The sequence below is a fragment of the Coregonus lavaretus genome, assembly GCF_964263955.1.
Source record: "Coregonus lavaretus genome assembly, contig: HAP1_SCAFFOLD_274, whole genome shotgun sequence".
Lineage (NCBI taxonomy): Eukaryota > Metazoa > Chordata > Actinopteri > Salmoniformes > Salmonidae > Coregonus > Coregonus lavaretus.
The window spans coordinates 297956-370044 of NW_028167064.1; the positions used below are offsets into that span (position 1 = coordinate 297956).

Below are 72089 nucleotides of genomic sequence, written 5' to 3' on the forward strand. Positions count from 1 at the left end.
GACCGTGAACTGTCACGTTATCGGTTTGTTTATTTTGTATATCTATCGCCTAATAAAGAGTATGTTTGCCTGCAACGCTGCGCCTTGGTCCTCATCTCTAACCCACGATCGTGACACTCCCTTGCCCTCCATTTGGCAAATCTGACCATAATTATATCCTCCTGATTCCTGCTTATAAGCAAAAACTAAAGCAGGAAGCACCAGTGACTCGGTCAATAAAAAAAGTGGTCAGATGATGCAGATGCTAAGCTACAGGACTGTTTTGCTAGCACAGACTGGAATGTGTTCCGGGATTCTTCCGATGGCATTGAGGAGTACACCACATCAGTCACTGGCTTCATCAATAAGTGCATTGATGACGTCATCCCCACAGTGACCGTACGTACATACCCCAACCAGAAGCCATGGATTACAGGAAACATCCGCACTGAGCTAAAGGGTAGAGCTGCCACTTTCAAAGAGCGGGACTCTAACCCGGACGCTTATAAGAAATCCCGCTATGCCCTCCGACAAACCATCAAACAGGCAAAGAGTCAATACAGGACTAAGATTGAATCCTACTACATCGGCTCTGACGCTCGTCGGATGTGGCAGGGCTTGAAAACTATTACAGACTACAAAGGGAAGCACAGCCGCGAGCTGCCCAGTGACACAAGACTTCCAGACGAGCTAAACCACTTCTATGCTCGCTTCGAGGCAAGCAACACTGAAGCATGCATGAGAGCACCAGCTGTTCCGGATGACTATGTGATCACGCTCTCCGTAGCTGATGTGAGTAAGACTTTTAAGCAGGTCAACATTCACAAGGCCGCAGGGCCAGACGGATTACCAGGACGTGTACTCCGAGCATGTGCTGACCAACTGGCAAGTGTCTTCACTGACATTTTCAACATGTCCCTGACTGAGTCTGTAATACCAACATGTTTCAAGCAGACCACCATAGTCCCCGTGCCCAAGGACACTAAGATAACCTGCCTAAATGACTACCGACCCGTAGCACTGACGTCTGTAGCCATGAAGTGCTTTGAAAGGCTGGTCATGGCTCACATCAACACCATTATCTCAGAAACCCTAGACCCACTCCAATTTGCATACCGCCCCAACAGATCCACAGATGACGCAGTATCTATTGCACTCCACACTGCCCTTTCCCACCTGGACAAGAGGAACACCTACGTGAGAATGCTATTCATTGACTCCAGCTCAGCGTTCAACACCATAGTGCCCTCAAAGCTCATCACTAAGCCAAGGATCCTGGGACTAAACAACTCCCTCTGCAACTGGATCCTGGACTTCCTGACGGGCCGCCCCCAGGTGGTAAGGGTAGGTAACAACACATCTGTCACGCTGATCCTCAACATGGGGGCCCCTCAGGGGTGCGTGCTCAGTCCCCTCCTGTACTCCCTGTTCACCCATGATTGCATGGCCAGGCACGACTCCAACACCATCATTAAGTTTGCCGACAACACAACAGTGGTAGGCCTGATCACCGACAACGATGAGACAGCCTATAGCGAGGAGGTCAGAGACCTGGCCGTGTGGTCCCAGGATAACAACCTCTCCCTCAACGTGACCAAGACAAAGGAGATGATTGTGGACTACAGGAAAAAAAGAGGACTGAGCACGCCCCCATTCTCATGGACGGGGCTAGAGTGGAACAGGTTGAGAGCTTCAAGTTCCTTGGTGTCCACATCACCAACAAACTATCATGGTCCAAACACACCAAGACAGTCGTGAAGAGGACACGACAAAGCCTTTTCCCCCTCAGGAGACTGAAAAGATTTGTCATGGATCCTCAGATCCTCAAAAAGTTCTACAGCTGCACCATCGAGAGCATCCTGACTGGTTGCATCACCGCCTGGTATGGCAAATGCTCGGCCTCCGAGGGTAGTGCATACGGCCCAGTACATCAATGGGCCAAGCTTCCTGCCATCCAGGACCTCTATACCAGGTGGTGTCAGAGGACGGCCCTCAAAATTGTCAAAGACTCCAGCCACCCTAGTCATAGACTGTTCTCTCTGCTACCGCACTGCAAGCGGTACCGGAGCACCAAGTCTAGGTCCAAAAGGCTTCTCAACAGCTTCTACCCCCAAGCCATAAGACTCCTGAACAGCTAATCATGGCTCGGCATCTTGCCCATTCATTGTACTGTGGAAAATGTGTTAGTGATAGGATAAAGGCAGGAAATTGGGCCTTCTGGAAGAGGAGTGCTAACTACACGCGGGAGCGGTACAGTCTTTTGATCATACACACAAACCATATTATGTACATTTCAAGGAATCTATGCTTTACATTTGTTTAGGGGGTAGATCAGCTTTAATATTGCAGATAGATTGTGGCTTCCATCAATGTAATTGTCTGCATCATTTCCAATCCCCCATATATATTTTTTGTAAATATACAGTATATAAAATATGTATATATTTTTTTATATATTTCCTTTATTATTTTCCCCTAACCCTACCAACCCTCCCCTAATTGGAGTAAACTAATGGACAACAACAGACTATATATTTTACATTAGTTCTCTTTTGTTTGTTTTTAGTCCCATCCTTCAGCTCCACTCAACCCCTCCCATCTATCTCTGAACACCATCCAGTTTTGATTTCTATTTGCCATATATTTTTCAACTGTGCTGTGATGTTTCACAAAAGTTCTGAACCTTTCTATTCTCATTGTTTCTACAGAATGTCAATTAAAGATAAACATTTTTGCTAAGAGTATTATTATATTATTGATCGACTGACTATTACTTTTTAAATCACCCAGCGGTGCTATTTGCAGAGTTAGCTCCAGGTAAATGTTGCAATTCTACAGCCATTCCTGAACCTGTGACCTGAACGATGATTTAAATGATAAAACTCTAAGTTTTGAATCCTGAACCTGTGACCAAAAACAAGCTACATACCGTATGGACAGTACCAAAACAAATGATCTAATAATTGTCTCTTCGCAGCAAAATCTGCAGAGCTAGGATGGTTGTATCCCCCCATATATATAACATTCTATTAGTTGCAAGAATTTTGTATAATGATTTAAATGATAAAACTCTAAGTTTTGAATCAGGCGTCGTATTGTATATCAGTTCATGAACCATGTGCCGTGGAATCGGTACATCGAAAATCTCTTCACAACTATTTTACAATCTATATGGCAAAGCTGCCCATTTTTTGGTCCTTAAATGAAACATATACTTTTTTTTTAACACAATTGTCTTTAGCCAATTTTGGTCTTTGATGCAGGGCCGACAGACAAGTTCCTTACTTTCTCCCCCTTCCACTTGCCTCTTCTATTTGCTGTGTGACATAACTCAACCAGTTCATTTACAAAGATTATACCCTTTTTGTAATGAATACTCGGACAGAGTGGTAAGATCCAATCGCAGAATTGCGATGCTTTATTAGAGTACAGACAAGGGAATAGCTTAATCGTGGTCGTGCGAGCTGTGGTCAAAACCGGGCCAGGCAGACACAGGCAGAGGTACCAAGGGAGCGGGCGTAGTCGTAGTCGAGGGCACAGGCACAGGATCAGAGGACGGTAATCACTGACGTAGACAAGCAGAGGATAAAGCAATACGGGGAGTCAAGCAACAAGGCACAGGTCGGATACACGGGTAATCAAAAACAACAAACTCTCTCTCTCTCTCTCTCTCTCTCTGAACAAAACGCTTAGCAAGTCACAATGGAACAATACCTCGCACCGACTGAGCTTCTGAGCACACCTTAAATCCTACACTAATTACAGACAGGTGTGCTCAGAACTCAGGTGAACCAGATCGAGTCTGATGACTCCCCCTCTCTGTAGATCGGGTAAGTGTCAGACTCTGTCTAGACCCAGCCAACCCCCGATCCCTTACAGTATCCCCCTCCCCAGGGCCGGCCAATCCCCGATCCCTTACAGTATCCCCCTCCCCAGGGCCGGCCAATCCCCGATCCCTTACAGTATCCCCCTCCCCAGGGCCGGCCAATCCCCGATCCCTTACAGTATCCCCCTCCCTAGACCCAGCCAATCCCGATCCCTTACAGTATCCCCGCCCCTAGACCCAGCCAATCCCCGATCCCTTACAGTATCCCCCTCCCTAGGGCCGGCCAATCCCCGATCCCTTACAGTATCCCCCCCCTAGACCCAGCCAATCCCCGATCCCTTACAGTATCCCCCTCCCCAGGGCCGGCCAATCCCCGATCCCTTACAGTATCCCCCCCCCTAGACCCAGCCAATCCCCGATCCCTTACAGTATCCCCCCCCCCTAGACCCAGCCAATCCCCGATCCCTTACAGTATCCCCCTCCCCAGGGCCGGCCAATCCCCGATCCCTTACAGTATCCCCCTCCCTAGGGCCGGCCAATCCCCGATCCCTTACAGTATCCCCCCCCCCTAGACCCAGCCAATCCCCGATCCCTTACAGTATCCCCCCCCCTAGACCCAGCCAATCCCCGATCCCTTACAGTATCCCCCCCCCTAGGGCCGGCCAATCCCCGATCCCTTACACTTTTCTTATTTTTTTCTCAAAAATATAGTTTTTAAAAAATCTATTAGTATATTGGAGTTTAAACATAATTTGTTGTAATATATGTTCTGTCTTTTGCTTTAAGTTGATTGGAGAATACTTTTTGTTAGATATAATTAAAAAAAAGATTTTTTTGTTGCACCATATCCCTGGATCTCCCTGAATGTTTTTTGTCGTTTGGCTTTTGGGAACTTTGAATGTGGATTGTATGCGTTCGGAAAAAAAACACTTCAGGCTTGGACAGTGGCTATGTTCAAATAGTAAGGAAGTCACTACGGTATGGCTTGTTATATTGTTTTGTTAAAGACCTGACTGGACCCAGCACCCCACGGTATGGCTTGTTGTATTGTTATCAAAGACCTGACTGGACCCAGCACCCCACGGTATGGCTTGTTATATTGTTGTGTTAAAGACCTGACTGGACCCAGCACCCCACGGTATGGCTTGTTGTATTGTTATCAAAGACCTGACTGGACCCAGCACCCCACGGTATGGCTTGTTATATTGTTGTGTTAAAGACCTGACTGGACCCAGCACCCCACGGTATGGCTTGTTATATTGTTGTGTTAAAGACCTGACTGGACCCAGCACCCCACGGTATGGCTTGTTGTATTGTTGTGTTAAAGACCTGACTGGACCCAGCACCCCACGGTATGGCTTGTTGTATTGTTATCAAAGACCTGACTGGACCCAGCACCCCACGGTATGGCTTGTTATATTGTTGTGTTAAAGACCTGACTGGACCCAGCACCCCACGGTATGGCTTGTTGTATTGTTGTGTTAAAGACCTGACTGGACCCAGCACCCCACGGTATGGCTTGTTGTATTGTTATCAAAGACCTGACTGGACCCAGCACCCCACGGTATGGCTTGTTATATTGTTGTGTTAAAGACCTGACTGGACCCAGCACCCCACGGTATGGCTTGTTGTATTGTTATCAAAGACCTGAATGGACCCAGCACCCCACGGTATGGCTTGTTATATTGTTGTGTTAAAGACCTGACTGGACCCAGCACCCCACGGTATGGCTGGTTATATTGTTGTGTTAAAGACCTGACTGGACCCAGCACCCCACGGTATGGCTGGTTATATTGTTGTGTTAAAGACCTGACTGGACCCAGCACCCCACGGTATGGCTTGTTATATTGTTGTGTTAAAGACCTGACTGGACCCAGCACCCCACGGTATGGCTTGTTATATTGTTGTGTTAAAGACCTGACTGGACCCAGCACCCCACGGTATGGCTGGTTATATTGTTGTGTTAAAGACCTGACTGGACCCAGTACCCCACGGTATGGCTTGTTATATTGTTGTGTTAAAGACCTGACTGGACCCAGCACCCCACGGTATGGCTTGTTATATTGCTGTGTGTTTGTTTGTGTTCTGAGGAACATGTAACATGGTTCTAGAAGAAAGCCACTTTCAGTGTTCTTATGTTGAGGGGTTCAATAAAGTAAGTGTTTCTGCTGCATCACAACATGTCTCCCTTTAAAAATAAAATGTATTTAATATTCAGCATAGTGGGTTATGTCACATTTGACATTGGTGATTGTCACACATTTGTGACATACGGTTATAGATGCTTTGTAACACATTTATGTAGTGCTTATGAAGGCATTATGAAAGCTTTATGAAGCCTTTATTAGCTGAACGTCATTTAAAGAGGGACAGTTCATTCAGTCATTCACTCTGTCCCTCTGTCCACCATTTTCTCCCTCTCTCCCTCTCTCCATCCCTCCCTTGCTTCTTCATTCCCTCTGTCTGTCTCACACACTCACCTCCCTCCTCCACACACTTAAGGACCCCCCCCCCCGCACAAAAAAATGCAACCCTCTATACAAATACCGACACAGACACTCATGGACCATCCGCTTCTGCACACACACCCTCACCCGCCCGCCCGCCCCTCTCTCTATTCACCACCCCCACGCCTCCCCGTACCTAATCCTCATCACAGAACCTCCGTCAGCAATGTTTATCTCGCTTCACCAAATCTGCCATGATTTGATGTTCCTCTTATTTGTCATTTACTACCCCCCCCTTACCCTCCTTCCCTCCCTCTGCACCCCCCCCCCCCCCCCAGCCACACACACTCATCCCCCCCACCTCCATCCCATACACATACACACACATTCATTCACATCCTTGTACACACACACGCCCAGTGGTGGCAGCGGCGGCCATTGTGCTGGCGATGTTTGAGTCGTTGTAAAGAGTCTCTTTACTGGCAACCTAGAGAATGCTGGGACTTACTGCACCGTGACGTCACGACGGGCGCCAGCGTGTGCTTGTGTGTGTGGCGTGATGCATCACTCAACCAGTAAATTGATGCAGAGTGGGCGCTACATGTTACCCCCCTCCATCACGCTCTCCTCCTCTCTCCTCCCCTCCATCACGCTCTCCTCCTCTCTCCCCCCCTCCATCACGCTCTCCTCCTCTCTCCCCCCCTCCATCACACTCTCCTCCTCTCTCCTCCACTCCATCAAGCTCTCCTCCTCTCTCCTCTCTCCATCACATTCTCCTCCTCTCTCCATCACATTCTCCTCCTCTCTCCTCCCCTCCATCACGTTCTCCTCCCCTCCATCACGCTCTCCTCCTCTCTCCTCCCCTCCATCACGCTCTCCTCCTCTCTCCTCCCCTCCATCACGCTCTCCTCCTCTCTCCATCACGTTCTCCTCCTCTCTCCATCACGTTCTCCTCCTCTCTCATCACGCTCTCCTCCTCTCTCCTCCCCTCCATCACACTCTCCTCCTCTCTCCATCACGCTCTCCTCCTCTCTCCTCTCTCCATCACGTTCTCCTCCTCTCTCCTCCTCTCTCCATCACGTTCTCCTCCTCTCTCCTCCCCTCCATCACGCTCTCCTCCCCTCCATCACGCTCTCCTCCTCTCTCCTCCCCTCCATCAAGCTCTCCTCCTCTCTCCTCCCCTCCATCACGCTCTCCTCCTCTCTCCTCCTCTCTCCATCACGTTCTCCTCCTCTCTCCTCCTCTCTCCATCACGTTCTCCTCCTCTCTCCTCCCCTCCATCACGCTCTCCTCCTCTCTCCTCCCCTCCATCACACTCTCCTCCTCTCTCCTCTCCTCCATCACGCTCTCCTCCTCTCTCCTCCCCTCCATCACGCTCTCCTCCTCTCTCCATCACGCTCTCCTCCTCTCTCCATCACGCTCTCCTCCTCTCTTCTCTCTCCATCACGTTCTCCTCCTCTCTCCATCACGTTCTCCTCCTCTCTCCTCCCCTCCATCACGCTCTCCTCCTCTCTCCTCCCCTCCATCACGCTCTCCTCCTCTCTCCTCCTCTCTCCATCACGTTCTCCTCCTCTCTCCATCACGTTCTCCTCCTCTCCTCCATCATGTTCTCCTCCTCTCTCCTCCCCTCCATCACGCTCTCCTCCTCTCTCCTCCCCTCCATCACGCTCTCCTCCTCTCTCCATCACGCTCTCCTCCTCTCTCCTCTCTCCATCACGTTCTCCTCCTCTCTCCATCACGTTCTCCTCCTCTCTCCTCCACTCCATCACGTTCTCCTCCCCTCCATCACGCTCTCCTCCTCTCTCCATCACGTTCTCCTCCTCTCTCCTCCCCTCCATCACATTCTCCTCCCCTCCATCACATTCTCCTCCTCTCTCCTCCCCTCCATCACGCTCTCCTCCTCTCTCCTCCCCTCCATCACACTCTCCTCCTCTCTCCATCACGCTCTCCTCCTCTCTCCTCCTCTCTCCATCACGCTCTTCTCCTCTCTCCATCACGTTCTCCTCCTCTCCATCACGTTCTCCTCCTCTCTCCTCCCCTCCATCACGCTCTCCTCCTCTCTCCTCCCCTCCATCACGCTCTCCTCCTCTCTCCTCCTCTCTCCATCACGTTCTCCTCCTCTCTCCATCACGTTCTCCTCCTCTCTCCTCCCCTCCATCATGTTCTCCTCCCCTCCATCACACTCTCCTCCTCTCTCCATCACGTTCTCCTCCTCTCTCCTCCCCTCCACCACGTTCTCCTCCCCTCCATCACGTTCTCCTCCTCTCTCCTCCCCTCCATCACCCTCTTTTCCTCTCTACTCCTCTCTTCTTCTCTGTCCTCCTTCTCTGCTCTCTCTTTTTATCTTATGTACTTTCCTCTTCTTTCCTCAAAATAACATTAAAACACTAATATTAATCTCAGCTTCAATTGTCAAAACTAAAATCATGAAGTAGACTGTTTAAATCATCTGTATTAACACGCTGTTTGGTGATCTAACTAACATGATGCTGGGAGCACAGTAACTCTGTTTCAAAACTGCTGTCATCACCTAACTAGGAGCACAGTAACTCTGTTTCAAGTATTTGTATTCTTTATTTTTATTTATTTTTAATTGTAATTGTTTGCAGTTTACACACAACGCACTGTATACATGGTATAGTGTCTAGTGTGTAGCGTGTAGCGTGTAGTGTGTAGTGTATAGTGTATAGTGTATAGTGTGTAGTGTGTAGTGTATAGTGTATAGTGTGTAGTGTGTATAGTGTCTAGTGTCTAGTGTCTAGTGTCTAGTGTGTAGTGTGTAGCGTATAGCGTGTAGTGTAGTGTTTAGTGTTTAGTGTGTAGTGTGTAGTGTGTAGTGTATAGTGTATAGTGTATAGTGTATAGTGTGTAGTGTCTAGTGTATAGTGTATAGAGTGTAGAGTGTAGTGTGTAGCGTATAGCGTTTAGCGTTTAGCGTTTAGCGTATAGCGTATAGCGTATAGTGTCTAGTGTCTAGTGTATAGAGTGTAGCGTGTAGTGTGTAGCGTGTAGTGTGTAGCGTGTAGTGTGTAGTGTGTAGTGTGTAGCGTGTAGCGTGTAGCGTAGTGTTTAGTGTATAGTGTATAGTGTGTAGTGTGTAGCGTGTAGCGTGTAGCTTGTAGTGTAGTGTTTAGTGTCTAGTGTGTAGCGTGTAGTGTAGTGTGTAGTGTGTAGTGTGTAGCTTGTAGGGTGTAGTGTGTAGTGTATAGTGTATAGTGTGTAGCGTGTAGCGTATAGTGTAGTGTAGTTTATAGTGTAGTGTATCGTGTAGTGTAGTGTAGTGTATCGTGTAGTGTAGTGTAGTGTATCGTGTAGTGTAGTGTAGTTTATAGTGTAGTGTATAGTGTATTGTGTTTAGTGTATTTTGTGTAGTGTATAGCGTGTAGCTTGTAGCGTGTAGTGTGTAGTGTGTAGTGTGTAGCATATAGTGTGTAGCATCTAGTGTATAGTGTGTAGTGTGTAGCGTGTAGTGTACACTCAACAGACAATACCACAGCATAGGATCTCCCCTGGCCAGAATAAAGCAGCCGGAAGGCAGCAGAACTAACAACAGAAATCAGGAGATTCCACGTCACACACACACATCCTCTCATCCTCTCATCCTCTCATCCTCTCATCCTATTGTCCTCTCATCCTCTCATCCTATTGTCCTCTCCTTAAGCCCTCTCTCTCACCCTTTCCCTCTCTCTCACCCTTTCCCTCTCTCTCACCCTTTCCCTCTCTCTCACCCTTTCCCTCTCTTTTACATTCCTTATCTCCTCCTCTCTCCATCCCTCTCCTCCTCCTCCTCTTCCTCCTCCTCCTCCTCCTCTCTCATCACTCTCCTCCTCCTCCCCCTCTATTCTCCTCCTCCTCCTCCTCTCTCCATCACTCTCCTCCTCCTCCTCCTCCTCCTCCTCCTCCTCCTCCTCCTCTCTCATCCTCCTCCTCCATCACTCTCTTCCTCCTCCTCCTCCTCCTCCTTCCCCCCTCCTCCTCCTCCTCCTCCTCCTCTCTCCATCACTCTCCTCCTCCTCTCTCCATCCCCCTCCTCCTCCTCCTCTCTCCATCACTCTCCTCCTCCTCCTCCTCCTCCTCCTCCTCCTCCTCCTCTCTCCAGTCCCCTCCTCCTCCTCCTCTCTCCATCACTCTCCTCCTCCTCTCTCCATCCCCCTCCTCCTCCTCCTCCTCTCTCCTCCTCCTCTCTCCATCCTCCTCCTCCTCCTCCTCCTCCACACACACAGAGAAATGCTTGTGTACCAGCAAAGTAAAAGAATGGAAGAAATATTTAAATATTAGGACGAACAGTGTCCGGAGTCTGTATGTACAGTACCAGTCAAAAGTCTGGACACACCTACTCATTCAAGGGTTTTTCTTTATTTTTACTATTTTCTACATTGTAGAATAATAGTGAAGACATCAAAACTATGAAATAACACATATGGAATCATGTAGTAACCAAAAAAGTGTTAAACAAATCAAAATATATTTTATATTTGAGATTCTTCAAATAGCCACCCTTTGCCTTGATGACAGCTTTGCACACTCTTTGTTAGATGGGATGTATAGATGTATAGATGTTGTGTATTGTTAGATGGGATGTATAGATGTATAGATGTTGTGTATTTGTTAGATGGGATGTATAGATGTATAGATGTTGTGTATTGTTAGATGGGATGTATAGATGTTGTGTATTGTTAGATGGGATGTATAGATGTTGTGTATTTGTTAGATGGGATGTATAGATGTTGCGTATTTGTTAGATGGGATGTATAGATGTTGTGTGTGTGATGGGGTGTGTAGATGTTATGGACAGTAAATAGATAGAAAATATATAGTATATCTGAAAAATAGGTTGATAGAATAGTATATATTCAGCCATAGTTGAATAGGATGGACTAGACTAAAATACAGTATATACTGTGGAGGACCGAGGACAAGCCACCAGGGGGAGACTCGTCGAGGCCGGGTGACAGACGGGGTCTACATCACGCGGCGGTGGCTCCCTCTGCTGGACCTGCCAGGTCAAGACAGGTCTTCCGGCCAGGACTAATTGGGGCTGATTGAGGCTGGTGAGTAATCAAGGAGCTGATTACTCTGCCAGGAGGCCAGCACAGGGGAGAGGTTGGAGGTAGTTAGAGGTTGCTACCGGATATACTCACGGTCTGCTAGAACCGAGGGGCTCGATGTTCTACCTGAGAGGAGACAGCGTTCCCCCGGAGCCCAGAAGGCGGTAACCAGGAAGACGGTAACCAGGAAGACGGTAACCAGGAAGAGGTCTCCTGGAGGAGACATGTTTCTTTTATTTTTCTTTGTTGTTGTAAACTGAGGTATCACACTTGTGTCTGATCTGTGCAAACGTCTTGATCAAACCCCCTGGTCTGCCACATTCCATATGAAATGAGTAAAACAGTATGTAAAAAATGTTTTAACTGACCAGTGTTTCATGCCTATGTACATAGGGCAGCAGACTCTAAGGTGCAGGGTTGAGTAACCAGGTTGTAGCCGGCTGGTGACAGTGACTAAGGTTCAGGGCAGGGTACTGGGCGGAGGCCGGCTAGTGATGGCTATTTAACAGTCTGATGGCCTTGAGATAGAAGCTGTTTTTCAGTCTCTCGGTCCCAGCTTTGATGCACCTGTACTGACCTCGCTTTCTGTGACGAGGTGTGAAGGGAGGAGTCAGGCCCAGGAGGAAAAATACAGAAGTCCAGAGTTTATTCCGTTTGCATAAATCAAACGCCCCAAACGTCAAACTAAACTATACAAGGGAAAACATCCACCTTGGCAATAACACAGTGAAATGTAGGTCAACCGAGCTACACGCTCTCACAACAAACAATCACTCACAAAGACAAGGGGAACAGAGGGAACACTTATACACATACTAATTAGGGGAATGAGCACCAGGTGTGTGTGATTGACAAGACATGACAAGTGGAGTGATGAGAATGGGATCGGCAGTAGCTAGTACTCCGGTGACGACGAACGCCGAAGCCTGCCGAACCAGGAGGGGGGGGCAGCCTCGGCGGAAGTCGTGACACTTTCTGGATGATAGCAGGGTGAACAGGCCGTGGCTCGCTTTTTGGCCTTCCTGTGACACCGGGTGCTGTAGGTGTCCTGAAGGGCGGGTAGGTTGCCCCCGGTGATGCGTTCGGCAGACCACACCACCCTCTGGAGAGCCCTGCGGTTGCGGACGGTGCAGTTGCCGTACCAGGCGGTGATACAGCAAGACGGTGAACAGAATGCTCTCGACGGTGAACAGAATGCTCTCAATGGTGCATCTGTAGAAGTTTGTGATGGTCACATAGAACATAGTACCAATATATACAACATATAGAACAAATCAAATCAAATCAAATTGTATTTGTCACATACACATTTTTAGCAGATGTTATTGCGGGTGTAGCAAAATGCTTGTGTTCCTAGCTCCAACAGTGCAGTAGTATCTAACAATTCACAACAACACACACAAATCTAAAAGTAAAATAATGGAATTAAGAAATATATAAATATTAGGATGCACAATGTCTGAGTGACAATGATTAAAATACAGTAGAATAGATTACAGTATATACATATGAAATGAGTAAAACAGTATGTAAACATTATAAAGTGACTAGTGTTCCATTTAAAGTGGCCAGTGATTCCATGTCTATGTATATAGGGCAGTAGTCTCTAAAGTGCAGGGTTGAGTAACCGGGTGGTAGCCGGTTAGTGATGGCTATATAAAAGTCTGATGGCCTTCTGGATGATAGCGGGGTGAACAGGCCGTGGCTTGGGTGGTTGATGTCCTTGATGATCTTTTTGGCCTTCCTGTGACATCTGTAGGTGTCCTGGAGGGCAGGCAGTGTGCCCCCGGTGATGCGTTCGGCAGACCTCACCACCCTCTGGAGAGCCCTGCGGTTGCAGGCGGTATAGTTGCCATACCAGGCGGTGATACAGCCCGACAGGATGCTCTCAATTGTACATCTGTAAAGGTTTGTGAGGGTCTTAGGGGCCAAGACGAATTTCTTCAGCCTCCTGAGGTTGAAGAGGTGCTGTTGCGCCTTCTTCACCACACTGTCTGTGTGGGTGGACCATTTCAGTTTGTCGGTGATGTGTACGCTGAGGAACTTGAAGCTTTCCACCTTCTCCACTGCGGTCCCATCGATGTGGATAGGGGCGTGCACCCTCTGCTGTTTCCTGAAGTCCACGATCATCTCCTTCGTTTTGTTGACGTTGAGGGAGAGGTTATTTTCCTGGCCCTCACCTCCTCCCTGTAGGCTGTGGTATGCAAATTGAAGTGGGTCTCGGGTGACAGGTAAGGTAGAGGTGATATGATCCTTGACTAGTCTCTCAAAGCACTTCATGATGACAGAAGTGAGTGCTTCGGGGCGATATTCATTTAGTTCAGTTACCTTTGCTTTCTTGGGTACAGGGACAATGGTGGCCATCTTGAAGCATGTGGGGACAGCAGACTGGGATAGGGAGAGATTGAATATGTCTGTAAACACTCCAGCCAGCTGGTCTGCGCATGCTCTGAGGACGCGGCTAGGGATGCCATCTCGGCCAGAAGCCTTGCGAGGATTACCACCCTTAAATGCCTTAAATGTCTTATTCACGTCGGCCACGGAGAACGAGAGTCCTTGGGAGCGGGCCGCGTCGGTGGAACTGTGTTATCCTCAAAGCGGGCGAAGAAGGCGTTTAGCTTGTCCGGGAGCAAGACGTCGGTGTCCACGACGTGGCTTGTTATCCCTTTGTAATCCGTGATTGTATTCAGACCCCTTCCCTTTTTCCACATTTTGTCACGTTACAGCCTCATTCTAAAATTGATTAAATAAATAAAAATCCTCATCAATCTACAGACAATACCCCATAATGACAAACCGAAAACAGTTTCTTCGATTTTTTTACTCATTTATAAAAAATAGACAACTGAAATTTACATAAGTATTCAGACCCTTTGCTATGAGACACGGAATTGAGCTCAGGCGCATCCTGTTTCCATTGATCATCCTTGAGATGTTTCTACAACTTGATTGGAGTCCACCTGTGGTAAATTCAATTGATTGGACATGATTTGGAAATACACACACCTGTCTATATAAGATCCCACAGTTGAGAGTGCATGTCAGAGCAAAAACCAAGCCATGAGGTCGAAGGAATTGTCCATAGAGCTTCAATACAGGATTGGGTCGAGGCACAGATCTGGAGAAGGGTACCAAAATATTTCTGCAGCATTGAAGGTCCCCAAGAACAGAGTGGCCTCCATCATTCTTAAATGGAAGAAGTTTGGAACCACCAAGATTCTTCCTAGAGCTGGCCACCCGGCCAAACTGAGCAATCGGGGGAGAAGGGCCTTGGTCAGGGAGGTGACCAAGAACTCGATGGTCACTCTGACAGAGCTCCAGAGTTCCTCTATGGAGATGGGAGAACCTTCCAGAAGGACAACCATCTCTGCAGCACTCCACCAATCAGGCCTTTCTGGTAGTGTGGCCAGACGGAAGCCACTCCTCAGTAAAACGCACATGACAGCTCGCTTGAAGTTTGCCAAAAGGCACCAAATCAACTCTCAGACCATGAGTAACAAGATTCTCTGATCTGATGAAACCAAGATTGAACTCTTTGGCCTGAATGCCAAGCGTCACGTCTGTAGGAAACCTGGCACCGTCCCTATGGTGAAGCATGGTGGTGGCAGCATCATACTGTGAGAATGTTTTTCAGCGCCAGGGACTGGGAGACTGGTCAGTATCAAGGGAAAGATGAACGGAGCAAAGTACAGAGCGATCCCTTATGAAAACCTGCTCCAGAGCGCTCAGGACCTCAGACTGGGGCGAAGGTTCACCTTCCAACAGGACAACGACCCTAAGCACACAGCCACGACAACGCAGGAGTGGCTTTGGGACAGGTCTCTGAATGTCCTTGAGTGGCCCAGCCAGAGCCTGGACTTGAACCCGATCAAACATCTCTGGAGACCTGACAATAGCTGTGCATCCAACCTGACAGAGAGGATCTGCAGAGAAGAATGGGAGAAACTCCCCAAATACAGGTGTGCCAAGCTTGTAGCGTCATACCCAAGAAGACTTGAGGCTGTAATCGCTGCCAAAGGTGCTTCAACAAAGTACTGAGTAAAGGGTCTGAATACTTATGTAAATGTAATATTTCCGTTTAAGAAAAAAAGTAAAATTGCTAACATTTCTAAAAACCTGTTTTTGCTTTGTCATTATGGGGTATTGTGTGTAGATTGATGAGGGGAAAAAAACAATTTAATCAATTCTACAATAAAGCTGTAACGTAACAAAATGTGAAAAAGTCAAGGTGTCTGAATACTTTCCAAATGCACTGTACGTCTCGTGTCTGAGCCGTTGATTTGCGACTCCACTTTGTCTCTGTACTGACGTTTTGCCTGTTTGATTGCCTTACGGAGGGAATAACTACACTGTTTGTATTCTGCCATATTCCCAGTCACCTTGCCGTGGTTAAATGCGGTGGTTTGCGCTTTCAGTTTTGTGCGAATGCTGCCGTCTATCCACGGTTTTTGGTTTGTGTAGGTTTTAATAGTCACAGCGGGAACAACATCCACTATACACTTCCTGACTAGATCTTCTGTCCCCAACCAAGGAGGGCCTGCAGCAGCACCTAGATCTTCTGCACAGATTCTGTCAGTCCTGGGCCCTGTGTCCCTCATCCTACAGTAACTAACTAACTACACAGGCTGTGTCTGCTTGAAGGTCTCAGTTTCCAGTGGTGGAAAAAGTACCCAATTGTCATACTTGAGTAAAAGTAAATATACCTTAATAGAAAATGACTCAAGAAAAAGTGAAAGTAACCCAGTAAAATACTACTTGAGTAAAAGTATAAAAGTTTTTGGTTTTAAATATACTTAAGTATCAAAAGTAAAAGTATAAATCATTTCAAATTCCTTATATTAAGCAAACCAGACGGCACAGTATATATATATTTTTTATTTTTGATAGGCAGGGGCACAATCCAACACTCAGACATAATTTACAAACAAAGCATTTGTGTTTAGTGAGTCCAGATCAGAGGCAGTAAGGATGACCAGGGATGTTCTCTTGATAAGTGTGTGAATAAGACAATTTTCCTATCCTGCTAAGCATTAAAAATGTAATGAGTACTTTTGGGTGTCAGGGAAAATGTATGGAGTAAAAAGTACATAATTTTCATTAGGAACGTAGTGAAGTAAAAGTTGTCAAAAATATAAAAAGTAAACTAAGTACAGATACCCAAAAAAAACTACTTAAGTAGGTAGGGTCGGTCGCTCAGTAGGTAGGGTCGGTAGCTCAGTAGGTAGGGTCGGTAGCTCAGTAGGTAGGGTCGGTAGCTCAGTAGGTAGGGTCTGTAGCTCAGTAGGTAGGGTCGGTCGCTCAGTAGGTAGGGTCGGTAGCTCAGTAGGTAGGGTCGGTCGCTCAGTAGGTAGGGTCGGTAGCTCAGTAGGTAGGGTCGGTAGCTCAGTAGGTAGGGTCGGTAGCTCAGTAGGTAGGGTCGGTAGCTCAGTAGGTAGGGTCGGTAGCTCAGTAGGTAGGGTCTGTAGCTCAGTAGGTAGGGTCGGTCGCTCAGTAGGTAGGGTCGGTAGCTCAGTAGGTAGGGTCGGTCGCTCAGTAGGTAGGGTCGGTAGCTCAGTAGGTAGGGTCGGTAGCTCAGTAGGTAGGGTCGGTCGCTCAGTAGGTAGGGTCGGTAGCTCAGTAGGTAGGGTCGGTAGCTCAGTAGGTAGGGTCGGTAGCTCAGTAGGTAGGGTCGGTAGCTCAGTAGGTAGGGTCGGTAGCTCAGTAGGTAGGGTCTGTAGCTCAGTAGGTAGGGTCGGTCGCTCAGTAGGTAGGGTCGGTAGCTCAGTAGGTAGGGTCGGTCGCTCAGTAGGTAGGGTCGGTAGCTCAGTAGGTAGGGTCGGTAGCTCAGTAGGTAGGGTCGGTAGCTCAGTAGGTAGGGTCGGTCGCTCAGTAGGTAGGGTCGGTCGCTCAGTAGGTAGGGTCGGTAGCTCAGTAGGTAGGGTCGGTAGCTCAGTAGGTAGGGTCGGTCGCTCAGTAGGTAGGGTCGGTAGCTCAGTAGGTAGGGTCGGTAGCTCAGTAGGTAGGGTCGGTCGCTCAGTAGGTAGGGTCGGTAGCTCAGTAGGTAGGGTCGGTAGCTCAGTAGGTAGGGTCGGTAGCTCAGTAGGTAGGGTCGGTCGCTCAGTAGGTAGGGTCGGTAGCTCAGTAGGTAGGGTCGGTAGCTCAGTAGGTAGGGTCGGTAGCTCAGTAGGTAGGGTCAGCGATTTAGGCACAGACACTGGCATAGGCACAAGACTGAATCCTGGCTATGCCTGTGACCACACTATCTTCCCATTGTTGTTCAAATAACTCGTTTTATTTAGAGTAGCCTATGACAATATTTTGTCTTCAGCATAATAATACCTGGAGGCAAAAAGGGTAAGGAGGGTTTACCAGACCACATGTCCACTGGGAAAACAGTCTGTATAAACCAGACCACACATGTCCACTGGGAAAACAGTCTGTATAAACCAGACCACACATGTCCACTGGGAAAACAGTCTGTATAAACCAGACCACATGTCCACTGGGAAAACAGTCTGTATAAACGCCAAACCACATGTCCACTGGGAAAACAGTCTGTATAAACCAGACCACATGTCCACTGGGAAAACAGTCTGTATAAACCAAACCACATGTCCACTGGGAAAACAGTCTGTATAAACGCCAAACATGCTAATATTTATCCCTGACCAGCAGATGTCCCGAATGTGCCCTGTGTTAAAACGGTTGGTTAAAAGAGAACTGTTTTTCAGAACAATTTGGTGAAAGCCAAAGGGTTCAGAAAGCCTTGATTTCCCAACACTAGTGTTATTGTTATTCCTGGTAAGACAGCCCGGCGCATCTGCTCTTTTCTATATGTAACAGGGTTGAAATAGACATCCTTGGTTATATGTGTTTTGACATAATTAAGCAGCCAGGTGAGGTATATGTCTGTATAGTTGTGGAGCCACCTGCTGTATTATTTGTGCAACTGCATCTCTGTGCATCTCTGTGCGCATGATCACGCAGGATCCAGCCAAAGAGTTGTTCAACTTTGGAGGTATGTATCGTGATCCATGCTGCACCCAGTGTTTTCACTTTTAAAATGATATCTAACGTATGTTAGGCTGAAAACGATATTGTTTCATAATCACTATCGATGTTGACATGTTATGTGATAGTGTTACAGAGTTGTGTCCCGTATTTACAATTTTATGGACATTTACAAAGTTAGCACGTTGCTGTACGCTAAAGGCTGGCTAGCATCCGTCCTGTACTTTCCTTGCTAATGAGGTTAGTCACCTCTTGAAGTGTAAATGTATTTTTATTTCATGTCACTCAGATTTCATGACGGATTTGCAGTTGCTTTGAAGTTTACACATTGTGTTGTGTGTGTCTGCAGAATAAACCGTGAAAGAGAACAGCACTGTGTCCTTTGTCAGTTAGAGTTACATATGGGGTAAACAAAACATAAAGTCAAAAATACAACAGAAAATATACAGTGTGTGCAAATGTAGCAAGTTATGGAGGTAAGGCAATAAATAGGCCATAGTGCAAAATAATTACAATTTAGTATTAACACTGGAATGATAGATGTGCAAGAGATGATGTGCAAATAGAGATACTGGGGTGCAAATAAGGAAAATAATTAACAATATGGGGATGAGGTAGTTGGGTGGGCTAATTTCAGATGGGCTGTGTACAGGTGCAGTGATTGGTAAGATGCTCTGACAACTGATGCTTAAAGTTAATGAGGGAGATAAGAGTCTCCAGCTTCAGAGATTTTTGCAGTTCGTTCCAGTCATTGGCAGCAGAGAACTGGAAGGAATGGCGGCCAAAGGAGGTGTTGGCTTTGGGGATGACCAGTGAGATATACCTGCTGGAGCGCATACTACGGGTGGGTGTTGTATGGTGACCAATGAACTAAGATAAGGCGGGGATTTGCCTAGCAGTGATTTATAGATGGCCTGGAGCCAGTGGGTTTGGCGACGAATATGTAGTGAGGGCCAGCCAACAAGAGCGTACAGGTCACAGTGGCTGGTAGTATATGGGGCTTTGGTGACAAAACGGATGGCACTGTGATAGACTACATCCAATTTGCTGAGTAGAGTGTTGGAGGCTATTTTGTAAATGACATCGCCGAAGTCAAGGATCGGTAGGATAGTCAGTTTTACGAGGGCATGTTTGGCAGCATGAGTGAAGGAGGCTTTGTTGCGAAATAGGAAGCCGATTCTAGATTTAACTTTGGATTGGAGATGCTTAATGTGAGTCTGGAAGGATAGTTTACAGTCTAACCAGACACCTACAGTGAGGGAAAAAAGTATTTCATCCCCTGCTGATTTTGTACGTTTGCCCACTGACAAAGAAATGATCAGTCTATAATTTTAATGGTAGGTTTATTTGAACAGTGAGAGACAGAATAACAACAAAAAAATCCAGAAAAAAGCATGTCAAAAATGTTATAAATTGATTTGCATTTTAATGAGGGAAATAAGTATTTGACCCCATCTCAATCAGAAAGATTTCTGGCTCCCAGGTGTCTTTTATACAGGTAACGAGCTGAGATTAGGAGCACACTCTTAAAGGGAGTGCTCCTAATCTCAACTTGTTACCTGTATAAAAGACACCTGTCCACAGAAGCAATCAATCAATCAGATTCCAAACTCTCCACCATGGCCAAGACCAAAGAGCTCTCCAAGGATGTCAGGGACAAGATTGTAGACCTACACAAGGCTGGAATGGGCTACAAGACCATCGCCAAGCAGCTTGGTGAGAAGGTGACAACAGTTGGTGCAATTATTCGCCCAATGGAAGAAACACAAAATAACTGTCAATCTCCCTCGGCCTGGGGCTCCATGCAAGATCTCACCTCGTGGAGTTGCAATGATCATGAGAACGGTGAGGAATCAGCCCAGAACTACACGGGAGGATCTTGTCAATGATCTCAAGGCAGCTGGGACCATAGTCACCAAGAAAACAATTGGTAACACACTACACCGTGAAGGACTGAAATCCTGCAGCACCCGCAAGGTCCCCCTGCTCAAGAAAGCACATATACAGGGCCGTCTGAAGTTTGCCAATGAACATCTGAATGATTCAGAGGAGAACTGGGTGAAAGTGTTGTGGTCAGATGAGACCAAAATGGAGCTCTTTGGCATGATTCTAGTCGGGTGGGCGGGTGCCAGCAGCGTTCGATTGAAGAGCATGCATTTAGTTTTACTAGTGTTTAAGAGCAGTTGGAGGCTACGGAAGGAGTGTTGTATGGCATTGAAGCTCGTTTTGAGGTTTGTTAACACAGTGTCCAATGAAGGGCCAGATGTATACAAAATGGTGTCGTCTGCGTAGAGGTGGATCTGAGAGTCACCAGCAGCAAGAGCGACATCATTCATATACACAGAGAAAAGAGAGACTGCTGTCACAGTCACTAGCCCATTTAAGCTTAATATCCTTGTCATCTATCGCCCTCCAGGTTCCCTTGGAGAGTTCATCAATGAGCTTGACGCCTTGATAAGTTCCTTTCCTGAGGATGGCTCACCCCTCACAGTTCTGGGGGATTTCAACCTCCCTACGTCTACATTTGACTCATTTCTCTCTGCCTCCTTCTTTCCACTCCTCTCCTCTTTTGACCTCACCCTCTCACCGTCCCCCCCTACTCACAAGGCAGGCAATACGCTTGACCTCATCTTTACTAGATGCTGTTCTTCTACTAATCTCACTGCAACTCCCCTCCAAGTCTCCGACCACTACTTTGTATCATTTTCTCTCTCCCTCTCCTCCAACACTACTCACTCTGCCCCTACACAGATGGTAATGCGCCGTCGCAACCTTCGCTCTCTCTCTCCCGCTACTCTCTCCTCTTCCATCCTATCATCTCTTCCCTCTGCTCAACCCTTCTACCTCCAATCTCCTGATTCTGCCTCCTCAACCCTCCTCTCCTCCCTTTCTGCATCCTTTGACTCTCTATGTCCCCTATCCTCCCGGCCGGCTCGGTCCTCCCCTCCAGCTCCGTGGCTTGATGACTCATTGCGAGCTCACAGAACAGAGCTCCGGGCAGCTGAGCGGAAATGGAAGAAAACTAGACTCCCTGCAGACCTGGCATCTTTTCACACCCTCCTCTCTACATTTTCTTCATCTGTTTCTGCTGCTAAGGCCACTTTCTACCACTCTAAATTCCAAGCATCCGCCTCTAACCCTAGGAAGCTCTTTGCCACATTCTCCTCCCTGCTGAATCCCCCCCCCCCCCCCCCCCCCCTCCTCCTCCCTCTCTGTGGATGACTTCGTCAACCATTTTGAAAAGAAGGTTGACGACATCCGATCCTCGTTTGTTAAGTCAAATGACACTGCTGGTCCTGCTCACACTGCCCTACCCTATGCTTTGACTTCTTTCTCCCCTCTCTCTCCAGATAAAATCTTGCGACTTGTGACGGCAGGCCGCCCAACAACCTGCCCGCTTGACCCTATCCCCTCCTCTCTTCTCCAGACCATCTCCGGTGACCTTCTCCCTTACCTCACCTCGCTGATCAACTCATCCTTGACCGCTGGCTATGTCCCTTCCGTCTTCAAGAGAGCGAGAGTTGCACCCCTTCTCAAAAAACCAACACTCGATCCCTCTGATGTCAACAACTACAGACCAGTATCCCTTCTTTCTTTTCTCTCCAAAACTATTGAGCGTGCCGTCTTTAGCCAACTCTCTTGCTATCTCTCTCAGAATGACCTTCTTGATCCAAACCAGTCAGGTTTCAAGACTGGTCATTCAACTGAGACTGCTCTTCTATGTGTCACAGAGGCTCTCCGCACTGCTAAAGCTAACTCTCTCTCCTCTGCACTTGTCCTTCTAGACCTGTCTGCTGCCTTTGATACTGTGAACCATCAGATCCTCCTCTCCACCCTCTCCGAGCTGGGCATCTCCGGCGCGGCTCACTCTTGGATTGCGTCCTACCTGACCGGTCGCTCCTACCAAGTGGCGTGGCGAGAAGCTGTCTCCGCACCACGTGCTCTCACCACTGGTGTCCCCCAGGGCTCAGTTCTAGGCCCTCTCCTATTCTCGCTATCCACCAAGTCACTTGGCTCTGTCATATCCTCACATGGCCTCTCCTATCATTGCTACGCTGACGACACAGAACTAATCTTCTCCTTTCCCCCTTCTGATAACCAGGTGGCGAATCGCATCTCTGCATGTCTGGCAGACATATCAGTATGGATGACGGATCACCACCTCAAGCTGAACCTCGGCAAGACGGAGCTGCTCTTCCTCCCGGGGAAGGACTGCCCGTTCCATGATCTCGCCATCACGGTTGACAACTCCGTTGTGTCCTCCTCCCAGAGTGCGAAGAGCCTTGGCGTGAACCTGGACAACACCCTGTCGTTCTCCGCTAACATCAAGGCGGTGACCCGATCCTGTAGGTTCATGCTCTACAACATTCGGAGAGTACGGCCCTGCCTTACACAGGAAGCGGCATAGGTCCTAATCCAGGCACTTGTCATCTCCCGTCTGGATTACTGCAACTCGCTGTTGGCTGGGCTCCCTGCCTGTGCCATTAAACCCCTACAACTCATCCAGAATGCCGCAGCCCGTCTGGTGTTCAACCTTCCCAAGTTCTCTCACGTCACCCCGCTCCTCCGCACACTCCACTGGCTTCCAGTTGAAGCTCGCATCTGCTACAAGACCATGGTGCTTGCCTACGGAGCTGTGAGGGGAACGGCACCTCCGTACCTTCGGGCTCTGATCAGTCCCTACACCCAAACGAGGGCACTGCGTTCATCCACCTCTGGCCTGCTGGCTCCCCTACCTCTGCGGAAGCATAGTTCCCGCTCAGCCCAGTCAAAACTGTTCGCTGCTCTGGCACCCCAATGGTGGAACAAGCTCCCTCACGACGCCAGGACAGCGGAGTCACTCACCACCTTCCGGAGACATTTGAAACCCCACCTCTTTAAGGAACACCTGGGATAGGATAAACTAATCCTTCTACCCCCCCCCCCCCCTTTACTCCAACCCCCCCCCCCCCCCCCCCCCCCCCAAAAATAAAAAAAATAAAAACATTGTAAAGTGGTTATCCCACTGGCTATAAGGTGAATGCACCTATTTGTAAGTCGCTCTGGATAAGAGCGTCTGCTAAATGACGTAAATGTAAATGTAAATGAAAAGAGTTGGCCCGAGAATTGAACCCTGTGGCACCCCCATAGAGACTGCCAGAGGTCCACACAACAGGCCCTCCAATTTGACACATTGAACTCTATCTGAGAAGTAGTTGGTGAACCAGGCGAGGCAGTCATTTGAGAAACCAAGGCTATTTAGTCTGCCAATAAGAATGCGGTGGTTGACAGAGTCGAAAGCCTTGGCCAGGTCGATGAAGACGGCTGCACAGTACTGTCTTTTATCGATCGCGGTTATAATATCGTTTAGGACCTTGAGCGTGGCTGAGGTGCACCCATGACCGGCTCGGAAACCAGATTGCATAGCGGAGAAGGTACGGTGGGATTCGAAATGGTCGGTGATCTGTTTGTTAACTTGGCTTTCAGGGCAGGATGGATATAGGTCTATAAAGGTTTGGATCTAGAGTGTCACCACCTTTGAAGAGGGGGATGACTGTGGCAGCTTTCCAATCTCTGGGGATCTCAGACGATACGAAAAAGAGAGGTTGAACAGGCTAGTAATAGGGGTTGCGACAATTTCGACGGCTAATTTTAGAAAGAAAGGGTCCAGATTGTCTAGCCCAGCTGATGGATATAGGTCTGTAAAGGTCTGTAACAGTTTGGTAAACTGTGCCGTAATTGATTTAGGTTTGTCCAAAATTCATGATTTGGGGTATCAGGTTGATTGTGGAGGTCTGCACACTGCGTAATGTATAGTAATTTAGACATAAGAACGCATTGAGATACCAATCTGTCATTACGACAAGTGATGAGAAAAGTGAGGGTCTTGAATTAAAGTGATATAACCAACGTGAAGCACTAAGGACTGTCATACTAAATGTGGGTTGGATAATTGATCAATAGTTATAATTATGATTTGGAAAGGCGAAGTTTCTAGAGACAGAGCGATGACCCCTAAAATGTGAGGGGAGCCACTAGATTGGGCTAACCTTGCCCCAATCTCATTCTTAGTGTGAAACTGTTATAACGTGTGTTTTCTCTCTCTCTTCCCTGTGAAATGTTATTAACATACTGTAAGGCGATCTGTGCCTCTCTGGCTGATAAGATTTCAGCAGCTATCATGTTTTCTGCTCCTCCGGAGGATGGTGAAACGGATGAGCTGCCAGTTCCCCCCTGTAAATACAGACATGAGTAATGATTACATTTACAATTACATTTTAGTCATTTAGCAGACGCTCTTATCCAGAGCGACTTACAGTTAGTGAGTGCATACATTTTCATACTGGCCCCCCCGTGGGAATCGAACCCACAACCCTGGCGTTGCAAGCGCCATGCTCTACGAACTGAGCTACACGGGGCCGATTACAGGTTGTTTTCTTTTAGCAAGTTGAGGGTGAGGTCATCTAAACCCTTAATCTGTTTTCATGATGTGGAACACTGAGCTGATGAGCCACAGCACCAACCTTTTGAAGGTCTTAGCAGAATTGTTAAACAACAGGGTTTCATATTTTGACTTAAGTTGATGTCCCAGGGACAGTTAGTGAAAAACATAGGTCAATCCAACCCAATTGTGATATGGTTAACATTGAGAGATTTATTCCGCTCTGAATCCACAGGTCCCTTGTGTATGTGTGTGTGTGTTGTCGATACTCACTCCCATTAATAGAAGTATAACCTTTATTATGATTATAGTATTATTATTACTAATTGGATTCACACTAATTGGATGGTACAACCCAGAATGAGGGGTTTGAAATGATGAAGTGTCTGGTTTTTATGTGTTGATTTTGCTTACTTTAATATAAATATTTTGATAGAACCTCCTTTGAGGGAAGCTAAAATCTAAATGCTTACATTAAAATGTAATGATTATTATCACACAAGTGATAAGAAGATGGAATGTGATGGACATTTTTAATGTTGGTGTTTTCTATTCTATGCATTTCTATGTTCTATTCATGTGCTGTTCTAATACCCCATTTCTATGTTCTATTCATGTGCTGTTCTAATACCCCATTTCTATGTTCTATTCATGTGCTGTTCTAAAACCCCATTTCTATGTTCTATTCATGTGCTGTTCTAAAACCCCATTTCTATGTTCTATTCATGTGCTGTTCTAATACCCCATTTCTATGTTCTATTCATGTGCTGTTCTAATACCCCATTTCTATGTTCTATTCATGTGCTGTTCTAATACCCCATTTCTATGTTCTATTCATGTGCTGTTCTAATACCCGTGTTCATGCAAGTGACTAACTGAACATATCCTCACTATCAGTAGCTACAATTTGGCAGGACGCCCAGACCTTTGTTTTGAGATATCTCCGTTTCAAGGTCTCAGCTTAGAGAGAGAAGAAGCCTCGTGAGGTATTGGTCGGTCACATGTTATATGAACCAGTATTGGTCGGTCACATGTTATATGAACCAGTATTGGTCTGTCACATGTTATATGAACCAGTATTGGTCGGTCACATGTTATATGAACCAGTATTGGTCTGTCACATGTTATATGAACCAGTATTGGTCTGTCACATGTTATATGAACCAGTATTGGTCTGTCACATGTTATATGAACCAGTATTGGTCTGTCACATGTTATATGAACCAGTATTGGTCTGTCACATGTTATATGAACCAGTATTGGTCTGTCACATGTTATATGAACCAGTATTGGTCTGTCACATGTTATATGAACCAGTATTGGTCTGTCACATGTTATATGAACCAGTATTGGTCTGTCACATGTTATATGAACCAGTATTGGTCGGTCACATGTTATATGAACCAGTATCGGTCTGTCACATGTTATATGAACCAGTATTGGTCGGTCACATGAATGAAAACAAAACGCTAATGATGAATTAATTATGCTAAATCATGCAAATATAACTTGTCTGTGTATAGCCGTATATAAGACAACTGCTGGGACGGCCCCGGCAGAGCTTCTGACAGACGTGTACTATGGTGCATTGGGTTGGTTGGAACCTCTCCAGCATGCTGACAAATAAACTATGATTCATTTAAGATTGACTTGGAGTGTCTCTGGTGGTAATTTCCACAACGTGGTGAATTTCCACGACACTGGTCTTCAGCAGGCTTTGTAGTCACAACATGAAGTTGGCCCCCAAGAAGTTGCTTCTTCCTCAGGAAGTCTGTCAAGTTCCGTGGTCACATAATTGATGAAAATGGTGTGTCTAAAGATCCTAGCAAAGTCGGCAGCAAACGGATAAGGTCGTTCCTTGGCATAATAAACCACTAGCAACACTTTGTGCCACGTTTCTCCGCAATAGCCAGACCTCTCTTCTCGTTGTGGACTGGATCAAAGAGAAAACCCAAGGGTCGCCAGAAAGTCAAGCAGACTGGACACCCGAACATGAGCAGGCCTTCGAAAAGTTGAAGACATCTCTAGTAGACACGGTGGTCTTCGCACATCCTGACTTCACCCGTCCGTTCATGTTGTCGACAGGTGCGTCCCTGGATGGCATTGGTGCTGTCCTGTCACAGTTGGAAGACGGAGAAACCTGTGCATTCAACTCAGAGCATCAGCAACCATATTCTGAGGACCCGGCACATACAGTGGGGAAAAATTGGCCCATTGCATTTGCCAACAAGTCCTTGTCTCAGTCTCAGAAGAAGTACCCAGCTCATCGGTTAGAGTCCTGGCAATGAAGTGGTCAATATGCCACAAGTTCAGTTACTGGTTGAAAGGCCATGTCATTACTGTTTGGACTGACAACAATCCACTTCATGACCAAGCCAATGCTGGACTGTTGCGAGCAGCACTGGGTGGCCAAGTTAGCCAGTTACGATTTTGACATCAAGTATGTGCCAGGTCCTCAGAATATGGTTGCTGATGCTCTGAGTTGAATGCCGTTTGTCAAAGGTGTTGGCCACAGACTACTTCGTGAGCCCTACGAAAACCTCCTTAGCGACGTTCAAGCAGTGTCAAACGCCTCAGTCCAAGATGCCTTCAGGTGGTCCAGCGATCTCAAAGGTAGCCCCAGATGTGCAAGCTCACAGAGAACTCCCACGTCTGTCTACATGTGTTCTCAGTCCTTGTCAGTGGATGAGGTGTCAGTCACATGACAACTGTGAATCCGGAGCTAGAACACGTGCTGTGGAAACGATGCATCATTTACCTCAACTGATACCTCCTGGTCAAGACACCTTACCTGCCTACTCTGAGAAGGAGCTTCGTGATGAGCAACTCAACGACAGGACCCTCTCCCGTGTGCTATTCTATGTGGAGAGACACTGCAGGCCTTCTAGAAGGGAAAGAGCAAGAGAAACAGTTACAGTCATCAGATACTTGAAGAGCTGGGAGAAGCTTGTTGTCAGTAATGACATACTGTACAGAGTCTCACGAGATCAGATATCAAAGACAAAGCGGTTCCAGTACGTAGTTCCTGAGTCTCTCAAACCAGAAGTCCTGAAGGGTGTTCATGACCACGCGGGTCATTAGGGTCAGTTCAGAAGCCTTAGCTTAGCTAGACAGAGATTCTTCTGGATGCACCTTGACAGAGATCCTAGGGACTATGTCCGTGGTTTCCACCGTTGCATCATCAGCAAGACAGTTGAGTCCGAGGGCAGGGCCCCACTGGAAAGTATCACCTCGACTAGGCCGCTACAACTGGTTTGTATTGACTTCTGGTCAGCTGAAGATTCAAGCAACAAGTCCATTGACATACTAGTGATAACAGACCACTTTATAAGAATGGCTCAAGCATTTTCCTGCAGAGACCAATCAGCTAAGCAAGTGGCAAGAATCCTGTGGGACCGATACTTCTGTGTGTATAGATTTCCTGAGAGAATTCATAGCGACCAAGGGGCAAGCTTCGAGTGTCAGTTGATCAGCCAGTTACTCAGAGTCTCCGGTGTGAGGAAGTCGCACACAATCCTGGACCACCCAATGGGGAATGGCAGCGTGGAACGTTTCAATGGGACACTTGGCAACATGATCCGAGCTCTAGCACCTAACACCAAGCAAGACTGGCCAAGACACTTGCAGACACTGACGTTCATGTACAATTGCACCACCCATGAGACGACAGGGTACGCCCCCTTCTACCTGATGTGTGAAAGGATCCCTCGTCTGCCAGTAGATGTGCTTTTTAGAAACATCCTGAACGACCCAGCTGTTACCAGTTATGACAAGTATGTGGTGTCGCTCTCCAAGGATCTGAAGGATGCTATGGTGATAGGACAGGAACATGCTGCAAAAGAACACAACCGACAAACTGAGATTTACAACAGAAAGGTCAAGGGGCGATAAAGTACTGTTGGCAAACAAGAAAGAAATAGGCAAGAGGAAAGTGGCGGATCGATGGGAATCGACAATATACACTGTGGCGGACAAGAATCCAGGCACTCACACATACAGAATATGTAATGTAGCCACTCGACAGGAAGAAGTAGTCCATCGGAACCTGATCATGTTGGTCAACTTCCTCCCAGTGGACGATGAAAGTGCAGTTTCTGTCCCAACCTCATCCATGTCCGTTGACCTGACTCCAAGTTCCGGTGCTCACAATGTGAAGATGGATTCAGTATCAGACATGAGACAAGGGCGTTCCTTTCCTGAAGAAGAGAGTCAAGATTCGTTATCTGGAATGGAGCAGGATGTGTCTGTACAAGGTGTCACGAAGGGAGAACCAGATCACGGAGAGGAAAGAGGAGAGTACATGCCTGAGGGGGAGAGAGTGGATTCCATTTCTGAAAGAGAGAGAGAGAAGTCTTTACCTGATCAGGAGCTTGTGGACTCTGAAGGAAGAACTGGAGATTGGATCACACAGTTACCAAGTAGTAGAGGTGAGGATTCTCCAGGTGTGACCTCAGAACCACTGGTCTCGCAAGACTCACAAGATTCAGAACCACTGGTCTCACAAGACTCAGGGATTCAGAACCACTGGTCTCGCAAGACTCAGAGATTCAGAACCGCTGGCCTCGCAAGACTCAGAGATTCAGAACCGCTGGTCTCTCAAGACTCAGAGATTCAGAACCACTGGTCTCTCAAGACTCAGAGATTCAGAACCACTGGTCTCTCAAGACACAGAGATTCAGAACCACTGGTCTCTCAAGACTCAGAGATTCAGAACCACTGGTCTCTCAAGACACAGAGATTCAGATCCACTGGTCTCTCAAGAGTCAGATTCAGAAGAGATCCAGTGAGTAGACACGCTCTTCTATCGCCATTGGGACAGTCTGAACAGCCTAGTGACTCACAGTTCACTGACACACTAGCGACTTACACTCACACTGAGAATCCTAGTGCAGTTATGCAAATCAGGACCCGTGTTGGTCGAATCATCAGACCTGTCAACAGATTGATCTACACTATGTCTAGACAAGATACTCTAAGAGACACTAATCTAAATATTCTACAGTTCTAAATTCTAAATATTCAAGCAGTTTGCAAGTCAGTGATCCAAGCCTTCAGAGATCAAGCAAAACTAGAGTTGTAATTTCCACATAATCGTTCAGTGAAGGTCCCAGTTTCTATGATTTTACATGGGCATTGTATTTTATTGGTGGGGTCCAGTAGTACACAGTGGGGTGTCGAAAGGCATCCTACAACCAGTAGATACTTCAGATGTTGGCTATCTTGTCAATGGATCCTATATGTTGTGTAATTTCATATGTATGTGCGCTCAGGTCTTGTGATTGCTGCTTAAATTCTGGCTAAATTCAGTGGGGGTGGGTGTAACAGGGTTGAAATAGGCATCCTTTTGTTGTATGGGTTTTGCCATAATGAAGCAGCCAGGTTAGGTATATGTCTGTATAGTTGTGGAGCCACCTGCTGTATTATTTGTGCAACTGCATCTCTGTGCATCTCTGTGCGCATGATCACGCTGGATCCAGCCAAAGAGTTGTACAATTTTGGAGGTATGTAACGTGATCCATGCTGCACCCAATGTTTTCACTTTAAAAATGATATCTAATGTATGTTAGGCTGAAAACGATATTGTTTTATAATTACTATCGATGTTGACATGTTATGTGATAGTGTTACAGAGTTGTGTCCGGTATTTACAATACATTTAAACAATACATTTAAAAAGAAAAAGAGTTGCTTTTATAAAAAGAGCAAAAGAGTTGTTAAACTTTGATGGAGATTTCATGACGGATTTGCAGTTGCTTTGAAGTTTACACTTTGTGTTGTGTGTGTCTGCAGAATAAACCGTGAAAGAGAACAGCACTGTGTCCTTTGTCGTCCAAGCGTACGAGAACCGTTACCTCTCCTAAATTTGTATAAAGGGACTTTTATAATTTTCTGCCTATGCTCCCCTAATTAGTATCCCTAGGGAAACACTGACAAAAACTATAGTTCTTAACCTGTCACCCTATTATCAGAACATTTCATTAGTAGATACAATGAATACAGTCAGTGGATACTTAGTCAACTGAATAATTGTATCCGTTATTATAATATTTTTCAGCACAGGCAGGGACTACTACAACTATCCTATTGTCTGTGTCCGCTGGAGCGCACACGGAATCAAAGAACAGGATTTGGTTCCAATCCACAGCCACAAGTCTGAGTTTTTATCCCAAAGTTATTCATAGTCATAAAAGGACTGGATAGGCAAAGGCAGAATGGTAGAGTATCCGTCCGAGTCAGCCATCACTGTCGTAAAGGTCACACTATCCGCCGGTCTTTTCTCATATTCAGCAGATATCAGTAGAGTAGGAACTAAGAAACTAAGGAGTTAGAGTAGGAACTAAGAAACTAAGGAGTTAGGAACCCAAATGGGGGAAGTTTGGAACGCTCAGGACAGCGTCGACCAATCAGATAGCGCCGAGGGTCTGCCCGTGCCAGTTGGGGAGTGGTCGCCGTCTAATAACTAACCGCCAAATTCAAACACATGAAGACAAAGTTACCGTTGACGAGTTAGCCAACTTCTACAAGAGAGATTACCGTTGACGAGTTAGCCAACTTCTACAAGAGAGATTACCGTTGACGAGTTAGCCAACTTCTACAAGAGAGATTACCGTTGACGAGTTAGCCAACTTCTACAAGAGAGATTACCGTTGACGAGTTAGCCAATTTCTACAAGAGAGATTACCGTTGACGAGTTAGCCAACTTCTACAAGAGATATTACCGTTGACGAGTTAGCCAACTTCTACAAGAGAGATTACCGTTGACGAGTTAGCCAACTTCTACAAGAGAGATTACCGTTGACGAGTTAGCCAACTTCTACAAGAGAGATTACCGTTGACGAGTTAGCCAATTTCTACAAGAGATATTACCGTTGACGAGTTAGCCAACTTCTACAAGAGAGATTACCGTTGACGAGTTAGCCAACTTCTACAAGAGAGATTACCGTTGACGAGTTAGCCAATTTCTACAAGAGAGATTACCGTTGACGAGTTAGCCAATTTCTACAAGAGAGATTACCGTTGACGAGTTAGCCAACTTCTACAAGAGATATTACCGTTGACGAGTTAGCCAACTTCTACAAGAGAGATTACCGTTGACGAGTTAGCCAACTTCTACAAGAGAGATTACCGTTGACGAGTTAGCCAACTTCTACAAGAGATATTACCGTTGACGAGTTAGCCAACTTCTACAAGAGACATTACCGTTGACGAGTTAGCCAACTTCTACAAGAGAGATTACCGTTGACGAGTTAGCCAACTTCTACAAGAGAGATTACCGTTGACGAGTTAGCCAACTTCTACAAGAGAGATTACCGTTGACGAGTTAGCCAACTTCTACAAGAGAGATTACCGTTGACGAGTTAGCCAATTTCTACAAGAGAGATTACCATCGACTAGTTATCCATCTTCTTCAAGAGAGAGAAAGAGAGACCAACCAACTTTACAAGGTAGATATGATCGAATATAAAATACTTCATTGTGGTGCAGCCGTCGTTTATAATAAATGCGTTTACAGCAAAAGCTAGCTTATTCACCTCTTTCAATGGACGATTTAGCCATAAACATGTATTCAAATAGCTTACGTTAGCTAACGTTACTGTAGCTAGCCAGCTAATAATGTTAACTTTGTCCGCTTGCTAGACAACTAATCCGAAGTTGCTAGGCTAGCGAATTCAAACGTAGAAAAAAAGTATCTAACTAGTTAACGTAAGCAAGCTACATTTGGTTGATATGTTTATTGTGGTGTTAACTATCATTTGAGATGACTACAGTAGGTAGCTAACTGGGTAATTTATTGTTGGGGCAAGCCGATAAAGGTAGCATAACGGGACCGCTGTGAACCGCATGACGAATTGTAAACAAAGCAACCGGAGTCGACTCCTTTCAGAGACGAAACGCTTTAATAAGGTGTGGCTCCAGCAGATACTATTGATGGGTCGTTTGCTCTTTTTGGTGAACGTCGGTAACCGAATTGCATCGGTGAAAGAGCCGTTTATTTGGCTCCCTGATTTGCATACTGCTTTTTTTGAGCTGCAGACAACGATTATCGGCATAAAAACATTATCTGAAGATTGTAATTCCTCACTGCAGGAACAATAGATAGTGAGGAGATAGCCTTTTACTGGTTCCCACATTTCTGCAGTGCGTTCAATTTAATTTTTGTCGGTCAGGACAGTAATTTGGTCAGGTAAAAATGTTCTGACATTATGACAGGCAACTCTGTAGTCTTTACATTAGTTTCTCAAATTTTTCATGGTTTAAACGCCCACACCAGTTGAAATCAATTTCATAGGAAAAGACCTGTCAGTGGGCTGATTCGATTAAGTTGAGCCGCGAGGCACCGGCCGGTTATGTCATCGGGCGAAAGCGGGGACGGAATAGCGCCTTACTCAGATCGAACAGGAATCTGTGCTGCCGTTCAGTCATTTTGTCAACAAGGCAGCACGGTGCATCGTCCAGAAAAAATCTATTTTCCATAAAATACATGTTTTTTAATTTTCGAACTCCTTTTCACTGGGAAGGCAGATGATGCTCAATAGCAATCACTTTTGCATGTGAAAACACAGAATCCTACTCATTACTCCTACATCACTTTGTTTTGAGCCGACATCACTGTGGGCTTTGAACCGACATCACTGTGGGCTTTGAACCGGGCACCTGGCTCGATCCAGGGAGTCCAAAACGAATGTAATCAACGTTCACCCGGTGCAAAACACGCCAACATGGGCGCCCAGCGAGATTAATCGAACCCCCTCATTGGCATGAAGCGGGCAGTTCGGTTAACACTTCAAGCCCAAATATATCATACTTTGACTAAAACGATGACATATTGATTTACATCATCGTGCTACATCCGTAAGCTCTGGCCATCTTCTTTCAGCTCGAAAAAGTGGACTTGTAAATTATTTTTAGCCTAAATTTCGTTTCAGTGCTGGGTTTTATTTGAATGGTACCACCCACCAGAATGGCATTGTTTATTAATCAGAAACACCAGCAAAGTTAGCAAGTAGCGACTGTGCTGAGCAGGGGTGCACTTAGGTTTTAGAAGTGGGTGGGATGTAACCTCATCTAAAACTAATTTCCTGCATTTCTACTAGGGCTGTCCCGGCCTAATTTAGTTAAAATCTTGTTTCTCACAAGTATAGCATAGATTATAAGTGCTGCAAAACAAGTCGAATCTGACAATGACAACGTTAAATAACTGTCATATATTGAATGGATTAACCGAAATTACCTTAACCAAACAAACATTACAGATTTGAAATTATGGCAATTAGCTACTACTGGTGATATAGTAATGGGGAATTGATAGACACAGCAACCAATGCACACAATTATGTTATGAATACTGACAAAATGGCGGGAGAGAGCGCATTCTGGAGAGAGAAGTGCCTTGGGCATCTGAGCCACAATCCCCATATTCTGGACTAAATCATCCCAGTGGCCTCAATGGATTAGTCCACTGACAGGCGCAAATCAGACAGGTGTCTTGTGTGCCATAAAAAATGAAATCTATGTATTAATTTGCAACTGCTAGACCCAAAAATATATTTCAATACAGACCCCTTTTGTCGTACAGTATTCCATATAAGGCACCCAGACCTTATGAAAGTTGCACACTATACCCTTAATCTTGTAATAAATCAGATCTAGTGATACATAACTTTCCATTTCTGCCATCCATTGTGACATTTTGGGAGGATAACAACCTTCCAAATAATGGCAATGCATTTATAGCGGCTAAATTAGTTTATTCTGATAACATTCTCCACTATCAACCTTTCCAAGCAAACAAAAACTGAGAGAAGGGAGAATCTGTAGACATGCTGAGATAAAATAAAATACTCTGACAGAATTACAGCCAGTCTTCACAAGATCATAACATGCAAATATGTCCCTGTTTGTTTTACACCTCCAGCAGAGGAATTACATTTCTGAGTGCATGATATTCAGTTTCACTGGCATATAGTATGTTCTATGGATGGTCTTAAACTGCAGTAATTTATGTCTGAGATTATATGAACATGACTGGGCATTCAAACATATCTGTATCCATTCATCATCAATCGTGTCATTCAGGTCTTCCTCACATTTTAGTTTGACATGTTTTGTGTCTTCAGGAAAAGCCTCTATCAACCTTTTGATACAGTTTGAAAATCAACTTGAGGTTTGTCAGACTGCCTTAAAATAGTTTCTTTGAAGCTTCTGGCTTGTCCAGTTTTTTTATTTTTTCTGCACAAAGAGAATAAAGTGTTGTATCTGCAAAAGTTTACCCCAGTGCCGTCACAGGCTGGTCTTCCCTGGCTGCCTGACCCTGCTGAGACCCCTGTCAACATCTGATCCTGCTCAGATGAGGCATGACAAATAATTACCTTGGTGTACATGATATTATCCAAGAATAGAATCAATGGTTCAATAACTGAAATGACCATTATTCCCAGTTCCCAGACTGTAGCCTACCCATCAACTCAAGATGGAACTTTGTATCCATTCACTGATTAAAATATACTGCAAAACTCACCTGAGCTCCGTAGACTGGTCTTCCCTGGCTGTCTGACCCTTTTTTTAATTTCACCTTTATTTAACCAGGTAAGCCAGTTGAGAACAAGTTCTCATTTACAACTGCGACCTGGCCAAGATAAAGCAAAGCAGTGCGATTAAAAACAACACAGTTACATTTGGGGTAAACAAAACAAAGTTAAAAATACAACAGAAAATATATATACAGTGTGTGTGAATGTAGTAAGTTATGGAGGTAAGGCAATAAATAGGCCATAGTGCAAAAATAGTTACAATTTCGTAATTAACACTGGAATGATAGATGTGCAAAAGATGATGTGCAAATAGAGATACTGGGGTGCAAATTAGCAAAATAAATAACAATATGGGGATGAGGTAGTTGGGTGGGCAAATTTCAGAATGGCTGTGCACAGGTGCAGTGATCGGTAAGCTGCTCTGACAACTGACGCTTAAAGTTAGTGAGGGAGATAAGAGTCTCCAGCTTCAGAGATTTTTGCAGTTCGTTCCAGTCATTGGCAGCAGAGAACTGGAAGGAATGGCGGCCAAAGGAGGTGTTGGCTTTGGGGATGACCAGTGAGATATATCTGCTGGAGCGCAGACTACGGGTGGGTGTTGTTATGGTGACCAGTGAGCTAAGATAAGACAGGGATTTGCCTAGCAGTGATTTATAGATGACCTGGAGCCAGTGGGTTTGGCGACAAATATGTAGTGAGGGCCAGCCAACAAGAGCGTACAGGTCACAATGGTGGGTAGTATTTGGGGCTTTGGTGACAAAACGGATGGCACTGTGATAGACTACATCCAATTTGCTGAGTAGAGGGTTGGAGGCTATTTTGTAAATGACATCGCCGAAGTCAAGGATCGGTAGGATAGTCGGTTTTACGAGGGCATGTTTGGCAGCATGAGTGAAGGAGGCTTTGTTGCGAAATGGGAAGCCAATTCTAGATCTAACTTTTGATTGGAGATGCTTAATGTGAGTCTGGAAGGAGAGTTTACAGTCTAACCAGACACCTAGGTATTTGTAGTTGTCCACATACTCTAGGTCAGACCCGCCGAGAGTAGTGATTCTAGTTGGGTGGGCGGATGCAAGCAGCGTTCAGTTGAAGAGCATGCATTTAGTTTTACTAGTGTTTTAAGAGCAGTTGGAGGCTACGGAAGGAGTGTTGTATGGCGTTGAAGCTCGTTTGGAGGTTTGTTAACACAGTGTCCAATGAAGGGCCAGATGTATACAAAATGGTGTCCATTGATATACACAGATAATAGAGTCGGCCCGGGAATTGAACCCTGTGGCACCCCCATAGAGACAGCCAGAGGTCCAGCAACAGGCCCTCCAATTTGACACATTGAACTCTATCTGAGAAGTAGTTGGTGAACCAGGCGAGGCAGTCATTAGAGAAACCAAGGCTATTTAGTCTGCCAATAAGAATGCAGTGGTTGACATAGTCGAAAGCCTTGGCCAGGTCGATGAAGACGGCTGCGCACTACTGTCTTTTATCGATCGTGGTTATAATATCGTTTAGGACCTTGAGCGTGGCTGAGGTGCACCCATGACCAGCTCAGAAACCGGATTGCATAGCGGAGAAGGTACGGTGGGATTCGAAATGGTCGGTGATCTGTTTAACTTGGCTTTCAAAAACGTTCAAAAGGCAGGGCAGGATGGATATAGGTCTGTAACAGTTTGGATCTAGAGTGTCACCCCCTTTGAAGAGGGGGATGACCGCATTAGCTTTCCAATCTCTGGGGAAAGAGAGGTTGAACAGGCTAGTAATATGGGTTGCACGGGGGGGGCATGGGCAAGTTGCAGCGGAGGGTGCAGAGCTGGTGGCCGGGGTAGGGGTAGCCAGGTGGAAAGCATGGCCAGCCGTAACAAAATGCTTGTTGAAATTCTTGATTATTGTAGATATATCAGTGGTGACAGTGTTTCCTAGCCTCAGTGCAGTGGGCAGTTGGGAGGAGGTGCTCTTATTTTCCATGGACTTTAGTGTCCCAAAACTTTTTGGAGTTAGTGCTACAGGATGCAAATTTCTGTTTGAAAAAGCTAGCCTTTGCTTTCTTAACTGATTGTGTATATTGGTTCCTGACTTCCCTGAAAAGTTGCATATCGCGGGGGCTGTTCGATGCTAATGCAGTACGCCACAGGATGTTTTTGTGCTGGTCAAGGGCAGTTAAGTCTGAGGAGAACAAGGGGCTATATCTGTTCTTAGTTCTGCATTTTTTGAATGGGGCATGCTTATTTAAGATTGAGAGGAAAGCACTTTTAAAGAACAACCAGGCATCCTCTACTGACGGAATGAGGTCAATATCCATCCAGGATACCCGGGCCAGGTCAATTAGAAAAGCCTGCTCGCTAATGTGTTTTAGGCAGCGTTTGACAGTGATGAGGGGTGGTCGTTTGACCGCGGACCCATTACGGACGCAGGCAATAAGGCAGTGATTGCTGAGATCCTGGTTGAAGACAGCGGAGGTGTATTTAGAGGGTACATTTGTCAGGATGATATCTATGAGGGTGCCCATGTTTACTGATTTTAGGGTTGTACCTGGTAGGTTCGTTGATAATTTGTGTGAGATTGAGGGCATCTAGTTTAGATTGTAGGTTGGCCGGGGTGTTAAGCATATCCCAGTTTAGGTCACCAAGCAGTACGAACTCTGAGGATAGATGGGGGGCAATCAGTTCACATATGGTGTCCAGGGCACAGCTCGGAGCTGAGGGGGGGTCTGTAGCAAGCGGCAACAGTGAGAGACTTATTTCTGGAAAGGTGGATTTTTAGAAGTAGAAGCTCAAACTGTTTGGGCACAGACCTGGATGATACAGCTCTGCAGGCTATCTCTACAGTAGATTGCAACCCCACCCCTTTTGGCAGTTCTATCGAGACGGAAAATGTTGTAGTTGGGGATGGACATTTCTGAATTTTTGGTGGCCTTCCTAAGCCAGGATTTAGACACTGCTAGAACATCAGGGTTGGCGGAGTGTGCTAACGCAGTGAGTAACTCAAACTTAGGGAGGAAGCTTCGGATGTTAACGTGCAAGAAACCAAGGCTTTTACGGTTACAGAAGTCAACAAATGATAGCGCCTGGGGAGTAGGAGTGATACTGGGGGCTACAGGGCCTGGGTTAACCTCTACATCACCAGAGGAACAGAGGAGGAATAGAATAAGGATATGGCTAAAGACTTTAAGAACTGGTCTTCTAGTGCGTTGGGTACAGAGAATAAAGGGGGCAGATTTCCGGGCGTTGTAGAATAGATTCAGGGCATTATGTACAGACAAGGATATGGAAGGATATGAATACAGTGGAGGTAAACCTAAGCATTGGGTAACGATGAAAGAGATAGCATCACTGGAGGCACCGATTGAGCCGGTCTCCGCGTGTATGGGGGGTGGGACAAAGGAGCTGTCTAAGGCAGGTTGAGCTGGGCTGGAGGATCTACAGTGAAATAGTACAATAAGAAATAACTGAAACAGCAATAAGCAAGGCATATTGACATGGGAGAGAGGCATAAAGCAATCACAGGTGTTATTCAAAGACTGTAGACTGGTCTTCCGTGGCTGTCTGACCCTGCAGGGATACCGGTCACCATCTGATCCAGCTAAGACATGATAAGCATAGTGTTGCGTACTGACTGTGCACCATGACAGTGAAGCCTATAGAGCTGTTTATACCATGTCAGTGTGGAAAGTAGGGAATTTACTAGGGAAACTGACTGATCAATAACCTTACATTGCTATACTGACTCTAATAAAAACTCACATTGCACTGTCAAAAAAACGTCAACATCGGTCTTCAGTCGTTTGGCCGCTGGTTTCATCGTTTGATTCAGGTCTAGTGTGATTGAGTCAAAAATAATAGCTAAAGTTGGTGAGCTAGCTAGCTAATGTTAGCCAACTTTTGGCTAGCTCTAATAGTAATGGTACATCAACTGATGAAAACTAGCCGTGTTAATTTACTTCTGTTGAAACAGGACAAAAAGGCTACAGGACATTTCATACACACAGCAGCTGTTAGCTAGCTGACAGATAGCTAGAGGCTAGAGCTGAACTGGCTGTGGTAGCTACTAGCTACAGTTGAAGTCGGAAGTTTACATAAACAAGTTAATGACTCCAACCTAAGTGTTTCAACCACTCCACAAATTTCTTGTTAACAAACTATAGTTTTGGCAAGTCGGTTAGGATATCTACTTTGTGCATGTTGTTTACAGACAGATTATTTCACTTATAATTCACTGTATCACAATTCCAGTGGGTCAGAAGTTTACATACACTAAGTTGACTGTGCCTTTAAACAGCTTGGAAAATTCCAGAAAATTATGTAATGGCTTTAGAAGCTTCTGATAGGCTAATTGACATCATTTGAGTCAATTGGAGGTGTACCTGTGGATGTATTTCAAGGTGCCTCTTTGCTTGACATCATGAGAAAATCAAAAGAAATCAGCCAAGACCTCAGAAAAAAATTTGTAGACCTCCACAAGTCTGGTTCATCCTTGGGAGCAATTTCCAAATGCCTGAAGGTACCACGTTCACCTGTACAAACAATAGTATGCAAGTATAAACACCATGGGACCACGCAGCTCTCATACCGCTCAGGAAGGAGACGCATTCTGTCTCCTAGAGATGAATGTACTTTGGTGCAAAAAGTGCAAATCAATCCCAGAACAACAGCAAAGGACCTTGTGAAGATGCTGGAGGAAACAGGTACAAAAGTATCTATCTACAGTAAAACTAGTCCTATATTGACATAACTTGAAAGGCCGCTCAGCAAGGAAGAAGCCACTGCTCCAAAATCGCCATAAAAAAGCCAGACTATGTTTGCAACTGCACATGGGGACAAAGATCATACTTTTGGGAGAAATGTGCTCTGGTCTGATGAAACAAAAATAGAACTGTTTGGCCATAATGACCATCGTTATGTTTGGAGGAAAAAGGGGGTGGCTTGCAAGCTGAAGAACACCATCCCAACCGTGAAGCACGGGGGTGGCAGCATCATGCTGTGGGGGTGCTTTGCTGCAGGAGGGACTGGTGCACTTCACAAAATGGATGGCATCATGAGGAAGGAAAATTATGTGGATATATATTGAAGCAACATCTCAAGACATCAGTCAGGAAGTTAAAGCTTGGTCGCAAATGGGTCTTCCAAATGGACAATGACCCAAAGCATACTTCCAAAGTTGTGGCAAAATGGCTTAAGGACAACAAAGTCAAGGTATTGGAGTGGCCATTACAAAGCCCTGACCTCAATCCTATAGAACATTTGTGGGCAGAACTGAAAGGCGTGTGCGAGCAAGGAGGCCTGCAAACCTGACTGTTACCCCAGCTCTGTCAGGAGGAATGGGCCAAAATTCACCCAACTTATTGTGGGAAGCTTGTGGAATTCTACCCAAAACGTTTGACCCAAGTTAAACAATTTAAAGGCAATGCTACCAAATACTAATTGAGTGTATGTAAACTTCTGACCCACTGGGAATGTGATGAAAGAAAGAAAAGCTGAAATAAATAATTCTCTACTATTATTCTGACATTTCACATTCCTAAAATAAAGTTGTGATCCTAACTGACCTAAGACGGGGAATTTTTACTAGGTTTAAATGTCAGGAAATGTGAAAAACTGAGTTTAAATATATTTGGCTATGGTGTATGTAATCTTCCGACTTCAACTGTACGTTTCAAGCAGACCACCATAGTCCCTATGCCCAAGAATGTCAATGTAACTAAATTACTTGGCATTACCTTACATTGTAAACTGTCATGGTCAAAACATATAGATTAAATGGTTGTAAAGCTGGGGAGAGGTCTGCCCATAATAAAGAGATGCTCTGCTTTTTTGACACCACACTCCAAAAAGCAAGTCCTGCAGGCTCTAGTTTCGTCTTATCTTGATTATTGTCCAGTCGTGTGGTCCAGTGCTGCAAGGAAAGACCTAGTTAAGCTGCAGCTGGCCCAGAACAGAGCGGCACGTCTTGCTCTTCATTGTAATCAGAGGGCTGATTATAAATACTATGCATGCCAGTCTCTCTTGGCTAAGAGTTGAGGAGAGACTGACTGCATCACTTCTTCTTTTTATAAGAAACGTGTTGAAAATCCCAAATTGTTTGCATAGTCAACTTACACACACATCTCTGACACACACACTTACCCCACCAGACATGCCACCAGGGGTCTTTTCACAGTCCCCAAATCCAGAAAGAATTCAAGAAAGCGTACAGTATTATATTGAGCCATTATTGCATGGAACTCCGTTCCTTCTCATATTGCTCAAATGAACATCAAACCTGGTTTCAAAAAACAGATAAAGCAACACCTCACGGCACAACCCTTCTCCGCTATTTGACCTAGATAGTTTGTGTGTATGTATTGATATATAGGCTACGTGTGCCTTTTTAAAATTGTAATTATGTAGTTCTGTTCTTGTCTAATGTTCTGTATTATGTCATGTTCTGTGTGGACCCCAGGAAGAGTAGCTGCCGCTTTTGCAACAGCTATTGGGGATCCTAATAAAATACCAAATTGACACACTCCTCGACCACTTATCGGTTACCGGGTTATGGTATGTGCCTAGCACACTGACGCCCTGGAACAAACTTCTACAGGCTTCTAGTTAAAGAGAGAGTTCACTCCAAAATCACAGTTTGTCAGACGTGTTAAATGAGCCCATGCAGAACTTCATCCCAAATGGATGGGAAAGACAGACACTGTCTAAAATATCCCTGTTTTATTATGTGCATATCTTTTACATTTGAGGTGAGGCATGTTTGTTCTACATAACATATTTCTATCTGAATACTCTACAATGTTGTGTGTGCTGAACGCGGCCCTGATCTCTTGCTCTCCCCTCTCTGATTGGCCAGCTTCAGTATGTCGTCGTCGGTGATGAGTGGTGTGGCGGTGTGGAGGGCTCACAGCGTTCTGGAGGAGTCAGACGGGGGCGAGTCCAGCTCCCCTGAGGCCCCCCCCCCCGACCGCTTCAGGAAGCTACGCTCCTCCTCCTCCATCAACTCCCTCCGCATGTCTCTGAAGAAGAGGCTGCCGCTGCGCTCCGTACAGGTAGGAGGGCTGAATCAAGCTGTACACGTCCCCAATGGCACTCTGTTCCCTATGTAGTGCACTACTTTTGACCAGAGCCCTAGGGAATAGGGTGCAATTTGGGATGCACAGAAAGACAGAGCCCTAGGGAATAGGGTGCAATTTGGGATGCACAGAAAGACATCATCCTAGATAACATCTCCTGCCATTGGGCCCTTGAGCAAAGCAACTAACCCCTACAACTGCTCTCTGTCCAGGGTGTGTGTGTCTGAGTTTACAAAACATTAAGAACACCTTCCCCCCCCTTTGCCCTCAGAACAGCCTCAATTCGTCAGGGCATGGACTTTAAAGCGTTCCACAGTGATGCTGACCCATGTTGTGTCCAGTTGGCTGGATGTCCTTTGGGTAGTGGACCATTCTTGATACGCACAGGAAACTGTTGTGTGAAAAACCCAGCAGCGTTGTAGTTATTGACACAAACCAGTGCGCCTGGCACCTACTACCATGCCCATTCACCCTCTGAATGGCACACATACACAATCCATGTGGTCCTCTGTAGCTCAATTGGTAGAGCATGGCGCTTGTAACGTCAGGGTAGTGGGTTCGATCCCCGGGACCACCCATACGTAAAAATGTATGCACACATGACTGTAAGTCGCTTTGGATAAAAGCGTCTGCTAAATGGCATATTATTATGTCTCAAGGCTTAAAAAACATTCTCTGCCCTGTCTCCTCCCCTTCATCTACACTGATTGAAGTGGATTTAACAAGTGACTTCAATAAGGGATCATAGCCTTAACCTGGTTTCAGCTGGTAGGTATGTCATGGAAAGCGCAAGTGTTCCTAATGTTTTGTACCCAGTGTGTGTCGGGGGGGCTAAGGTAATGATCCTCTCGTCCAGATCGATAACGGCCCAGTAAAGTGGTGTATTGTTCCTCCAGACCAACTCCCTGCCAGACCCTGAGCCGACCCCTGACCCCACCTGGGAGAGTCTGCAGGCCAATCAGAAGACCGGCGCTGTCTGCCAGCTCACACGCAGCGCACGCAGCCACATCGGGGGAGTGTACCAGGTAGGAGACAACCTACAGTTGGACATACACCTTAGCCAAATACATTTAAACTCAGTTTTTCACAATTCCTGACATTTAATCCTAGTAAAAATTCCCTGTCTTAGGTCAGTTAGGATCACCACTTTTATTTTAAGAATGTGAAATGTCAGAATAATAGTAGAGAGAATGATTTATTTCAGTTTTTATTTCTTTCGTCACATCAGAAGTTTACATACACTCAGTTAGTAATGATGTCAATTAGCCTATCAGAAGCTTCTAAAGCCATGACATTTTCTGGAATTTTCCAAGCTGTTTAAAGGCACAGTCAACTTAGTGTATGTAAACTTCTGACCCACTGGAATTGTGATACAGTGAATTATAAGTGAAATAATCTGTCTGTAAACAATTGTTGGAAAAATTACTTGTGTGATGCACAAAATAGATGTCCTAACTGACTTGCCAAAACTATAGTTTGTTAACAAGAAATTTGTGGAGTGGTTGAAAAACGAGTTTTAATGACTCCAACCTAAGTGTATGTAAACTTCCGACTTCAACTGTATATGTGATAAAGTGAAAATCTGAGGCCAGCAACTGACCCTAACCCGCAAATATAGAAAATGCTCTGTAGGTTATAGTCAGATCTGGCGGAACGATTTCTTTGACAGGGAGTGCTTAAAATTTCCGACATCTTAGTAGGCTATTTGTTAGTCAAACTTGTCTATAATTAGATAGATGCAGCTTTTCTTCTGTCATTATATGTTGCCCTAGAAGACTCAGTAAACCCTTGCTCACCAGAATTTCATAAATCAATAGAATGAATGCTTCTAGTTGACATCGGTAAAGTTCTGTCATTTCTGCTTCTTTAGAAGAGCAAAGACGTTTAGGGGCCGGGGAGAAAATGTAATAACTCAACAAAAACATGTTTTCTGTGCAACATTTCCAAATGACATCAGTTTGACCAGTTGTAAGGAAATAGAAAGCTGTGAAAAAAACGATCGAATGTGTTGCTGATAAGATTTCAGTTTGGATTGGATGCATATTTTATGTGGTTGAAATACTATCAGCTTTTATGATGCTGATTAAAGACAGCACCTCTACAGACGGTATCTAACTGCGCATTTGTATTCTCTCAAGATGCTGAAAGAAAATAAATCAATTTTCTCCACTCCTGTTCCAGAGTCCATTTTGCCTACATTTGGGGTGTAATTTTAATGGAAGAAATGCGTAATTCTGCAGGAGTTCATATTAAAGGGAAACTTCACAGCTAGTGTTTTTCCAGTCTCCCTACCTCATCCTTATGAGTGATGAGAGGGTGTTTCAGACATAATTATGCACTATTTTTGCACCGGGAGATGCCATTGATTGATTGAGCATGCTGTCTGATCTAAAAATGAATAGTCATGTTTTTTTTTAGCAATTATTGTGACCTTTGTGTTTTGCCAATTGCACAATCATACTAGTGGATATGGCTGTCCTTGTTCAATAGAACCATTTGACTAGTCTCAACGATGTTCCTATCTGCCAGGACATTGCAGCATACCTAGGTTGACGCTAGCTAGCTAACGTGTCTGAGATGTCTTGGAGTAACTACACCTGTGTGTTGTAGCTAGCTAGCTAACGTGTGTGAGATGTCTTGGAGTAACTATACCTGTGTGTTGTAGCTAGCTAGCTAACGTGTGTGAGATGTCTTGGAGTAACTATACCTGTGTGTTGTAGCTAGCTAGCTAACGTGTCTGAGATGTCTTGGAGTAACTACACCTGTGTGTTGTAGCTAGCTAGCTAACGTGTCTGTGTGAGATGTCTTGGAGTAACTACACCTGTGTGTTGTAGCTAGCTAGCTAACGTGTCTGTGTGTGAGATGTCTTGGAGTAACTACACCTGTGTGTTGTAGCTAGCTAGCTAACGTGTCTGAGATGTCTTGGAGTAACTACACCTGTGTGTTGTAGCTAGCTAGCTAACGTGTCTGAGATGTCTTATATTCTGCACCATGCTGCTACAGCAGTAATACTGCACCACCTAAACACACCATATGCCAGTATTACCTTTGCAGAACTTCAGGATTTATTATAAGCATTAATAGTATATGTTTCTTCTACTGTATAAATACTGAGTGTACAAAACATTAAGAACACCTGCTCTTTCCATGACACAGACTGACCAGGTGAAAGCTATGATCCCTTATTGATGTCACTTGTTAAATCCACTTCAATCAGTATAGATGAAAGGGAGGAGACCGGTTTAAGAAGGGCACGCGCACAACTCGATATTAGGAAGGGGTTCCTAATGTTTGGTATACTCGGTGTATGTCAATACATTTCCATAACTGTTCCTGCATACTGCTGTGTAAACTCACCTCGGTCTCCAGAGCAAATAAACGTTGTCTTGAAGACAAGCCATGTCTACTTATTTGCTATATTGACAGACTAATCTGCTGTTTTGAAACATATTTACTTGCCAACAAATTAGTTTAAATGATACACCAACTCCCTGCATCATTTGTTTTAGCAGTAAGACTGAAGCTAGTTTATCCAAAATACATTTCATGAATATCACAATGAATTGATCCAGAAGATGAAGTTAACACTCTATTGGTTTCTGATGCAGCTGGAATCATTTAGTCGCTTGTCAGGACACTTAAAAAAAGAGAGAAAAAACAGCATTATATACATACTGTACAACAGCTGGCAATATCTATAGCACAATGCAGCTTTGTTCATTCTATATTATACTACAACATCAGTCTAACTGAATATGGATGTTGTGTTGGTTGAATGTTCCAGAATGTTCTTCAGCTGGTGAACCTCGTGTATTGGGTAATGGCAGCTGGTTTAGCTGACAAGCACTGCCAACAATAGTGACTAGGCTAGAAGAGTACACTGACAGCCCCTCTCCCCCAATGCCAAAGAACTGACTGCAAGGGTGGGAAAAGTTTGAGGAGCACTTGTCTTGTAGACAGTTTAGTGTATTGGGGATCTTTGTTTTCTCCAGGGTATTGTGCCTTTATAAATACCTTTTTGGCTGGCTGTCCTGGCTTGTTTCAAAGTCAGATGTTGTGCTTGAGGCTTATTCCAGGCTGAAAGCTTTCATCCAATGGGTCTACAGGCTCTGTCCTGCTGAAGCTGGTGTCCAGGTCATCGTCCTCAGCAGCAGGATTAGTCTGTAGGCCATACAGTAGTCAGTGATTATCCAACATCTTACTACTCTGTCCCCATCAATACACACTCTAACAAGGTACTATATCCACCCCCCCCACCCTCAGCAGACACCAGTCAGCAGACACCAGTCAGCAGACACCAGTCAGCAGACACCAGTCAGCAGACACCAGTCAGCAGACACCAGTCAGCAGACACCAGTCAGTCACCCACACCATCCCCTCCATATTAATACCTCATCTTCTCTTCAAGGCTTACACCAACAATCAGCTAAGCCTCCATAACACAGAGAGAACTACAGTAGAAGTTGTAGCCTACTTGTAAACACACCAACCATGACAACCAGACACGGACCATGTTTAAACACACCAACCATGACAACCAGACACGGACCATGTTTAAACACACCAACCATGACAACCAGACACGGACCATGTTTAGGCCGAACTCCAGTATATTTATTAGCTCATGGAGTCAGGGAAAGATTTAGTACATTTTAGTAAGATTTTACATTTAGATTTTAACTGCTTCTCTAGCAGATTAGTAAGAATGTCTCACACCATGTTCGAGAACGGCCTTTTTCCCTTTATTCAGATTACAACCTCTCACTTTCGGTTATTTGAAAATGAAATAATCTCCAAAAATCACTATTTAAAACAAGCCATAGAAACTTGGTAGCGATTTCAGTTTAATCCACCAGAAACGACAGAACAAATAATACAACAAATATTGTGGTTAAACTCAAATATACTAATTGATTAAAAAATATATAATTTTTTTTGAAAAAATGTTTTAAAAGGGTATAATCTTTGTAAATGATATCATAAATGGGACTGGTGGAGTTATGTCAACCATCCCAGCCCTACAGATTTTGCTGCGAAGAGGCAATCATTAGGTCATTTGTTTCCATCTGTAGCTTGTTTTTGGTCGCAGGTCCAGGAATGGTTGAAGAAGTGCAACATTTACCTGGAGCTGACTCTGCAGATAGCACTACTGGGGGATTTGAAAAGTCATAGTCAATCGATCAATAATACTTTTAGCAAAAATGTTTAATTTATCTGTAGAAACAATGAGAAAATAAAGTTTTAAGAACTTTTGTGAAACATCACAGTTGAAAAATATATGGCAAATATAAATACTAAATGGATGGTGTTAAGAGATGGATGGGAGGGGTTGAGTGGAGCTGAAGGGTGGGATTAAAAACAAGATAACTAATGTAACTCTGTCAGCAAAATGTATATACAGTGCCTTCGGAAAGTATTCTGACCCCTTTTGACTTTTTTCATATTTTGCTACGTTACAGCCTTATTCTAAAATTGATTTAATTGTTTTTTCCTCATCAATCTACGCACACTACCCCATAATGACAAGGGAAAAACCGTTTTTTAGACATTTTTGCAAATGTATTAAAAATAAAAAAAACTGAAATATTACATTTACATATGTATTCAGACCCTTTACGCAGTACTTTGTTGAAGCATCTTTGGCAGCGATTACAGCCTCGAGTCTTCTTGGGTATGACACTAAAGCTCCTGGGTGGCGCAGTGGTCTAAGGCACTGCATCGCAGTGCTAACTGTGCCACTAGAGATCCTGGTTCGTATCCAGGCTCTGTCGCAGCCGGCCGCGACCGGGAGACTCATGGGCGGCGCACAATTGGCCCAGCGTCGTCCAGGGTAGGGGAGGGAATGGCCGGCAGGGATGTAGTGCAGTTGGTAGAGCATGGCGTTTGCAACGCCAGGGTTGTGGGTTCGATTCCCACAGGGGCCAGTATAAAAAAATATATATATATATATATATAAAATAGGTATTCACTAACTGTAAGTCGCTCTGGATAAGAGCGTCTGCTAAATGACTAAAATGTAAAAAAAATAATAAAATGTACAAGCTTGGCACACCTGTATTTGTGGAGTTTCTCCCATTCTTCTCTGCAGATCCTCTCAAGCTCTGTCAGGTTGGATGGGGAGCGTCGCTGCACAGCTATTTTCAGGTCTCTCCAGAGATGTTCGATCGGGTTCAAGTCCAGGCTCTGGCTCGGCCACTCAATATTATGCTACCCTCTGCCTATTGGCTACTTGGCTTATTCAAACCTGTCTCAAAATACAACACTGCCCCTTTAAGACAAAAAGCATCTCTTTACCTGACTGGCTTTTCAAAGATGTCTAGAAATGTACACGTTTTCTTGTAGGAAGCAATCACTCCCCCATTGCTGACTATAAATGATCTATAACTGGGCTAATAACTCACTAACTAGCAAAGGATATGAACTAAATGATCTATAACTGGGCTAATAACTCACTAACTAGCAAAGGATATTAACAGAAATGTGCACACGTGGCTACACGCAGCTCTCTCTTTGATCTCAAAACAAGCGCATCTACTCACGACCGCTCATGCTGTAAACACAGTCCAGTTGAAAGTAAATCGCACAGATCCATATATGGCAATGGTCTATTTGCATATAGGCCTACTGCAGCTCTGATTGGTTATGCTGCACAGGTCGGTGTAGAGTGGGTTATGCGCAATAGAATCCTACTCCGATGTGTTCTGCCTACAACAAAATCTCTTGCATAGTTTGTTTAGTTTCAGTATGTTGCATGTGGCTAACATTGCGTTGATTCGATCACATTTGCCACAGTAAAGGGAAACGTTTACTAACAGGGAAAACTCTAGAAAGTTGAGTGAAGTTCAATCTGTGCTTCTCTCAGTGAGCTGATATTTCTTCTATAAGGCACAGCTTAGAGGGAACGTTGGTCTTCACCAGGAGAGAGCTTCTCCTGCTGCACTCCCTCTTTGATTCTGTGAAAGTCCAGCTGAAACTGTTTGGGGTTGCCCTGTACCAATACAAATCCAACTCTAAATCTATATTTTTGTAAAAACATGCTGAAAAATTCAGAAGCTCATCTGAATTGTGATCTCTCTCTCTCTCTCTCTCACTCACTCACACACACACACACACACACACACACACACACACACCCACACACCCAGAGGCTTCAGAGGAACAGAGCAGTGGTGCAGGATCAGGAGGAGTGTTTGGTGGTGACACCTGGCCGGGTGTGTGAGGGGACAGAGAACAGCGGGGAGGTCCCCTCCCGTACACCAAGACGCACCCCCGTCCGTTCCACCACACTTATCCCCACAACAACCCCCAGACGCACCCCCAGAGCCACCGTGCCCAAACGCAGGGGAAGTCCTGAGGTGACAGGGGTGAAGAATGGGGGAGGGAGGAGGCAGCTGGTTCGGATGGCTGCACTACGAAGCCCCTTCGCCTCTCCCAACACTCAGAGCCTCAGACGGTGAGCACACACCCCCACACATACACACACCCCCCACCCATACACACACATCCACACACACATCCCCATACACATCCCCACATACACACACATCCACATAAATACACACACCCCCCACCCCCCCACATACACACACATCCCCACATACACACACATCCACATAAATACACACACCCCACACATACACACACCCCCACACATCCACACACACATACAGTACACACATCCCCGTACAAACGCACACATACACACACATCCCCACATACACACACACACACACACACACACACACACATCCACACTCCCAATAATGAAACTGAATTGACCCCACCCTGCCCAGAACAGTGTGTGTGATTGACAGGTGTGTCCTGCTCTCTGATTGGTCCTGTGTGTGATTGACAGGAAGTTTGGCCGGGACCTGGAGAGTGTGTCCAGCGGTCTCAGGAAGCTGAAACGTCTGTCCCACGCCTTTGATGATGTCATAGAGAGAGACGACCGGTGAAGAGAACACTAACATTTTAATTCTGACTGTTCATACAGAGACCATCTGTTCCTCAGCGTTTCACTCTGTATTTACACTAGTATTTATATAGAGATGCAGCTGATAGGGCAATGAGAGGGGTTAGTTTTGTTAGGCTGGGGAGCAGGACCGAGGAGTGAAAGGGGTTAGGAAGGGGAGCAGGCTAGAGCGCATTACTTCCTGTTATCGTAGCCATTCTGGCTCAGATATGTGTTTCCTGTTCTGGGGCCCTGAGGAGGGGATCCTGTCTAACGGTCGCCTGCCCTAAAACCCTGCAGCTGCTCTCTCTAGTCCACACACACACATTCCTTCCCGCCCCCGCTCAATTTCAAATTGGGTTTGTGTTATGTGGATGAGTGAGGGGGATGATGTGGGGGTTGTAGAGAGGACGGACAGGAAAGGAGAGGGGGGTTGTAGAGAGGACGGACAGGAAAGGAGAGGGGGGTTGTAGAGAGGACGGACAGGAAAGGAGAAAGGGGTTGTAGAGAGGACGGACAGGAAAGGAGAGTGGGGTTGTAGAGAGGACGGACAGGAAAGGAGAAAGGGGTTGTAGAGAGGACGGACAGGAAAGGAGAAAGGGGTTGTAGAGAGGACGGACAGGAAAGGAGAAAGGGGTTGTAGAGAGGACGGACAGGAAAGGAGAGGGGGGTTGTAGAGAGGACGGACAGGAAAGGAGAGGGGGGGTTGTAGAGTCAGCGCGCTACAGTTGGACATTTTTAGGAGGGGTGCTTAGGGGAGGAGTGTAGCAGGGGAGGGGAGGGGAAGGGGTGTAGCAGGGGTGTAGCAGGGGAGGAGGGGGGGTATAGCAGGGGAGGAGGGGTGGAGGAGGAGAGAGAGAGCGATGGTTGCGTGCCACGTCATCGACCGACACGTTGCGATAACTTGTAATATACACTACATGACCAAAAGTATGTGGACAATGAATGTGTTCATGCAACAAATGTTAGTGCATCGATTCGTTCTCTAACCAAACCGAATCGTACCGAATCGTTTCAAAATGTGTTGCATGAACACATTCATTGTCCACATACTTTTGGTCACGTAGTGTATATTATACACAGTGCACGTTATCGCAACGTGTCGGTCGATGACGTGTCCCCGTGTAGCTCAGTTGGTAGAGCATGGCGCTTGCAACGCCAGGGTTGTGGGTTCGTTTCCCACAGGGGGGCCAGTATGAAAAAAGGAATGCACTCACTAACTGTAAGTCGCTCTGGATAAGAGCATTGCTAAATGACTAACATGTAAATGTAAAATAAAACGTATCGTTCCTGTATCGTATCGGAGCCCTTCTATCGAATCGTCTTGAAAGGGAAAGATGCACATCCCTAATGAACACGGAACTTGATATGAACATTTGTACTTTTATTAGGATTTTGTTATGAACTGGGAATTTGATTTATAAACATTAACAACTTTATCAGTGTCATTTGATGAATTGTATCAGACTTTAAGACTTGATCATATGCTGAAATGAGGTAGAACAACTAAGAAGGTCTTATTAGTGAAAGCCTAGGAGTCTCTGCCTTCAGGGCCCAGTTTTTCAAGTTATCTAGTTAGATTTCGCATATTAGATAGGATTAAATGCATAGAAATAAAGTGAATAGAACATTTATCATTGACTTGAATGGGGACTCCTGTTCTGTTTATTATATTTCTATGTATTTCATCCTATCCAATAGCCGAAATCCAGATAGATAACTTTTGAAAAACTGGGCCCTGGGTAGCTGGGACTGTAGGGTATATCCCTATCTGGGTAGCTGGGACTGTAGGGTATATCCCTATCTGGGTAGCTGGGACTGTAGGGTATATCCCTATCTGGGTAGCTGGGACTGTAGGGTATATCCCTATCTGGGTAGCTGGGACTGTAGGGTATATCCCTATCTGGGTAGCTGGGACTGTAGGGTATATCCCTATCTGGGTAGCTGGGACTGTAGGGTATATCCCTATCTGGGTAGCTGGGACTGTAGGGTATATCCCTATCTGGGTAGCTGGGACTGTAGGGTATATCCCTATCTGGGTAGCTGGGACTGTAGGGTATATCCCTATCTGGGTAGCTGGGACTGTAGGGTATATCCCTATCTGGGTAGCTGGGACTGTAGGGTATACCCCTATCTGGGTAGCTGGGACTGTAGGGTATATCCCTATCTGGGTAGCTGGGACTGTAGGGTATATCCCTATCTGGGTAGCTGGGACTGTAGGGTATATCCCTATCTGGGTAGCTGGGACTGTAGGGGATATCCCTATCTGGGTAGCTGGGACTGTAGGGTATATCCCTATCTGGGTAGCTGGGACTGTAGGGTATACCCCTATCTGGGTAGCTGGGACTGTAGGGTATATCCCTATCTGGGTAGCTGGGACTGTAGGGTATATCCCTATCTGGGTAGCTGGGACTGTAGGGTATATCCCTATCTGGGTAGCTGGGACTGTAGGGTATATCCCTATCTGGGTAGCTGGGACTGTAGGGGATATCCCTATCTGGGTAGCTGGGACTGTAGGGGATATCCCTATCTGGGTAGCTGGGACTGTAGGGTATATCCCTATCTGGGTAGCTGGGACTGTAGGGTATATCCCTATCTGGGTAGCTGGGACTGTAGGGGATATCCCTATCTGGGTAGCTGGGACTGTAGGGTATATCCCTATCTGGGTAGCTGGGACTGTAGGGTATATCCCTATCTGGGTAGCTGGGACTGTAGGGGATATCCCTATCTGGGTAGCTGGGACTGTAGGGTATATCCCTATCTGGGTAGCTGGGACTGTAGGGTATATCCCTATCTGGGTAGCTGGGACTGTAGGGGATATCCCTATCTGGGTAGCTGGGACTGTAGGGTATATCCCTATCTGGGTAGCTGGGACTGTAGGGTATATCCCTATCTGGGTAGCTGGGACTGTAGGGTATATCCCTATCTGGGTAGCTGGGACTGTAGGGTATATCCCTATCTGGGTAGCTGGGACTGTAGGGGATATCCCTATCTGGGTAGCTGGGACTGTAGGGTATATCCCTATCTGGGTAGCTGGGACTGTAGGGTATATCCCTATCTGGGTAGCTGGGACTGTAGGGTATATCCCTATCTGGGTAGCTGGGACTGTAGGGTATATCCCTATCTGGGTAGCTGGGACTGTAGGGTATATCCCTATCTGGGTAGCTGGGACTGTAGGGTATATCCCTATCTGGGTAGCTGGGACTGTAGGGTATATCCCTATCTGGGTAGCTGGGACTGTAGGGTATATCCCTATCTGGGTAGCTGGGACTGTAGGGTATATCCCTATCTGGGTAGCTGGGACTGTAGGGTATACCCCTATCTGGGTAGCTGGGACTGTAGGGTATACCCCTATCTGGGTAGCTGGGACTGTAGGGTATACCCCTATCTGGGTAGCTGGGACTGTAGGGTATATCCCTATCTGGGTAGCTGGGACTGTAGGGGATATCCCTATCTGGGTAGCTGGGACTGTAGGGTATATCCCTATCTGGGTAGCTGGGACTGTAGGGTATACCCCTATCTGGGTAGCTGGGACTGTAGGGTATATCCCTATCTGGGTAGCTGGGACTGTAGGGTATACCCCTATCTGGGTAGCTGGGACTGTAGGGTATATCCCTATCTGGGTAGCTGGGACTGTAGGGTATATCCCTATCTGGGTAGCTGGGACTGTAGGGTATATCCCTATCTGGGTAGCTGGGACTGTAGGGTATATCCCTATCTGGGTAGCTGGGACTGTAGGGGATATCCCTATCTGGGTAGCTGGGACTGTAGGGGATATCCCTATCTGGGTAGCTGGGACTGTAGGGTATATCCCTATCTGGGTAGCTGGGACTGTAGGGTATATCCCTATCTGGGTAGCTGGGACTGTAGGGTATATCCCTATCTGGGTAGCTGGGACTGTAGGGGATATCCCTATCTGGGTAGCTGGGACTGTAGGGTATATCCCTATCTGGTAGCTGGGACTGTAGGGTATATCCCTATCTGGGTAGCTGGGACTGTAGGGTATATCCCTATCTGGGTAGCTGGGACTGTAGGGTATATCCCTATCTGGGTAGCTGGGACTGTAGGGTATATCCCTATCTGGGTAGCTGGGACTGTAGGGTATATCCCTATCTGGGTAGCTGGGACTGTAGGGTATATCCCTATCTGGGTAGCTGGGACTGTAGGGTATATCCCTATCTGGGTAGCTGGGACTGTAGGGTATATCCCTATCTGGGTAGCTGGGACTGTAGGGTATATCCCTATCTGGGTAGCTGGGACTGTAGGGTATATCCCTATCTGGGTAGCTGGGTCTGTAGGGTATATCCCTATCTGGGTAGCTGGGACTGTAGGGTATATCCCTATCTGGGTAGCTGGGACTGTAGGGTATATCCCTATCTGGGTAGCTGGGACTGTAGGGTATATCCCTATCTGGGTAGCTGGGACTGTAGGGTATATCCCTATCTGGGTAGCTGGGACTGTAGGGTATATCCCTATCTGGGTAGCTGGGACTGTAGGGTATATCCCTATCTGGGTAGCTGGGACTGTAGGGTATATCCCTATCTGGGTAGCTGGGACTGTAGGGTATATCCCTATCTGGGTAGCTGGGACTGTAGGGTATATCCCTATCTGGGTAGCTGGGACTGTAGGGTATATCCCTATCTGGGTAGCTGGGACTGTAGGGGATATCCCTATCTGGGTAGCTGGGACTGTAGGGTATATCCCTATCTGGGTAGCTGGGACTGTAGGGTATATCCCTATCTGGGTAGCTGGGACTGTAGGGTATATCCCTATCTGGGTAGCTGGGACTGTAGGGTATATCCCTATCTGGGTAGCTGGGACTGTAGGGTATATCCCTATCTGGGTAGCTGGGACTGTAGGGTATATCCCTATCTGGGTAGCTGGGACTGTAGGGTATATCCCTATCTGGGTAGCTGGGTCTGTAGGGTATATCCCTATCTGGGTAGCTGGGACTGTAGGGTATATCCCTATCTGGGTAGCTGGGACTGTAGGGTATATCCCTATCTGGGTAGCTGGGACTGTAGGGTATATCCCTATCTGGGTAGCTGGGACTGTAGGGTATATCCCTATCTGGGTAGCTGGGACTGTAGGGTATATCCCTATCTGGGTAGCTGGGACTGTAGGGTATATCCCTATCTGGGTAGCTGGGACTGTAGGGTATATCCCTATCTGGGTAGCTGGGACTGTAGGGTATATCCCTATCTGGGTAGCTGGGACTGTAGGGTATATCCCTATCTGGGTAGCTGGGACTGTAGGGTATATCCCTATCTGGGTAGCTGGGACTGTAGGGGATATCCCTATCTGGGTAGCTGGGACTGTAGGGTATATCCCTATCTGGGTAGCTGGGACTGTAGGGTATATCCCTATCTGGGTAGCTGGGACTGTAGGGTATATCCCTATCTGGGTAGCTGGGACTGTAGGGTATATCCCTATCTGGGTAGCTGGGACTGTAGGGTATATCCCTATCTGGGTAGCTGGGACTGTAGGGTATATCCCTATCTGGGTAGCTGGGACTGTAGGGTATATCCCTATCTGGGTAGCTGGGACTGTAGGGTATATCCCTATCTGGGTAGCTGGGACTGTAGGGTATATCCCTATCTGGGTAGCTGGGACTGTAGGGTATATCCCTATCTGGGTAGCTGGGACTGTAGGGTATATCCCTATCTGGGTAGCTGGGACTGTAGGGTATATCCCTATCTGGGTAGCTGGGACTGTAGGGTATATCCCTATCTGGGTAGCTGGGACTGTAGGGTATATCCCTATCTGGGTAGCTGGGACTGTAGGGTATATCCCTATCTGGGTAGCTGGGACTGTAGGGTATATCCCTATCTGGGTAGCTGGGACTGTAGGGGATATCCCTATCTGGGTAGCTGGGGATATCCCTATCTGGGTAGCTGGGACTGTAGGGGATATCCCTATCTGGGTAGCTGGGACTGTAGGGGATATCCCTATCTGGGTAGCTGGGACTGTAGGGTATATCCCTATCTGGGTAGCTGGGACTGTAGGGTATATCCCTATCTGGGTAGCTGGGACTGTAGGGTATATCCCTATCTGTTTAGAACCACTATAAATTAACCCTGTTGTTGTTTTTCCCTCCTGCAGCACAACGTTCAGCTACTCTCTAATCTCAGAGTAAATATGCAGGTAACCACAAGTTGTTATTTACACTAGTTAACTGTCTCACCTGACACTGCTACTGAACTGCTGCTGGTACTGAGCAGGACCATCTACTGGCTGGCTGGCTGACTGACTGGCTGACTGACTGACTGGCTGACTGGGAGAGTGGACCTGGTGGCTGGCTGACTGGCTGACTGGGGGAGTGGACCTGGTGGCTGGCTGACTGACTGGGGGAGTGGACCTGGTGGCTGGCTGACTGACTGGGAGAGTGGACCTGGTGGCTGACTGACTGACTGACTGACTGGGAGAGTGGACCTGGTGGCTGACTGACTGACTGACTGACTGGGAGAGTGGACCTGGTGGCTGACTGACTGGCTGACTGACTGGGAGAGTGGACCTGGTGGCTGACTGACTGACTGACTGACTGGGAGAGTGGACCTGGTGGCTGACTGACTGGCTGACTGACTGGGAGAGTGGACCTGGTGGCTGACTGACTGACTGACTGACTGGGAGAGTGGACCTGGTGGCTGACTGACTGGCTGACTGGGAGAGGGGACCTGGTGGCTGGCTGACTGACTGACTGACTGGGAGAGTGGACCTGGTGGCTGACTGACTGGCTGACTGGGAGAGGGGACCTGGTGGCTGGCTGACTGACTGGGAGAGGGGACCTGGTGGCTGGCTGACTGACTGGGAGAGGGGACCTGGTGGCTGGCTGACTGACTGGGAGAGGGGACCTGGTGACTGGCTGGCTGACTGACTGGCTGACTGGGAGAGTGGACCTGGTGACTGGCTGACTGGCTGGGAGAGGGGACCTGGTGACTGGCTGACTGGCTGGGAGAGGGGACCTGGTGACTGGCTGACTGACTGGGAGAGGGGACCTGGTGACTGGCTGACTGACTGGGAGAGGGGACCTGGTGACTGGCTGGCTGACTGACTGGCTGACTGGGAGAGTGGACCTGGTGACATTGCATGGTGCTGTCCATCTAAACTACCCAGATTATTATCAGATGTTGACAAAAGCCTGAGTTCTGATTCTCTATCCTTCTCCAGAAGTGCATGCATGGATTGGTGCAAGAAATATGTCTGGAGTAGGGTCCTATAAAATAGAATGAGGGCTGTGCTAAAACATACAAGGATACCCCATATGTAGTATCTGTGGGTAGGTTAGTAGGAAATCAATGAAATGTATTGAACTAAGTAGGAAATCAACTAAATGTATTGAACTAAGTAGGAGATCAACTAAATGTATTGAACTAAGTAGGAGATCAACTAAATGTATTGAACTAAGTAGGAAATCAACTAAATGTATTGAACTAAGTAGGAAATCAACTAAATGTATTGAACTAAGTAGGAAATCAACTAAATGTATTGAACTAAGTAGGAAATCCACTAAATGGATTGAACTAAGTAGGAAATCAACTAAATGGATTGAACTAAGTAGGAAATCAACTAAATGGATTGAACTAAGTAGGAAATCAACTAAATGGATTGAACTAAGTAGGAGATCAACTAAATGTATTGAACTAAGTAGGAGATCAACGAAATGTATTGAACTAAGTAGGATATCAACGAAATGTATTGAACTAAGTAGGAGATCAACTAAATGTATTGAACTAAGTAGGAGATCAACGAAATGTATTGAACTAAGTAGGATATCAACGAAATGTATTGAACTAAGTAGGAAATCAACTAAATGTATTGAACTAAGTAGGAGATCAACTAAATGTATTGAACTAAGTAGGAGATCAACTAAATGTATTGAACTAAGTAGGAGATCAACTAAATGTATTGAACTAAGTAGGAGATCAACTAAATGTATTGAACTAAGTAGGAGATCAACTAAATGTATTGAACTAAGTAGGAGATCAACTAAATGTATTGAACTTATTAGTAGGAAATCAACTAAACGTATTGAACTTATTAGAACATTCATACATTTACCCAAGTTAATCATAAGACATTAACAAAATGCATCAGTGATTCGTATGTTCCTGCAGCTTTCTGAAGAGGCACAGGAATGTGCACGTATGTCTACATTTTGTGTAGCCGTTAGCGATGATGCTATTGACAACCGTCTTCTGGTAGATGGAAAGCCTTAATACCAATAAAACTAAATTAAATGTCAACTACAAAGTAGCCCATGACTACCTGGCAGAATGATATCATGATTATTTGCATCAATCCAGTGGCCGTTTTGTTTTGCAAACTCTGCAATAAGATGAGCGCTCCAGAAACATCGCTAACCTAACAACGGTCTCTGGCTGGTGCATGCACACTTCCGTTAACGGGTAACTACACCCAAAAATCCACATTTCGTAGATTTTTCCAAGACCTCAAAGGGATCTCCTGATGTGGTTTAAGCATTGTTGTGAACTTAGAACATCCAATTGAGTTGTTTTTCTATGATAAAAAAAAATGTGATTTTTGAGAATGAAAACCTGAAAAAAACTGAGGGAAACTGAAACCTGGAAAAAATAAAACGTAGAAAACTGAATTTGGGCAAGAAAATTTACGGAATCCGGGGGTAAAAAAACAAACAATTTTTTAAAGAGTGCCGTCCTGGAGGGAGGTTCCACCATATTAATGGGGAAAGAACAAGTATACACTTCTAGAAGGGTAGAGATTTAGAACTCATCCCTGGAGAAGTCAGGAACCAGAGAAAGTGTCTGTCTGGAACGGAGCCAGGAGAGAGCAGAGTGTCATTACGTCAGCTAGCTAAGAGCCTCTCGTTGTGACCAGTGGACAGGCATGTGATGCGGATGTGAATGACTGGCTCACATTGTTTAACTGACACAAAGACTGCTGCTATCAACCAGACACAGTGACTCAACCAAACTCTCCTCCCCCCCAGGCCCTGTGCAGCAGAGCGTTATGGAGGGGTGACGAGGTGGTTGGACCCCAGCGGGAAGCTGAGCTGCTTCTCTTTCACAGAGCCAGACGTCTCACACAAACACACCTACCAGCTCTCACAGTCTCACGGCAGAATTAGACGTTCATCCATGTTTCTAAAACGTCAAATTACAAAGTGTTTAAGATTTAAGTTTAGGCATTAACTCACTCATTTTTAAGGTTAGGGTTAAGTTCAGGCTGGTTTCCACGTCATCTCCCGACGTCCTCAGACATGGATGGACGTTGAATACTGACTTGTATCACGGGTGACCTGGCTGCACACACACCTTGCCGTCCGCAAGCCACACTGAACCCCACACACCTTCCTGTTCCAGTGTGTTGGTCTGAGGAATATGTATCTTTCCATATACTACATGTACAGTTACGGACAAATATATTGCCACCCTTGTAACTTCTCTTAAATAATTCCCTATTCTCTAAGTTGACATTTGAAAGTTGGTCTCCACACTTTATTAGATTGTCAACATTGCAGAACATATTTTATTTTTGCTAGTACTTGCTTGCACAGCTTTTGGCCAAGATAACTGCCAACAAATGTTTCTTCTTCCACCAACGAGCTTGCTGCATTATTCTACTGGCAATTTCTCTCACTCTTCAGCAGAAAACCCGTTCTAATTATTCAACTGCTGTTTTGAGCTCTCTCTATAGGGTTATGAATGTTATTCAGATTTGGACTCTTCACTGGCCACTCCAGAACAGTGCAGCGTTTCTTCTTGAACCATTACAGGGTGCTTTTATGTGTTTGGGGTTGTTGTCCTGCTAGAAGACCCACAACCTTCAACAGAGACACAGTTTTTTGGACACTTGCAATCACTTGCAATTGTCTGATCCACAATCAAATATGGGGGAGGTTTGATGATGCTGTTGGGTTACTTTGCTGCCTCTGGAGGCCTTGAACACATGCAAGACATCATGGAATCAGCAGATTCAGGGTTTTTGGAGTCCAATGTTCAACCCAGTGTCCAAAAACTGGGTCTCCATTAAAGGTTGTGGGTATTCCAGCAGGACAACTACCCCAAATACTTTTTTTTTTTTTTTTTTTTATCACCCTGGTGTGGTTAAGAAGAGATGCTGGACTGTTCTGCAGTGGCCAGCGAAAAGTCCCCAAATTGTCAGTAGAAAGGTGCAGCAAGCATCATTTTGCTACAAGAAGTGTTTGTCTGCAGTTATCTTGGTCAAAAGGCTGTGCAACTAAGTACCAGCTCTGGGGTGACAATGTTGTCCATGCCATTTGTTACCAGCTCTGGGGTGCCAATAATTTTGTCCATGCCATTTGTCTCTATTTTCTACATTACAATTGTAAACTTAAGTTTACAAAAATACAATTGGTTCTGCAATGTTGAAGATCCAATAAGGTGTGGTGACCAAAAGTTTCTTAGTCCCCTATTTCTCAAATAAATTGAAATTAAGAAAAGTGCAAGGGTGCCAACATATTTGGCCGGAACTGTACATACTGGGACGGTTTCTATACACTATGTTCATGTCTATGTATTCTGTTCACCTTATGGTGCCCTGACCACTTGACCCAGTTCCTGATCCAACAGGATTGTTTTCCTTTTTCCGGCCCATTCACAAACAAGCCAAACATTGTTAAATATAAATTACATTTGTCAAAATTATTCAAAATAATACTAATAATAAAGGGCCTGAAGGAGGAAAACCATCCTTGTTGACAGGCATTACTTTAACAGAATGGGATCGTTTCTATGTTTATAGATTATATAACGGAACAGAATCGGACAGTTTTCTATGTTCATAGATTCTATAATGTAACCGGTTTGTTTTTATACACGATGGGGTGTTGATAAGGTAAAGCCAGGGGTGAAAGTAGATGTCATTTCTTACCGGTAGGGGGCAGCCAAGTTCACACGCATTATTTTTTTCTACTACAGAAACTACAGGTTAGCCTACTCTGCTGACAAACAGATCAACAAAAACCGATGTTGTCTGATCCATATAATTGGCCTAAGAAAACGGGAGACACAAGATTGTCCAAAGACAAACCAAAGTGGCACTGACCCAATGATAAAGACAGTGAATGTGCACACGCCGGGGACATGGCCGATGTTCTCCGCTGGTGCCAATAAGCTAGGCTACTGTTCGATCAATTAAGTTAAGAATTTGGATAGCTAAAAGACCGATTGGAGTCTTTTCATTGTAATAGCCATTTGCTTTCCAACGTTTTTTTTTCCGGTATTGTATTTTTAAATATTGCGATATGCCTGGCTGGGTCTCTGCTTACCGGACCAGACCGCCTTATTGTCACCCCTGGGTAAAGCTGACATTCAGAGTCTAGGGCCACTGTTATTCTAATGATAGGAATCAATGTTGCATATTCCTGATAACTACATATCAAGATCTGGGAGTCTCATTTACATTTTAGTCATTTAGCAGACGCTCTTATCCAGAGCGACTTACAGTTAGTGAATGCATACATGTTTTTTTGTTTATTTTATTTTCATACTGGCCCCCCGTGGGAAACGAACCCACATCCCTGCCGGCCAAACCCTCCCCTACCCTGTACGACGCTGGACCAATTGTGTGCCGCCCATGGGTCTCCCGGTCGCGGCCGGCTGCGACAGAGCCTGGACTCGAACCAGGATCTCTAGATCACTGCGCCACTCGGGAGCACAATTTCTCCTATTTGGTATGGGGAGCAAACTGACAAGACAGAGTCATCAGTGTTGTTCAGCAAGACATCCGGTAACACTTGTGTTGCAGTAATGAACGTTTAACGACAGATGTCATCAACGTGCCATCTTACAAAAAATGTTTTGCCAGGCAGGTCAATTAAAAAATATATCTTATTTACAATGACGGTCGGGCAAATACCAAATGTTACACTAATATTCTATTAACACTAGTCTGTATAGAGTCATTACATTAGTCAGTGTTACATTAGTCTGTCAAAATAACACTAATATGTAGAGTGCTTACATTAGTCTGTCAAAATTATAACAATCAGGAGTAATGAGGTTTACAGATTATGATATACAAGTCTGTATGATGCTTACCATGGGCAGACACTGGGGATCTGTCCCAAATACACTGCCTTCAGAAAGTATTCAAACCACAAGACGTTTTCCACATTTTGTTGTTACATACTGAATTTAAAATGGATACAAAAATTGAGATTGTGTGTCACTGCCCTACACACAATACCCCATATTGTCAAAGTAGATATGTTTTTAGACATTTTTACAAATAAATAAATGAAAAGCTGAAATGTCTTGAGTCAATAACTATTCAACTTTGTTATGGCAAGTCTAAATAAGTTCAGTAGTAAAAATGTCCTTAACAAGTCACATAATAAGTTGCATGGACTCACTGCAATAATAGTGTTTAACATGATTTTTGAATGACTACCTCTTCTCTGTACCCCACACATACAATTATCTGTGTCCCTCAGCTGAGCAGTGAATTTCAAACACAAAGACCCGGGAGGTTTTCCAATGCCTCGCAAAGAAGGGCAGCTATTGGTAGATGGGTAAATTTTAAAAAAAAGCAGACACTGAATATCCCTTTGAAGTTATTAATTAAGGAAGGAAACAGCTCAGGGATTTCACCATGAGACCAATGGTGACTTTAAAACAGTTAGAATTTAATGGCTGTGATAGGAGAAAACTGAGGATGGATCAACAACATTGTAGTTACTCAACAATACTAACCTATTTGACAGAGTGAAAAGAAGGAAGCCTGTACAGAATACAACTATTCCAAAACATGCATCCTGTTTGCAATAAGGCACTAAAGTAAAACTGAAAAAAATTTGGCAAAAAAATGTACTTTATGTTTGGGGAAAACACAACATCACTGAGTAGCACTTCACATTTTCCAGGATAGTGGTGGCTGCATCTTGTTATGGGTATGCTTGTCATCTGCGAGGACTAGGTATTTTTATTTATTTTTATAAACAGAATAGAGCTAAACAAAGGCAAAATCCTAGAGGAAAACCTGGTTCAGTCTGCTTTCCAACAGACGCTGGGAGATAAATTCAGTAGAGGGTGGGAGGGGTTAAGTTAATCAATCCACCTGACAGATGTGGCATATCCAGAAGCTGATTAAACAGCATGATCATTACACAGGTGCACCTTGTGCTGGGGACAATAAAAGGCCATTCTAAAATGTGCAGTTTTGTCACACAACACAATGCTACACGTCTCAAGTTTTGAGGGAGCGTGCAGTTGTCATGCTGACTGCAGGAATCTCCACCAGAACTGTTGCCAGAGAATTTAATGTTAATCTCTCTACCATAAGCCATTTTAGAGAATTTGGCAGCACGTCCAACCGGCCTCAGAACCGCAGACCACGTGTAACCACGCCAGCCCAGGACCTCTACATCCGGCTTCCTTACCAGTGGGATCATCAGACCAGCCACCCCGACAGCTGATTAAACTGTGGGTTTGCACAAACTGTCAGAAGCCGTCTCAGGGAAGCTCATCTGTGTGCTCGTCGTCCTCACCCGGGTCTTGCCCTGACTGCAGTTTGGCGTCGTAACCGACTTCAGTGGGCAAATGCTCACCTTCGATGGCCACTGGCACACTGGAGAAGTGTGCTCTTCACGCATGAATCCCAGTTTCAACTGTACCGGGCAGATGGGTGAGCGGTTTGCTGATTTCACTGTTGTGAACAGAGTGCCCCATGGTGGGTTGTGATGGAAATGTTCTTTGTGTGTATGAACGTATGTTTAGCACAATGCTGCTTTTCTAATAACCAACTTTGTTGGGTACATGCAAATGGCTGATTGATTGTAAGGGGAGGAATCCCTTCTATCACTGATAAGCAATTTGGCAGTACGCCCAGAACATTGCTCTGGGAACTAGGAGTGATGATACAAGATCTCAGTTTCAAGGTAAAATGCCTGGTGTGGTATAAGTCAGTCACATGCAGGAATCAACGTTAATAATGAATAATGTAAATCATGCTTATATGACTTGTTTGTGTAGCAGTTTATAAGGACTGAAAGGGAACGCCCTTAGAGTTTCCATCAAGCTTGGATTGAGTTTGTGAACCTCTCCGGCCGTGATAATAAAGATTGCTCAATTTACTTTGAATTTTAGTCCTTAGTGGTGAATTTCCATGACAGGGTTATGGTATGGGCAGGCATAAACTACAGACAATGAACACAATTGCATTTTATCGATGGCAATTTGAATGCACAGAGATACCGTGACGAGTTCCTGAGGCCCATTGTCGTGCCATTCATCTGCCGCCATCACCTCATGTTTCAGCATGATAATGCACGGCCCCATTTCGCAAGGATCTGTACACAATTCCTGGAAACTGAAAATGTCCCAGTTCTGCCATGGCCTGCATACTCACCAGACATGTCACCCATTGAGCATGTTTGGGATGCTCTGGATCGACGTGCACAGCAGTGTGTTCCAGTTCCCGTCAATATCCAGCAACTTCACACAGCCATTGTAGAGGAGTGGGACAACATTCCACAGGCCACAATCAACAGCCTGATCAACTCAATGCGATGTCGCGCTGCGTAGATTAGGGCCTAATGAATTCATTTCAACTGACAGATTTTCTTATATAAACTGTAATCTTTGAAATTGTTCCAATGTAAATTGTCAATGTAAATAGTCCGGGTGGCCATTTAATTGTTCAGCAGTCTTATGGCTTGGGGGTAGAAGCTGTTAAGGAGCCTTTTGGACCTAGACTTGGCGCTCCGGTACCACTACCCTCTGTAGCGCCTTGCAGTCGGATGCCGAGCAGTTGCCATACAAGGCGGTGATGCAAACCGGTCAGGATGCTCTCGATGGTGCAGCTGATATGTCTTAGATATAAGATATAGATATACAAGACGTATGTCTGTATCTTATATCTAAGACAGATAGACGTGTGTCTTGTAGATCTTGTGTGATGTCTGGTGTGTTCCATTTCACTGTTGTCAGGCAGTCATTGTAAATAAGAATTTGCTCTTAACTGACTTATTAAATCAAATAAATAATGAAAATCAACAGTTTTTATTCAAATGTCCAAGAAATACAAATCACACGTATCTGTATATATAAGCAATAACAGAACACAGAACAGTATATATATATATATATATATCTCTGACCATCTCCAGAACACAGGACAGTATATATATATATATATATATATATATCTCTGACCATCTCCAGAACACAGGACAGTAAATATATATCTCTGACCATCTCCAGAACACAGGACAGTAAATATATATCTCTGACCATCTCCATCCGTCTTTTCAGTTCTTCCTTTCTTTCTTCTTCTTCTTCCTGAGAACAGAGTGACAGAGTTATTGTCCCATTAACAATTGTAATTATGTTAATATTGTAAATTAAAAAATAGGTTTTGCCAATATTTACATTGTTCCGTCGTGCCAATAAAGCAAAACGGAGCTGAGAGAAAAGAGCATGAGAATGTCAGCTGTTAAAACACTAAACCGCCATATTATCCAAAACACACAGGGAAATCAGATTGGTACAGAAATTAAACAAAAACACAAAACTAAAATTACTATTTTGACCTCAAAAGAGAATACAAAATGGTCAGAATCTCTAAACATCTCTACAGATCAGAGACAGATCCTGACTCAGCCAATTGTCTGTAGAAAAAGGGAGACACAAAAAGACACTGAACGACAGGGGAGGTAGAGACGGATGCACTTTTTCCTCTACTGAGAGAATATTTTGTCAATCAGTTCCCAACTTCTTCATTTACTAAAATCACATCATAAAAAAGAACAATGACAAAGCTGGGAATTATTCTGGGAGAAAACGCAAATATTACTGCCAGATATGTACCGTGCCTTTCGGAAAGTATTCAGACCCGTCTAATTTTCCCCATTTTGTTAAGTTACAGCCTTATTCTAAAATGGATTAAATAAAAAAAAATTCTCATCAATCTACACACAACACCCCATAATGACAAAGCAAAAACAGGTTCAGACATTTTTGGAAATGTATTACAAATATTATGAAATACTCAAAATTGAGCTCCGGTGCATCCTGTTTCCATTATTGATCATCCTTGAAATGTTTCTACAACTTGATTGAAGTCCACCTGTGGTAAATTCAATTGATTGGACATGATTTGGAAAGGCACACACCTGTCTATATAAGGTCCCACAGTTGACAGTGCATGTCAGAGCAAAAACCAAGCCATGAGGTCGAAGGAATAGTCCGTAGAGCTCCGAGACAGGATTGTGTCGAGGCACAGACTTACATTTTGGTCATTTAGCAGACGCTCTTATCCAGAGCGACTTACAGGAGCAATTAGGGTTAAGTGCCTTGCTCAAGGGCACATCAACAGATTCTTCACCTAGTCGGCTCGGGGATTAGAACCAGCGACCTTTCGGTTACTGGCACAACGCTCTTAACCACTAAGCTACCTGCCGCCCTGATCTGGGGAAGGAACCAAAACACTTTCTGTATGTATGTAGGTACAGTGGGGAAAAAAGTATTTAGTCAGCCACCAATTGTGCAAGTTCTCCCACTTAAAAAGATGAGAGAGGCCTGTAATTTTCATCATAGTTACACGTCAACTATGACAGACAAAATTAGGGAAAGAAATCCAGAAAATCACATTGTAGGATTCAATTGAATTTACCACAGGTGGACTCCAATCAAGTTGTAGAAACATCTCAAGGATGTTCAATGGAAACAGGATGCACCTGAGCTCAATTTCAAGTCTCATAGCAAAGGGTCTGAATACTTATGTTTAAAAAAATATATATACACATATGCCCACATTTCTAAAAACCTGTTTTTGCATTATGGGGTTTTGTGTGTAGATTGATGAGGGGAAAAAACGATTTAATCCATTTTAGAATAAGGCTGTAACGTAACAAAATGTGGAAAGGAGGAAGGAGTCTGAATACGTTCCGAACGCGCTGTACCAGTGTGTCATGACAGCAGCAAGATCTGTGACCTGTTGCCAAAGGGCAATCAACACTGTCCATAGCCATAATAGGACATTTGAAAATGTCTCTACTCCTCTGAAACGTTTGTGAGTGTAATATTTACTGTTCATTTTTTATTATCTATTTCACTTGCCTTAGCAATGTAAACACATGTTTCCCATGCCAATAAAGCCCTTTGAATTGAACAGAACACCAGAGCGCGAGAGAGAGAGAGATGGAGAGAGAGAGAGAGACAACGAGAGAGACAGAGAGAGACAACGAGAGAGAGAGACAACGAGAGAGAGAGAGACAACGAGAGAGAGAGACAGAGAGAGACAGAGAGAGAGAGAGAGAGACAACGAGAGAGACAGAGAGAGAGAGAGACAGAGAGAGAGAGAGACAGAGAGAGAGACAGAGAGAGAGAGAGACAGAGAGAGAGACAGAGAGACAGAGAGAGAGAGAGAGAGAGAGAGAGAGAGAGAGAGAGAGAGAGAGACAGAGAGAGACAGACAGAGAGAGACAGAGAGAGACAGAGAGAGAGAGAGAGAGAGAGACAGAGAGAGACAGAGAGAGAGAGAGAGAGACACAGAGAGAGACACAGAGAGAGACACAGAGAGAGACAGAGAGAGAGACAACGAGAGAGACAACGAGAGAGACAACGAGAGACAACGAGAGAGACAACGAGAGAGACAACGAGAGAGAGAGAGAAAACAGAACCCAGATGGGTGTTAGTTCAGTCTGAGGGTCAGAGGTGATCTGTGTCAACCTCCCAATATACTAAAACACAAATATCATCAAAAGCAGACAACATCAACCCAGATGGATCTTTCTCAATTCATCTTGGAACTGGAAAAGAAGGTCAGCGGGGAAGGACCTTGCCTCTCCTCCTCCAAATGGGGTTGAGAAGGAGGCGAGGACTAGATGAGATGAATTGCGAAAGATCCTTTGTTTCCTCTACATGATCAGAGCTCCTACCTCGTCCCCTGGACTCCAACAGACGACTTCTGTCCCTTTTCTCCCTTCATCTCCTGTCCGTCTCTTTTCCTCTGTCCAACCATTCCTCCTTTCTTCTCTCCTCCTCCCTTCTTCAGTACAAAGTGAGGGGTGGTACGGATGGTGCTCCTCTTGGGTGGTTTCTTCTGGAGCTGACGTTTTACCTTACTGCAGATACACAGTTATAATGCTTTGTTACTAAGGAATAACAGTTATAATGCTTTGTTACTAAGGAATGACAGTTATAATGCTTTGTTACTAAGGAATGACAGTTATAATGCTTTGTTACTAAGGAATGACAGTTATAATGCTTTGTTACTAAGGAATGACAGTTATAATGCTTTGTTACTAAGGAATGACAGTTATAATGCTTTGTTACTAAGGAATGACAGTTATAATGCTTTGTTACTAAGGAATGACAGTTATAATGCTTTGTTACTAAGGAATGACAGTTATAATGCTTTGTTACTAAGGAATGACATTTATAATGCTTTGTTACTAAGGAATGACAGTTATAATGCTTTGTTACTAAGGAATAACCGCTATAATGCTTTGTTACTAAGGAATAACAGTTATAATGCTTTGTTACTAAGGAATAACAGTTATAATGCTTTGTTACTAAGGAATAACAGTTATAATGCTTTGTTACTAAGGAATAACAGTTATAATGCTTTGTTACTAAGGAATAACAGTTATAATGCTTTGTTACTAAGGAATAAGTTATAATGCTTTGTTACTAAGGAATAACAGTTATAATGCTTTGTTACTAAGGAATAACAGTTATAATGCTTTGTTACTAAGGAATAACAGTTATAATGCTTTGTTACTAAGGAATAACAGTTATAATGCTTTGTTACTAAGGAATAACCGTTATAATGCTTTGTTACTAAGGAATAACAGTTATAATGCTTTGTTACTAAGGAATAACCGTTATAATGCTTTGTTACTAAGGAATAACAGTTATAATGCTTTGTTGCTAAGGAATACAGTGAGGGAAAAAAGTATTTGATCCCCTGCTGATTTTGTATGTTTGCCCACTGACAAAGAAATGATCAGTCTATAATTTTAATGGTAGGTTTATTTGAACAGTGAGAGACAGAATAACAACAAAAAAATCCAGAAAAACGCATGTCAAAAATGTTATAAATTGATTTGCATTTTAATGAGGGAAATAAGTATTTGACCCCCTCTCAATCAGAAAGATTTCTGGCTCCCAGGTGTCTTATACAGGTAACGAGCTGAGATTAGGAGCACACTCTTAAAGGGAGTGCTCCTAATCTCAGTTTGTTACCTGTATAAAAGACACCTGTCCACAGAAGCAATCAATCAATCAGATTCCAAACTCTCCACCATGGCCAAGACCAAAGAGCTCTCCAAGGATGTCAGGGACAAGATTGTAGACCTACACAAGGCTGGAATGGGCTACAAGACCATCGCCAAGCAGCTTGGTGAGAAGGTGACAACAGTAGGTGTGATTATTAGCAAATGGAAGAAACACAAAACTACTGTCAATCTCCCTCGGCCTGGGGCTCCATGCAAGATCTCACCTCGTGGAGTTGCAATGATCATGAGAACGGTGAGGAATCAGCCCAGAACTACACGGGAGGATCTTGTCAATGATCTCAAGGCAGCTGGGACCATAGTCACCAAGAAAACAATTGGTAACACACTACGCCGTGAAGGACTGAAATCCTGCAGCGCCCGCAAGGTTCCCCTGCTCAAGAAAGCACATATACAGGCCCGTCTGAAGTTTGCCAATGAACATCTGAATGATTCAGAGGAGAACTGGGTGAAAGTGTTGTGGTCAGATGAGACCAAAATGGAGCTCTTTGGCATCAACTCAACTCGCCATGTTTGGAGGAGGAGGAATACTGCCTATGACCCCAAGAACACCATCCCCACCGTCAAACATGGAGGTGGAAACAATATGCTTTGGGGGTGTTCTTGGACAACTTCACCGCATCAAAGGGACGATGGACGGGGCCATGTACCATCAAATCTTGGGTGAGAACCTCCTTCCCTCAGCCAGGGCATTGAAAATGGGTCGTGGATGGGTATTCCAGCATGACAATGACCCAAAACACACGGCCAAGGCAACAAAGGAGTGGCTCAAGAAGAGGCACATTAAGGTCCTGGAGTGGCCTAGCCAGTCTCCAGACCTTAATCCCATAGAAAATCTGTGGAGGGAGCTGAAGGTTCGAGTTGCCAAACGTCAGCCTCGAAACCTTAATGACTTGGAGAAGATCTGCAAAGAGGAGTGGGACAAAATCCCTCTTGAGATGTGTGCAAACCTGGTGGCCAACTACAAGAAACGTCTGACCTCTGTGATTGCCAACAAGGGTTTTGCCACCAAGTACTAAGTCATGTTTTGCAGAGGGGTCAAATACTTATTTCCCTCATTAAAATGCAAATCAATTTATAACATTTTTGACATGCGTTTTTCTGGATTTTGTTGTTGTTATTCTGTCTCTCACTGTTCAAATAAACCTACCATTAAAATTATAGACTGATCATGTCTTTGTCAGTGGGCAAACGTACAAAATCAGCAGGGGATCAAATTCTTTTTTCCCCTCACTGTAAGCGCTATAATGCTTTGTTGCTAAGGAATAACGGCTATAATGCTTTGTTGCTAAGGAATAAGCGCTATAATGCTTTGTTGCTAAGGAATAACGGCTATAATGCTTTATTACTAGGGGTGTAATGGTTCACCAAACCCACGGGTCAGTACTTATTGCGGTTTTGAGGTCACGATTCAGTTACGCAAAAATAAAATTCCAACAGTTACTGTAGTTCATTTGTTTATTTTGCTAAATACGCAAAATTAAAAAGCACCCTATTTGTGGCCAAAGTCCAGTTTCTGTGACATCATTCACAATAAATGCATAAATACATTTTTTTATATAGAGACCAGTTCTGTATAGACGTGGTCGGATCCGAGTGAGGGAAGCAGCAAAGGAGGCCATTTGTAAACTACTTTATTAACCAGAGCTGATACAGCACCAGGGAGAGCAGGCGGAGGACCAGAGCTGATACAGCACCAGGGAGAGCAGGCGGAGGAGGACCAGAGCTGATACAGCACCAGGGAGAGCAGGCGGAGGAGGACCAGAGCTGATACAGCACCAGGGAGAGCAGGCGGAGGAGGACCAGAGCTGATACAGCACCAGGGAGAGCAGGCGGAGGAGGACCAGAGCTGATACAGCACCAGGGAGAGCAGGCGGAGGAGGACCAGAGCTGATACAGCACCAGGGAGAGCAGGCGGAGGAGGACCAGAGCTGATACAGCACCAGGGAGAGCAGACGGAGGACCAGAGCTGATACAGCACCAGGGAGAGCAGGCGGAGGAGGACCAGAGCTGATACAGCACCAGGGAGAGCAGGCGGAGGAGGACCAGAGCTGATACAGCACCAGGGAGAGCAGGCGGAGGAGGACCAGAGCTGATACAGCACCAGGGAGAGCAGGCGGAGGACCAGAGCTGATACAGCACCAGGGAGAGCAGGCGGAGGACCAGAGCTGATACAGCACCAGGGAGAGCAGGCGGAGGACCAGAGCTGATACAGCACCAGGGAGAGCAGGCGGAGGAGGACCAGAGCTGATACAGCACCAGGGAGAGCAGACGGAGGAGGACCAGAGCTGATACAGCACCAGGGAGAGCAGGCGGAGGAGGGCCAGAGCTGATACAGCACCAGGGAGAGCAGGCGGAGGACCAGAGCTGATACAGCACCAGGGAGAGCAGGCGGAGGAGGACCAGAGCTGATACAGCACCAGGGAGAGCAGGCGGAGGAGGACCAGAGCTGATACAGCACCAGGGAGAGCAGGCGGAGGAGGACCAGAGCTGATACAGCACCAGGGAGAGCAGGCGGAGGACCAGAGCTGATACAGCACCAGGGAGAGCAGGCGGAGGAGGGCCAGAGCTGATACAGCACCAGGGAGAGCAGGCGGAGGAGGACCAGAG

The 72089-nt window shown here is 45.3% G+C and overlaps 2 protein-coding genes across 2 annotated transcripts in view; one reads left to right on the forward strand and one right to left on the reverse strand.

The window, feature by feature from the left end:
* The first annotated feature begins 32121 nt into the window (after nucleotides 1–32121).
* On the forward strand, nucleotides 32122–59448 carry LOC311113922 (uncharacterized protein). Its single transcript, XM_084189198.1, has 7 exons — nucleotides 32122–32156; nucleotides 42069–42264; nucleotides 43185–43313; nucleotides 49434–49741; nucleotides 50144–50239; nucleotides 56342–56383; nucleotides 59208–59448. The coding sequence occupies exons 2-6, from the start codon at nucleotides 42076–42078 to the stop codon at nucleotides 56373–56375; spliced, it is 756 nt and encodes a 251-aa protein (XP_084045324.1). The 5' UTR covers nucleotides 32122–32156; nucleotides 42069–42075; the 3' UTR covers nucleotides 56376–56383; nucleotides 59208–59448.
* A 5926-nt stretch (nucleotides 59449–65374) lies between these two features.
* The window catches only part of LOC311113923 (putative ATP-dependent RNA helicase DDX52), a 34651-nt gene continuing 27936 nt past the window's right edge, over nucleotides 65375–72089 (reverse strand). Inside the window, exons 14-15 of the mRNA XM_084189199.1 lie at nucleotides 68121–68306; nucleotides 65375–65520 (exon numbers count right to left, since the gene is read on the reverse strand). Coding sequence (XP_084045325.1) covers nucleotides 65490–65520; nucleotides 68121–68306 — 217 coding nt within the window. The 3' untranslated portion in view covers nucleotides 65375–65489. The remainder of the gene's footprint in view (nucleotides 65521–68120; nucleotides 68307–72089) is intronic.

What these genes read in the sequence shown, in the direction of transcription:
- LOC311113922 (XM_084189198.1), top strand. Translation starts at nt 42,076, where the DNA reads ATGTCGTCGTCGGTGATGAGTGGTGTGGCGGTGTGGAGGGCTCACAGC. An exon ending in TGCCGCTGCGCTCCGTACAG is followed by an intron (nt 42,265 to 43,184) that starts GTAGGAGGGCTG and finishes TTGTTCCTCCAG; the next exon opens with ACCAACTCCCTGCCAGACCC. An exon ending in ACATCGGGGGAGTGTACCAG is followed by an intron (nt 43,314 to 49,433) that starts GTAGGAGACAAC and finishes CCACACACCCAG; the next exon opens with AGGCTTCAGAGGAACAGAGC.